Raw genomic sequence first — 72089 nt, 5'->3', positions numbered from 1 at the left:
GGTCATCTTTATCAATGACATTTTGGTTTATTTGAAGAGTGAAGCGGAGCACAAAGAGTACTTGTGGATAGTTTGAACGCTCTTTGAGAAAACAAGTTATACGTCAAATTCAACAAGTGTGAATTTTTGTTGAATGAGGTTCACTTCTTAGGCCACATTATCTCTGCAAATGAAATTAAGGTAGATCCCAAGAAGATCAGCGATGTAGTAGATTGGAATCCGCCAAAGAGCATTACAGAAATACTTAATTTCCTTGGATTTGCGGGGTACTACAGATGGTTCGTGAAGGGTTTTTCTATTATTGCGACGCCATTGATGCGGTTACTGAGAAAAGATGAGAAGTTTTGCTAGTTTAGTGAGTGCCAACAGAGATTGACGAGCTGAAGAAGGCATTAACCGAAGCCCCATTATTAAGCCAACCAGAATCGGGAACAAAATATGTGGTGTTCACAGATGCATCTCTGAATGGTTTAATAATTTTAAAATAATTAAAATAATTATTAAGAAAATAATTAAATATATCAAAACAATATTTTATTTGTATTTTATGGATTAAATTAGTTATTAGTCCTTTACATTAACGTGTCACATCATCATTTTAACTGGAGGTAATGGATGAGTGGAAAAAATGTAATAATTCAATAATGGTAATGGCTATTACGTTTAGCCCTCCAACTTTACAAAAAAAGTCATTTTAGTCTTCCATTTAGTTTTTCACCTCTTTTAACCCTTGAACTTTCATTCCTTGTCAATTTGTCCCAAAATAGAAAAAAAAGTTAATGTTTGTTAACTTTGTTCATGTGGCGATCAATGTGTATGTCATGTTACAATTAATTAATTTTTAAAATTTAAAAATATTGAAATATATATATTATATATTATATTAGTTTTAATAATTTTACCTTTTAAAATTTAATTTTATATTTTTTGAATATTTTTAAATTTTAAAAATAATTAATTGTTGACATGGCAATACATGTGGATGTCACATCAATAAAGTTAACAAATGTTAAAATTTCTATCTATTTTAAGTGATTTGACAAGTAATGTAATTTAAAAGTTAAAATAAACGAAAATTTAAATAAATGACTAAATTAATTTTTTTGGTAAAATTTAAAGGACATATAAATCATTATGCTAAGAAAATATGGAAGAAATGAAAATATAAAAATAAAAACTATAAATACTTTGTTTTATGTATATATTGATGTATTTAGGTATTTGTGTTGTCTTCATTTCATGTTTAGTATTGTATTTTAATGATATTTTGCATATTTGTCAGTGTATTTTAATTAAGATATAAAAATTCATGTGACATGGGTTAATTATGTTCATATTTTGTAGCTATTTAAAATATTATAAATGTATATAAAATGTTACTTATAAATAATTTATTTCATACTAATTTTGATAGATTAATATATTCATGCTCGTGTTACTATTTTGTGTTTATCATATTTTAATATTTTTTTCATTTCGCCTTTAATTTCATTTCACATGTTATATTGATTTGTAATTCAATTTTAAATTTATTTATTTTAAAATTATATTATAACATCTATTATAACTTAATATAATTAATATAAATATTATTTTTAACTTATAATTTTAATTTTAAATTTCCCGAAGAGCATTTTCTAAAATACATAAAAGAGGTGTTGAGGGCAACAAAAGTGATTACTGAAGCTAAAATTATTAATTTTAATGTTTTAAAATATATATTATTACATGAATCAACCAACATTATATTGTTATCTAATTTCTCCAAATAATAACAGAAAAATGACCACATATTTCCATTACCTGCTACAGTTGTTTAGTTTTTTTTTTCTGAATAAGAAATTTATTATTCCCAATATATTACTTATAGCATACAAAAATATATCCAAACAAGAGATTATTTCTTTTATCAATATAATATAAAGAAAGAGAGAAAGAATGATAAATTTTAAACTCGTACCATTTAAATACCAAACATAAACTCTAATTATTTTTCCAAATAAATATAATTTATTATACTTAAAATGTAATTCACCTGAAGTCTAATGTAGTATTAGATTCATGGTGTTTCAAACCACAGCATTGGGTTTATTCGCCAAAGGATGTTTATCTATTCCCAAGACGCAGGATTGATATATAGGTTTAACTGGTGTGTGGTAGTATAGTGTGTGCGTTAAGTGTATGAACTATATACTTAAATGAGATCAAGACAGTTTCAAAATTTTATTTAGAACCAAAATTAAACTAGCAGAAGATAAGATTATCATATTGAAATAAACTTGAGTTGAATAAAACTCTTTTAACATATAGGAATAAGGAAGAGATAATAAGGATAGCTTTGACAGGATGGCAACAGGTATAATTGCCATTTTAAGAGTATTGAAGTCTGGGTCATTAGTTTATACTTGCTAGTAAGAGTTAGAATTTGTCAAAATTAATATTAATCAAAATTAGTATTTATTATTTATTTAGTACTGTCTGTGGAATTAAAAAAAACTCTATTGATTGTTTATAATTTTCTTTAAATCCTAATAATATTATTTGAATTTGAATTTTTTAATATTTGAGAAAGCTCTCTCAAATGGTTAGAATGCTTTAGTTAGATACAATCGCATTCAACTAATGATTCAACAATGCTATTACCATTTGAAACAAAATGTGTTGTTTGAATCCATTAATAAAACTTTTCCCAATAGTGCATTTGTATTTCATCTATTTACTCTTTTTTCTTTTCTTTTCTTCTTTCATGACTGTTTTATTCATAACTATATATAATATAATATATATAAATGTATACCAATAATAATTGTGTATGTTAAAATAAATAAAATTTTCTTACTACAAAGATTTCTTCTAGATAAAAAATTAACAAAATCATTATTCATTGGCCTCAGTGTGACCCAATTGTGGTTAGATATCCTTATGATACCATGTTTGCAATGTTACGTGAATGTGTGATGAACAACGTGCCTTCTTTAATTTCTAAATTACACAATATAATTGTGGGGAACAACATGCTTTCTTTAAAATTAGAACCACATTACGCAATGTATAAATATTAAAAATTATTTTTTCTTAAATTCATATCAACTTTAATATTAAGAACTGTTTGTCATGTAATAATTTAGTTTTTTATATAAAACTTTTGAAACCGATAATGTAGCACGTTGGCCTCCGACGTTGACCAGTCAATGCCCGAATTAATGTGTCACATCATTGATTCTAAAATTTATTTATATATATAATATATAACCACTAAATTTTAATATATAACAACGTATCTATTTATATATCAACTACCAAAATCTATATTGTATAACAATATTCTATACGGATAAGGAAATCTATAATATATACTAACATATCTAACATCTTCCAATAGAAATTTTAATATTTAATTAGAAAATTTAAAAGTTTATGGAATAATCAATTAAAAGTTTTATCTTTTATGGGAACTCACAAGAAACTCATATTAAGAAGCTCACCCAAAATTTTTGTAATGAAAGGGATAATAACTAATTTAGCTTCAGAGCTATTGCTAAAAATCAACTTAGTAATTTTAGATTTTGTTTAACAATAGTTCCAAAACAATAAAAAAAATTCTAAAATCTATATATAAAATATTATGTGCTATTATGTAAGTTTGTCCTTCTTGTTTTATTGGACTTTTTATATTTGTATAAAAGTTTATAATATTTTATTTTGTTAGAATTTAATATTGTACAAAGGTTTGTCTTTAATTTTTAAAATTAAGTATAGCCTTTAATTTTATGTTGTTAGTTAAAAGAGTAAGCAAATCTAGAAACAAGTTGCATATAGATTATGAGTCTATATATACCCGTATCCCATATCATTTAAGAAAACAAGAAAAATGAGATTTGAGGTCTATATAAAATCTATTTTTGTAAGATTTATTTTCACTAAATAAACAAAAAATATTAAGTAGAAAACGCTTTAAAAATAGCATTTTTAAATAATTTATTCATAGATTGCAAATATTTTTATTTTATTTTAACTATCAGAACATATATATATTCTCAATTTAATACATGCTTTAGAATTTAGGACCAAACTAGTAGATCTTATATGATTAATTTTGTTTGTACGGTAAGTTTTATTATTTTTCTTTTTGAAACATTACACATAATGTTCAAGTTTTTATTTATATAACATTATAATATTGTTATGAAATTGGTAAGTTTATATTTGTTTCATAATATAGTTTTGAAATTTTTATATTGTGGTTGTGTTATATGATTTTACACAGGCAACATCTTTTCTATTGACATTTCTCTTTCAAATTCATCTTGTTTCGAATTTTATTTGAACGTAGTTAATTGTGCGGATCACGGTACAGTTTTTGGACTCGGTAGCAATTCTTTCGTAGGCGGAGAGAAAATGCCTTAATATGCGTCACTCTTCATTTCCAAGAACTCATGTTTGTACACATCGTCCATGTATTTCATATAAGTCGCATTGTAAAGGACACATGCCTCTATCATGGATATCGGAATGCTTCAAACCTCTCACAACTGCACCATATTCTCTGCTGAAGGTCTACAGCGTATAACTTGGTAAAGAGTCATGTGTGTTGCCCAGCAAACTCATACACTTGGAAAGTTTCATATTCACGTGATAAGCATTCAACCCTCATCGAGCGTGCTTTTCTACAATTAGCATACATAGTTCGTTTCTCTTCCTCGCAAAAGATGTGACTCGCATCTATCATGGCAACCTATTTTTTTTCTCATCTTCGCAAACAACTTTCCCAATCTCTAAAATGTTGAATAGAAAAGTTATTGGCAAATGGGGCATCCCCTTTATAATGAAATCAATGGCATCAGCTTGGTTGGTTGTCATCTGATCGTATTAGTGCCCTTTATTATATGATTGAGCATAAGCTTAAAATGGGATTTTATCCAGTCATTTTACTGTTGAAAAAACCAGATAAGAAAATAGTGAACGTTGCATAGTGAAGGTTTAATTTTTTTTCTTAAAATCAAGCATTGTGATATATTTAGTAATAAACCCTTAACCGAATTATTACTTGTGTTTTGTGTGAGGTGGTCTAGGTCATTTTCTAGCTTTCTACCAAACAATCTTCTTTGTCATCCTCAAGCTCCAACTTATTTTGAGTATGGGCTCACACAAACTAAATGCATATAATGAAATACTTTGATTAACTTTGAATGGGTGAAAGGAACTCATAAAAGGCACAAATGAATACCATATTTACTCAAGAATGAATGGAAAATTTAGCTAGAATATTATTGAACTAGAGGGGGTATTTATACAAATAGAATGAGAGGAGAACTAGAGTTTAACCACCTAACAAAATCTTGAATTACAACTGATTTTGTTTTACAACTAACTCAAATATTCACCCATCTACTACTGTATTGTGACCTGAAGTTTCTCCTTGAATCGGCAAAAAGGTGATGAGGATAATATTCACCCATCTACTCCTGTATTGTGACCTGAAGTTTCTCCTTGAAATGGCAAAAAGGCGATGAGGATAATGGTTTAGTGAGAACATCAACAAGTTGGTCACAAGCAGGAACTTCACCAACAAATAGCATTTCGACTGCAACTTTCTCCCAAACAAAGAAATTATCATCAAAATAGCATTCCTCGATATTCTGCTTCAGTCGTCGATCAAGAAACAACCTGGTGTTTCTTGGAGCACCAGGAGACTGGATTCCCACCAAGGAAAATACAATACCAATAGTAGATTGACGATTGTCAAAACCCAAACCTCAATTTGCATCAGCATACCCAACCAAAGACAATCGTTTAGAAGTTCAAATTTATAACCCATACTCAATAGTAGCACATAGGTAGTGTAAGATGCATTTGATGGCAACAAAATGTATATCAGTTGGAGCATGCATGAATTGACATATTCTATTAACGGCTTAGGCAATATCAAGTTGAGTAAGAACCACATACTGTAATGCTCTGACAATACTCCGATATTCACGTGGATCAACAAAAGTTGTTCCTATGTGTTTGGATAGAGAAGAAGAACTAAGCATGGGTGTAGGTACTCCTTTAACCTTGTCCATATGACATAGTTCTAATAGGTCAAGAATGTATTTCCTCTAACAAAGATGAAGGTCACTGTTTGGGAGACAAGTCACCTCAATACCCAAGAAATAGTGAAGAAAACTCATGTCTTTGAATGAAAACTCAGTGTGAATTTGACGTACCAACATGTCAATCTCAAAACTAGAGTCCCTGGTAATAATGATGTCATCTACATAAACCAAGACATATATACGGGACACATTAGAAATACGAATAAACAAACAGGCATCTGACTTGGAAAGCATAAACCAACGGAGACAAGGAAAGCTTTCAACTTATCAAACCAGGCTCTTGGAGCTTGCTTTAGCCCAACAATGCTTTGTTTAACCGACATACAAGAGGTTGCCTATTTTCATCTATTTGAACATAACTAGGAGGCTGCTAGATGTATACTTCTTCGGTCAAATCACCATCGAAGAAAGCATTATTAACATCAACCTGTCACAACGACCACTGTTTAGAGACAATAATAGACAGAATGGTACGAATTGTAGCGGGTTTAACCACCGGACTGAATGTTTCAAAAAAATCACACCAAAGAACTTGAGAACACCCTTTTCCAACCAATCGTCCTTTCCAACGAGCCACTATCCGATCAAGATTCCATTTTACCTTAAAGAGCCACTTACAACCAATTGACTGTCAATCTTGTGGTAAGGGAACTAAAGTCCAAGTGTTGTTACGGAGCAAAGCATCATACTCCTCTTGAGCAGTCTTCCTCCATTCAGTGCTCGCAAAAGCTTTTTCAATATTGTGAGGTTCTTGATCGACAAGTTCAACAATTAGCACCTTTGATTTAAAAATATCGGCTTTCGATTGAGTGACCATCGAATGAGTATTAACGGACTAAAGCGAAGGAAGATCAAAAGGAATGGGAACTTCTAGCGGAGGACAGAAAGTTTTGGAGCTACTGTCAACACAAATACTAGCATTGTTAGCATCGGGAGTCAAGACTGGAACGGGCTTGTTCGAAACTAGTTCAGAGGAGGAAACCATCGAGTGAGTCAATAGAGTAGCATCTAAGGACGGTGGACATAGGGGAGAAAAGTGGATGACGAGTAAAATAGTGGTAACCCGATCTGATGTCGAAAACTCATATGGTGCACTCAAAGAAGCAAACAAGAAGCGGTTCTCATCAAACACCGCATGTTGAGAAATAAACACCCGTCCATCTAGAGCAAGACACGGTTGGGATCGAAACTCCAACTTATGCTGATTAAACGGTCGGTGATACGGATAACAACAACAACCAAAAAGACAAAGGTGATCATATTCCAGAGGTGTACCATAAAGCACCAAATACGTAGAATAATTTTGAAGAACCGGAGTGGGCAACCGATTTATCAAATGAACAACACATGAAAAGGCAAATCCCCAGTATTTCATTGGCAAATGGGCTTGAGCTAGTAATGTAAGCCCAACTTTCACTATATGACGATGCTTTTTTTCGATAATTCTATTTTGCTCAGACGTGTGTTGACACATAACACGATGGAGAATTCCATGCTCAGTCAACAAGGAAGTAAATGAGCGAAATTCACCACCTCAGTTTCTTTGATACTACTTTATATCTTTGTCAAACTGAACTTTCACCAATTTCTAAAAATGAATAAAAAAATCAATAGCTTGATACTTCTTTTGGATGAGAAATAACCACGTAAACCTATTACAAACATCAACAAACGAAACATAATACCAACTAGTAGCAGAACTAACAGAAATGGGACCACATAGATCAAAATCAACTAAATCAAACGGATGATGATACACAGTGGTAGAAGCCAAAAATGGTAACTTGTGTGACTTCCCTTGTTGACAAGCTGAACATACATGCTAATTTTTATTAGTATCAACAAAACATTACAAGTTTTTAAAACCAAATTGATAATAATCGATGATTGGTGTCCGAGTCAACGATGCCACAATTCAAACAAATTACACTTAGTAGGAAAGGAAGAGCTAGTGCCCAATTTTGTATTATAAATAGACATGTCAGGGCCTCAAATGGATCCCATATTGTCAAAAGACGACACCAGAGAAAACCGATACAATCCCTCATGTGTGTGGCCTCGAAGTAAAATTTCCTAGGTTTGTATATCCATTACAAGACAATGAAACGGGTAAAATTTGAAAAACACATTATTATCTTGAGTAAACTAAGAAATTGATTGCAAATTTTTTCGAATCATAGGTATATGTAACACATTTGTTAAATGCAACAATTTACGAGAAATAGAAATAGTGCTATGACCCAAACGCACAAAATGAACACAAGTACCATCACCCATAAGTAGAGGAATTTTACCTAAATATTCACTCGAATTATTCAATATAGAAGCCTCCTGACATACGTGGTTGGTGGCACCAGAGTCGAAGTACCAAACGAACATCTTGGTAGATGTAGAAGGCAATGACATAGACAGCTGAGTAGAAACACCACTTGATAAACCAGGCCTAGCAGAATTTATAGCAACAGGCCCAACAAACTCAAGAGCAAAAAATCCAAAAGCAAACCCAGCCGAATTAATGTCAATAAACCCAAAAACAGGCCCAGCTAAAGTAGTCAAATGCAACAATTTACGAGAAATAGAAATAGCGCTATGACCCAAACGCACAATATGAACACAAGTACCATCACCCATAAGTAGAGGAATTTTACCTAAATATTCACTCGAATTATTCAATATAGAAGCCTCCTGACATACGTGGTTAGTGGCACCAGAGTCGAAGTACCAAACAAACACCTTGGTAGATGTAGAAGGCAATGACATAGACAGCTGAGTAGAAACACCACTTGATAAACCAGGCCTAGCAGAATTTATAGCAACAGGCCCAACAAACTCAAGAGCAAAAAAACCAAAAGCAAACCCAACGAATTAATGTCAATAGACCCAAAAACAGGCTCAGCTAAATTAATGCCAACAGACCCAAACGCATGTGTAGTAGAGCTATCAGCAGCAGGCTCGATCGATCCATACATAGCAGGTCTGAACCCAGGCCCAACAGATCTAACGGGAGATTGAGATCCATATGGTAGTGGCCCACTCAGCTTTGGCATACTTGAGCTACTAGGCTAGCTTGAGAGAATGACACAGCAGAGACACCATGGGATTAGGACCCATAAGGCACTGAAGAGGAAAACCCAACAGAAAAAAAAGGGTTAGGATTCGGGACAGCCACTGAAAGCCCTTCAGAAGGCAAAAAGGAACACGATGCTGAAGGACCATCAAATGAACGATCGAACTGGAAATAGCACCATTGAGGAAGGTGGCCAAAACAACCGTAAATTTGACACTAAGGATGGCCACGATTACACTAGACATGACTACGATCAGGACCCCGACCACCATCTGAAAATGGGTCGAGCAATCTACACTCAGACATGGAAACTGACAGAGGAGTCATTGCCAGATCACTCTGATAAAGGGTAATGTAGAAATTATTTGTTACTGATTGAATAAGTTAGTCATTGAGTCAGTCAAAATCTATTTTAAAACAGACTTAGTCTTTGTTTAATGCCAATAGTGTTCCTTTTATTTAGGAGATTTATCAAGATACCATTAGAGTCCTAATATATCTCTAAGTTGTTAGCTATTTCAGTATTTAAAATACCATTCATGGAATAAAGGGTGAGGTCACTGTTTTCAATTTTTCTGAATTCCTATTGCTTCCACTTAAGTCCTTTGTTCTATTTTTTTACTTTTATATTTAACAGCAGCTTTTTATCAACATCTGGTATCAGAGCTACTCGAGGCCTATGCTTATGATGGCAAGCAATCAGAGTAGAGTGAACCTCTCACAGCCATTGGTTCCAATTTTTCAAGGCAGCAACTATGGAGTTTAGAGCACTAAGATGAAGACTTTGTTTTTGTCCCAAGACCTATGGGACTTGGTGGAAAATGGATACGATGAAGAGGAGGCAGCAGTTGAGACTCTCAAAGATATAAGAAATAGGGATGCTAAAGCTTTGTTTTTCATCTAACAAGCTGTGGATGAATCAATTTTTCCTCGCATTGAAGCAGTGACGTGTTAGAAAGAAGCATGGGACACGCTACGAACGGCATATCAAGGTACTGTAAAGATGATGACTGTCAAACTTAAAACTCTACATAGGAAGTTTGATAATTTTATTATGGAAGATGATGATGTTCTGGATGATTATGTGTCAAAAGTAATTGATGTTGTGAATCGAATTCGAAAATATGGTGAGGATTTAAGTGAGCAAAGGGTAGTTGAGAAGATTCTTAGGAGTTTACCGAGGAAATATGATCATGTAGTTGCTACTATAGAAGAGTCAAAAGATTTGAGTGTGTTAACAATTGATGAGTTGCAAGGCTCTCTTTATTCTCATGATGACAGGATGAAAAGGTATGATAATGCGTCTGTTGAGAATGTCTTTTATAGTAGGTCGCAATACTCTCGTGGTGGAAAGGGCACCAGCGAAACAAACTTCAATGACTGGCATGGAGGAAATTCATCTCGTGGGAGAAGAAGAGGTAGGGCTGGTGGCCCATTCAATAGACAAAACCAACGGTATAGAGATGGTGATAAAGGAGAAATTAGTAGTCCAAAACAATGCTACTATTGCAAAACGTTCGGGCATATTGAGAGGTTTTGCAAGCTTAAAGAGAAGCAGGCTAACCTGGCTCATGAAGATAGTGAAGAAGATGAGATAGAGAGCCTGTTTGTTGCATGTTTTAGTGCTAAAGAGTGTTCTCCTGAGGTTTGGTACATAGATAGTGGCTGTAGCAATCATATGACAAGTGAACTAAGTCTCTTCAGCAACTTAGATAAGTCGGTAACTAGCCGAATAACGCTTGGTGATGGAACTATTCGTGTAGCAAAGGGAAAAAAAGGTACTGTGCAGATGAATTCCCTAGGTCTTAATTGCATTCATAATGTTTTGCATGTTCCAGACTTAAATTCTAATTTGCTAAGTGTTAGCCAATTTATGGTGGATGGGTATTCACTTGTCTTTGAGGAATTCAATTGCTGCATTTTTAAGGATAAATCGAAAAAGCACCTGTTAGCGAGTGTTCCAATGGCAAAAAATAAGATTTTTCCTTATAATCTCGCAATTGCTGAAAAGCTTGCATTGAAGGCTGAATCATTTGATGAAAATTGGTTGTGGCATCACAGATATGGGCACTTAAATTTTGGTAGTTTAAAACTCATGTCTGAAAAGATTTTAGTTGATGGTTTACCTCTAATAAAAAATATTGGTGATATGTGTGAGAGCTGTATATTTGGGAAACAACATCAAGATTCATTTCCAAAGGGCAAGGCAAGAAGAGCTTCCCAACTTGCTGAACTTATTCAAGCTGATCTTTGCGGACCGATGAGAACACTTTCTCTCAATAACAACAAGTACTTTTTAGTCTTTGTTGATGACTACAATAGAATGACATGGGTGTTCTTTGTCAAAGAAAAATCAGAGGCTCTTTCAGTTTTCAAGAAGTTTAAAGTAAGTATTGAGAAACAAAGTGGCCAGCCTATAAAGACCTTGCGGACAGATCCTGGTGGAGAATTTCTCTCTACTGAATTCAACAAATTCTGTGAAGAATCTGGCATTCAATGCCAACTAACAGCAAGCTACACTCCTCAACAAAATGGAGTCGCTGAGAGGAAGAATCGGAGTCTTGTTGAGATGGAAAAATGCTTACTTAAAGCTAAAGATCTTCCAAAAAGTTTCTGGGCAGAAGCAATTCACACAGCAGTGTACATCCTCAACCGATCTGCAACAGCAGCTCTAGAATAAAAAACACCATTTGAAGCTTGGCATGGGTGGAAACTTGAGGAGAATTTTTGGTTGCATTGCATTTGGGCATATTCCATCTCAATAGAGAGGAAAGTTAGATGATAATAGCACTAAATGTATCTTTGTTGGGTATAGCTCTGAAACTAAAGGATATCGATTGTATAAACCTTTTATCTAAGAAGCTATTAATTAGTCGTGATGTTGTTTTTGATGAGAACAACTCTTGGAATTGGAAGGAATTACAAGCAGGTTCAGAAGCATTACTTGAAGATGGTGAATGTCTCGACACTCATCCGAGTCAATAAAATGGAGATGGAAGTTCTTGCTCATCAGCACCAAGCAGTCCTTCAGTAATTCCAAATACCACTTCATCAAGCTCTTCTTCATCAAAATCACCACCTAGAAAATGGAGATCGTTGGCAGAAATTTATGCAAGCACTGAACAATGCCAATTCGCCCAAATTGAAGATCCCATCGTCTTTGAAGAAGCAATCAAATCCAAGGAATGGCGAGATACAATAGATGATTAAATGAAAGCCTTAGAAAGGAACAAGACGTGGGAATTAGTAGATCTTCCAAATGAAAAAAAAAGTTGTTGGGTTAAAATGGACTTTCAAAACTAAATTCCAGGCTGATGGCTCCATTCAAAAGCATAAAGCAAGACTGGTAGCATGAGGGTACATGCAGCGTGAAGGGTTAGATTTCCAAGAAACTTTCTCTCCAGTAGCAATATTTGACACCATACGTGTTATTCTGTCAGTTGTAGCTCAATTAGGTTGGGAGGTTTATCAGTTCGATATCAAGTCGGCCTTTTAAAATTGGATCTTAGAATAATAAGTATATGTGCAGCAACCAAAAGGTTACGAGATTACAAATCAAGAAGAGAAAGTGTATAGGTTGATAAAGGCTCTATATGGCTTAAAGCAAGCGCCGCGAGCCTGGTATGGAAGAATTGACGGACATTTCATCAATAATGGTTTTCAAAGAATTCCCAGTGAGCGAAATCTATATGTGAAAAGTAGAGGTACTTCTGAGATTCTCATTATTTGCCTTTATGTTGATGATTTGATTTATACTAGAAATAGTAGTGCTTTGTTGAATGAGTTTAAAAAGCTGATGATAGACGAATTTGAAATGACTGATTTGGGGTTGATGAGTTTCTTTCTGGGGCTAGAAATTAAACAATGTGCAGAGGGTATTTTTATGTCTCAAGAAAAATATGTGAATGATCTCCTTGAAAAGTTCAACTTGAAGGACTGCAATCTCGTGAGTACTCCAATGTGCACCAATTAAAAAAAAAATTTAGATGATGGGGGAGAGAAAATTGATTGTCAATTGCTTCGAAGTTTGATTCGGAGTCTGTTGTATCTAACAAATAGTAGACCTGATATTTTGCAAGCAACAAGTCTCTTGTCTAGATATATGTAGAGTCCAAGCAAGCATCACTTTGGAGCTGCCAAGCAAATCTTGCGCTATTTGAAGGGGACAAGCTCATTTGGAATATGGTATAAGTTCTCTAACAATCAAAGACTGTATGGTTTTTTAGATAGTGATTTGGGTGGTTGTATTGAAGATCGCAAGAGTACAACTGGTTACGTTTTTACTATGGGTAGCGGAGCTGTTTCATGGAGCTCAAAGAAGCAACCATCAACTGCTTTATCATCTTCAGAGGCTGAATATATGGCTGTTATTGCTGCTGCGTGTCAAGCTGTCTGGATACGAAGAATTCTTTATAATTTAAAGCAAACACAAGTAGAGGCAACTACCATCAATTGTGATATTCAGTCAACAATTGCAATGACAAAAAAACCCTGTTTATCACAGTAGAACAAGACACATTAAAACACGTCATCATTTCATAATAGAGCTAGTTGCAAAGGCAGATATCAAGTTGGAGCACTGTTGTACTGAGGAACAAGTTGCTGATTTGTTCACAAAGCCACTTCCACCGAAGAAGTTCATGTATTTGAGAGAATTGTTGGGTGTTGGAGAGTTTCTACCTTAAATGGGAGTGTTAAAGGGTAATGTAGAAATTATTTGTTACTGATTGATTAAGTTAGTCGTTGAGTCAGTCAAAGTCTGTTTTAAAACAGATTTAGTCTTTGTTTAATGCCAGTAGTGTTCCTTTTATTTAGAAGATTTATCAAGATACTATTAGAGTCCTAATATATCTCTAAGTTGTTAGCGATTTGGGTATTTAAAGTACTATTCATGGAATAAAGGGTGAGGTCACTTTTTTCAATTTTTTTGAATTCCTATTGCTTCCACTTAAGTCCTTTGTTCTATTTTTTTTACTTTTATATTCAGCAGTAGCTTTTTATTAACACACTCGACGGAGGCGAATGTTTAACCATATTAGCCTACAGAGGAATCTCTGAAACAAACCGCTTCTGTCATTGTTTTCATTCAAGCAAGATATCAACTAAATGATCCATCTTCAAGGGTTCCAACGAAAATGAAACAATTGTAAGAACCGATTCAAACTCTACCGAAAGACCCACGAGCACGATGTCAACCTGCTCAGTGGTTGAAACAAAATGTCAAGAGGATCCAAGTAGATCAGAACCTCTCTTTATTTTGGCCAGGTATTCTTTGACTGATATGTGTCCTTTCTTCAAAGAATGCAGGTCATGTTTTAACTTGGGGATCTTGGCATTGGAAGCTGCAGTAAACAGATGGGTCGTTTTGCTCTATACTTCTTGAGCGGTGTTAACACCTATAAAATGCAAAAAAATATATCGCCACTGATCGTGGATAAAAGCCAAGATGCAAGAAGTTTATCTTGTTGATGGTAAGACACAAAATCTGGGTTAGAAATCAACTTCCCTTCTTGATTCGGCACAAATCGGGACGAAGTCGAAATAGTGCCATTAACGTAATCGGTAAGTCCATAGCCTTCAATAATCAGCTTTAGTTGATGTTTCCATTGAAAAAATTTATCTTCCCTAAGCTTCACTGTATCATGTCTAGGAAATGAGTGGACAATTCGGTAAGATCTTTCTCCATCAGGAAAACATGGCGATGAGGAGCTATGGACAGGGGCAGAATTTCTCAAGGACATTGCTTCATTTGCAGACACATCAGGTGAAGTGGAAGCCATTGAGCATAGTGAAAAACAGCCCAACTAATGGCGACTAATACCATGAAAGGAACTCATAAAAGACACAAATGAATACTATATTTACTCAAGAATGAATGGAAAATTTAGCTTGAATATTATTGAACTAGAAGGGGTATTTATACGAATAGAATAATAGGAGAACTAGAGTTTAACCACCTAACAAAATCTTGAATTACAACTGATTTTGTTTTATAACTAACTCTAATAGTGGGAAAGTTAATTTATCTCTATGGGAACAGGAAAAGTTTTGAGCTTAGTAAAAATTATAATTTATTCTGAAAATAAATTGTCACTATTTTCTAATAGATAATGATGATCGGTAATGATTTTGATCTAGGAGAGTTGATGGAAGAAAAGTTAATAAAGATGAACTGAGGTACGATATAAGGAAGTGGGTGAGATAAACAAAAGGAACAGTAACTTCTTATTAAAAAATTAAAAATTATTAGAAATTATAAAATATTTTAATTTTTATACAATTATAAAAAGTTATATAAATTATTAATAATTAATAATTAATAATCCTTTTATAAATCTTATAAATTTTAATAATTTTGAAAATATTGCTTTTATATTTCTAAAAATCATGCAAGCTCTAGTAAATTAATAAAAAAATTCATTAAGCTCTTCATGTCGGTATTTTTTCCACATCATTATTTTGTACGTTAATTGCCACGTCATCCGTCACATCGTAACTTAATGACTCGTCAAGGGCTTTAACAAAAAATTATATTTTAGGGATTCAATTGTTTTCTATCTTTTGGTTAAGGGCTTAACCTCAATTAATTGCAATTTTTATTTATAGACTTAATTACTTTTTAATTATTTTATGGGAACTTTTTTGCACTTACACATAACATAATTATTTTTACTAAATAATAATTGTTAATTATGCATGTATAAGTCTTAGATTTCACCTTGTACGTATTTCATGTGTAAATTTTGTGGTTTTGTCTATTTTTCTGCTTTACTTTCTACTAATTTAATTTTATATTTTAGTTAGATTAGAGATAAATTTATTCTTTTATTGTAGGTGTGAACGCAGAGAAATAATGCTATGAAACTGTGATTCCACGTCATCATTATCTCTTTCTGATGGGAGAATAACAAATCAAAATTTTCCTCTTGATTTTCAGTTTTTTTCTCATGAAAAAATTCAAATCTAACTAAAAATGCTAAAAATCAGTAAAAAAATCTGATTTGTTATTCTCCCATTAAAAAAATAAGAATAACGTGAAATCACAGTTTCATACAATCACTTCTTGTGAACGCAAGCTAAAAAAAATGTAATAGTAGACAATAAGAGTATACACATTAGCTGAAGCTTGTCCTTTGCACCCTGGAAGTGTAGGGTAAAGCTTTTCCATTTTGTAGACTACGAAGAAAAGTGAAACAAAAAAGAAAAAAATTTAAGGCAAAATGGAGATCAACGCCGTCCTAGCGAATTTACAGCCAAATTACCTTCTCCACCCTTCTTCTCGCTCTTCCATCTCCACCACCTCCGCTGCCGCCACATTTCTTCCTCTTTCCTCCTCTCTGCACACTCGTTTCTCTAACATTAGTTTTCCATTTTTATTCTTATTAGTTTTGCGTATTTGAGTTAGCTTGTATTGATGATGCGTTTATTTTGCATTACAGACGCAAGTTTTAGCTTCTGCTTCGTGTCGTAACATTAACGAAACTAACTCGGCTTTTAAGTGTGCTGCTGTGTTATCCGATTCTTACACGTGCTTACTCTCTTCTTTTTTTTTTCTTTTTCATTCTAACCATTAAAAATCCGAAATCATTTTGATTAAATTGCATTGGATTTATTGAATTTTATTGCTTTCTTTGTTTATCTATTTCTTATTTATGCTCCTTTTTAGGGGTTTTTTTTGCATTTATTTATCAAACAATTTTCTTTTTCAAAGTTCTAATTTTGCTACGAAGTGATGTTCATTTATGGTTTCAACGTTTTTATTCTTATGAATAAAAAAGGAGGAATAAGAATTGCATTGGATGCAAAAGAATGTGATAATTTTAATTAATTAAAGATAGCTTTGAAGATTTAGAAGTTACAAAATTCTCTCATGGAGAACAAAGTGTTGTTAAGGTGTTCACTTAAAGGATGCACCTTAGTTATAAACAACAAAAGCGCCTTAAGAGGCACATATAAGCAGTCGCATGCTTATGGACAGATTTGGTAAACAGTTCAACAGAGAAATAATTTTACGCTTCTCTAATTTTCTCAAGGAGTTCTGTGCTTAAAGGTGCCATATTATAATATGTTAAGTTTTTATCCGTTACTTTCCTTTTTTTTATCCGAAATGGTGATTTGCTTTGTTCTTCTGTGTACGTGACTAAACTGTGTCAAAAGCAGCAGCGAGGCATCTGAATTAGCTGATATTGAGTGGGACTATCTTGGATTTGGACTTCTTCAGACATATTATATGTATATGATGAAATGTACTCAAGGTGGAAACTTCTGTAAAGGTGAATTACAAAGGTTTGAGAATATTGAATTAAACCCCTCAGCTGGAGTGTTAAATTATGGACAGGTCCGATTTCTTAACTCTATACCCGACTTTATCTGTATCTTCTTCTTATATTTCATCAGCTACTTAATCGTTATGGCTATTTTAATGGTTTCTGTTCAGTTTTCATGCATCTATTCTTATTAGCAAATGCTTACAAGTTAGTTATACCTATATATCTAACATGACTTCTTTCACCACCTTCCCTCTTAAAAGAGAAGAAAGAGAATTCATCATGCACGATATCTGCTCTAAGATAATTTGTTGTTGGGTCCTATTTACATTTTAATTCATAAAACTTATTTTTACATCATCATGATAAAGCGGTTTTCTTTTTTGTTTCTCTTATTTTCATTTTCTAGTCTGCTTCTTTAGGGATTATTTGAAGGTCTGAAAGCCTATAGGAAAGAAGGTAATACTCTTCTTTTTCATCTTGAGGAGAAAGCTCTTCGAATGAGGCTGAGGGCAAAGAGGATGTGCACGCCATCACCGACTGTTGAGCAGTTTGTGGAAGCTGTAAAGGAAATCGTCTTAGCAAACAAAAGTTGGGTAACGAATAGTCATGATTTGAAGCACGAGTTTGATTTGTTATTGGCTTTCCATGCTTTATAAGAAAGGGTTCAATTTCTCATTTCAGGTTCCCCACCATATATGTAACATCCAAAAACCTTTTTAGTGGTAAACAATATGTGATAAATTCTTAGTGAAATAAGGTATAAGTAAAGACCATGGGATATCAAAGGAAGTTGAATTAAGAAGTATGGCATGACGTATTAATTTGAGATAGTGATTAAATCATAAAAATGAAAATGTTGTGGTCTTAATGTAATTATTCAAAATTCATGGGTTAAAATATAGATATGAAAAAATTGAAGGACAAAAAGTGTAAATACCATAAAGGAGGAAAGGATTAAAGGGTAAAATAAATTGGTAAATGGGAACCAAATTGAAATGTGGAAAATAAGTGGGTGTAACACCCCAAAACCCGGCCTAGAGGTTTAGACCGAATCTCGGAGGTTACATTGATCACCGAAATGATTGTAGGTAAAATTTGGGTTTAACCAGCTAGAAAACATATGGTATTTAAGTTACATAAAACTCTCCGTTGTAAAATCCCGATATTACAAAAATTTTAGTCCAAAAGTCACGTACATGTGTAAAACCCAAAATTCATACCACAATATTCAAAATAAAACTTACAATTCAAACCGTTTATTTATAATTATGGAATTTATGAAAATACTTTTTAAGTTGATTCTAAACGTGATTGTCCGAGACCTCCAACGTGCCGAGTCTAGCAACAACATACTAAAGTACCTGAAAAAGGAAAACTAAGAGGGGTGAGCTACACGAGCTCAATTTGAGTTCAAAACGATTAACAACAGATTTATAGAAGAGAATTCCAGATAGCAATTCAATAACAAAACAAACTTACAGAGATATACAAAAACAGAAGATAAATTCGAGGTCAAAGTCCCAACAGAATGTAACAAACAAGCACACCACATTATAGACAGAAACTTAACCAACAACCCGTCAACAGATCGATGCCAAAATACTTATCATCACGAAAATGATGTTCCAAAATGTCATTACGCTAACAGCTCAATCCACGCAAAATCAGTCATACATGTTAAGTCAACTAGACAGAATACCGACAAATGAACTTACACCCAATCACTTAACCTTATGAGCATGAATGTCGTCAAGTAGAAAAGAAACCCACCCATCAAGCCAAAACACCTCTCCATCCCTCGATCACAGCCCAAAAGAGCTGTTTAAGCTCTTCCAACCAAACACACCACATAGGACCTTGAAAAGCCCATCCAACATTACACAACATGTATGTGGACTATGTCACTCAGATAATAATACGTAGCAAGGTTGGCGTATATGCAGTATAGTGCATTGCGGTAAATCTTTGTACCGATAAGTTGCAATTAAACTGCCTGATCAGAAACAGTGTTCCTTCTCTTCACAACCCAACCCAAAAAGGACTAATGCAAATGCAAACTATACACCATTTGAAGACAGACTTACAGAAACATAATACAAAATCAAAAATGCACACATTCAATTGCTCGGAATCAGAATCAGATATAACATAACATCAATTAACATTTAATCGAAACGCTTAATTAGCGCTATGATCGCGAATAACGCACAAGTCCAGGCCGAAACAAAGTCTCGACCACCCTTACTAAGACCTAGCCAAGGGCCGGAACACACAGAATCATAATCAGAACAAAAACAGACACAGTACAGAAACTGGCAAAATAAGGCCACATGGCCGTGTGCCCCGGTTGTGTGGAAGTGCCCAGGCCGTCTGGAGGTCTACACGCCCATGTGAAGGCCATACTTACCCGTGTGGAGGGGTCACACACCCGTGTGAGAAACCCGTGTAACTCATTGCCCAAAAGTGCTAAAAATTAATAGCAGCGGAGACACGACCGCGTGGAGATCTCACACGCCCGCGTGGGGACACATGCCCGTGTGGCACTAAAATTGGCGCTAAAGCCCTAATTCCCAATTCTACACGGCCGTGTGAACCACCCATGCTAGGGCACATGCCCATGTGGTCATGAAACCACACCAGAACTAGCTGTAGAACTTTCCTTTGCTTTCGAAACGCTACCCAACCATTGTTAACCCAATATCACACCAAAATCCTACAATATTTCAAGCAAAACCGTAAAATTTGACACTTTGAAAGATAATTTTTCAGAGATACAAAAAATATGTCAAATTTCACTAAACTAAATCAAAATTTCGGTAATGAAAAGAAAAAGTTACTGAACCCACACCTGAATTCGCGATTCCAAGCACCAACGAAGATCGAAATGCCTCCTCAACTTAATTTCTCCCCACTCGATCCCTTGAATACCCGAACACCAAAAAGAGAAGTGCAACGGAACCCAACGATTTCAAACAAAATTAAAAAGAGAAACAAATAGAAGTGACAGCTAGGAGAAATCAATGGCAGAGGAACGCAAAAATATCTTTCTTTGTGAAATCTCAAAAGAAGAGCAAAGAAGAAAAGAAAACTAACATGAAGAAAACAAAGAGGAATAAGGAACGTGCAACAGATTTTAGAAACTACTTCCCTTTTTTTTACAAAAAAATAAAAATACAATTAAATAAATAACATAAATAAATATATATAAAACTTAAAAAAAACTCAAATAAAATTAATTCTTAAATCACACATGAGGGTTTAAACCCAAAACCCAGAGGTAAACTAACACACAACCAACCACCAAACTAGCAGGCTCATTTTGACATTAAAACGCAGAAATCAACCCAATTGCCCAACCTACTTACCGACCCTAAGCACAAATCTCAAAACTTCTAACCCCAAATTTCAGGGTGTTACAAAGGGACTAAATTACAATTGTACCAAAAGTGAGAAATAACACAAAAGTAAATATTGAGAGATTACAAAGGCAAAATGGTCATTTATCAATCAAGACAACTATCATGATAATAATTGATGAACATTAGGTGTTGAACTATAATTGGTGAAATATTTTATTATTATCTTTTTATTATTTTATTATAATATAGTTTAATCAATTAAATTAAACGAGATATTTTTCAGGGAGATAAAGAAATGTCTTCATACTTTCCATGCTCTAACACCACCCCCATTATAAAAGGGGAGAAAATTCTCCTTTTCTTACAATTTAATCTTTTTTCATGAAGCGTTGCCTAGTAGCGAGCAAGCAGCTAACGTGTTTTTGTGATTTTTCTCCAAGATTCGGGCGATTTCTTTTCTTATTTTTTTTCGTTTGTGTGTCTGCCTTATTCCTTTGAATATTATGGCACTAAGGGGGTTTCTAAGTGTGTTACATTGATTGTGTGGCTGGTATTCAAAGTCTTTGGTTCTTTCAATGGTGGTACGGTGCTTTAGATTGACATGATAGGCTCTGACGATGATTTTCATCGGACAAGATGTTCTCCATGCAGGGCTAATCCTTCGGTCTTGCGGTGAATTTTATTCGATCTTCACCTTTTCATTTCATTTTGAGATTGTTTTGCGTGTTTTTTTTAGTTTTGTTGATCATGTTTACTGTGCATGGATTATTGGGGATTGATCGTTGAAGTCAGTGGGTCCCACGATGGTCTGAGTTTTATTGTTTTTCTTGTTGACTTTTTTACGTCCCTCTAGAGTTGTTTATGCATGAAATAGGGTTTTATTATATCTTATGTTTTTCTGCATGTTTTTTTGCATGCACGATTTTAGCGCATGTTCTTGACCTGCTAGTAGTCTGGGTTTTGGGTTGCTTTTCCTTTTCGTTAAGGCTTTTTTTTCTTTGTGAATCTTGTTGGTTTTTTTTTCCTTTATTTTCCTTGTTATTTTCCTTTTTTTCGTTTATTTTTCCTGTTTCTTTTTTGTGTTTGATCTCTAGGAATCATGTTTGTAGTGTCTCCCGCACTATTTTGTCCTTAGGTTATTTTTTTGCTTTCATGTTTTTGTTGTTTTGCTTTGCTCTTAAGTTTTTTTGCGAGTTTGATTGCTTCTGTTTTTTCTCTCTTTAGATTAGTGATTGCGATCTTGGCTTCCGTTTTTCTTCTTTGTCTGTAAGGTTTTGGGATTGTGGGTATAGTCTTGGTGCTTTCACCTTTTTGCTTCTTGATTATCTTGATGGTGTACCTTTCGTTTGATCAATAGAAAAAAGGCCTGAAAACGATACGGCAACAACGACGAACGAGATAAATGAGCTCCTATAAAGGCTGAAATTCTCGGAAGAAGAATTCGTCCAGGTTATTAGCACAAATGATGGTAAAAGTTTCAAGGCTTTGAGTCGTGGGAGGTTGGCAAGATTATGGCGATAGAATATCTAAACAGTGAGGCAATGTATAGAGTTTTTAGGTCACTTTGATACACAAAGGAGGAGGTGGGCTTTGTCGCACTAAAAGAAGGAGCTGTTATTGTTAAATTTGGCTGTCTGGAGGATCGTAGCTGTATCTTAAACCTTACACCTTGGCTTTTCGATAGATGCTTGTTCTCGATGCTGCATTTCGATAAAAGAAAGAACATAGACTCTTATGAATTTTGGTTGTCGCCCTTCTAGTTAAGAGTCTACAATATTCCTATAGACCTCATAGATTGTCAAACAGCTCTGGATGTTGGGAATGCATTAGGTGAGCTGGTGGCAATCGACTAAAAGGATCGATATGGAGGGTGGACAGAGTTCATGAGGCTTAAAGTTAAGATCAATGTTTTAAAACCTTTGAGGAGGGTGGTGAAATTAGTCGACAAATAAAGGATGGAAACGATAGGGGTGATAAAGTACAAGAGGCTACCAGAATTTTGTTATGGATGTAGGTTGATAGGACATTCCATTAAAACCTGTAAAAACAGCAAGGAAGGTGTAAGGCTAAATGATTTAAACCTCTAGTATGGAAGCTGGATGAGGGCACCTATTGTGACCCCAAATCAAGATAGGGGAATAAGAAGAAATGGGGTGGAATTAGTTAAGTCAAAGGCTCAAACGAATGTTAATAAGGAAGAGAGTCAAACTAACTCAAGGGGTGAAAGTGGACAGCTAGGACATAAAGGGAAATAGAGGGTTGGTGAAAAGGAGTCAATGTCCACCTCCCTTATGGAAAGAAGGAATCACAAGACAATGAGGGATGGAATAGGAAGGTTTAAAAGTAAATGGGAGAGACACAGGGGACTAAATGGCGAGAATATGGATGAGAGCCCAGCTAGACTCGTTAAGAGAAGGCTTTTAGAAACTATTTCACCTTTTAAGGCGGTGGCTGGAGACCAGCCTCACCAAGAGCAATGAAGATCCCTAGCTGGAACTGTCGTGGAGTTGGAAACCCTGCGATAGTTCGTGAGCTGAAACAACTCCTTGTTGCTAATGTTCCGGATATTATTTTTCTTTGTGAAACCAAAATTCACTCTAATGGGTTTTCTCATATTCACTCTATGTGCGGAATGGAGGGGTGTTTAGTTGTTAGATCGAAAAGGAAAAGTGGAGGCCTGGAGTTGATGTGGAGGGAAGGCATAAGAGTTACGATGCAAAACTATTCCAAATATCACATTGACTCGTTGGTCAGCATGGATGATGGTGAGACGTTTAGGTTCACTGGTTTTTATGGCCAAACCAATCCAAACTTAAGACAACAATCGTGGGATATGTTGAGAAGGGTGAAGAGTACAATAAATGAAGGATGGATCGTGGGAGGCGACTTTAACGCCATCTTGAATAACTCTGAGAAGGAAGGTGGTCGTAGAAAACCTAAGTCCTTAATGGATGATTTTGGCGATATTCTAGAGGAGTTAAATCTGACTGGTGTTAAAACTTGCAATGGTTGGTTCACGTGGACTAATAACAAAGAGGGCAACAGGCTTGTCAAAGAGAGGTTAGACAGATTTATTATCTCTGTTGTTATAATGGAAAGAATACTATTCCTTACTTCACATATTGTGCGCTAATCAAAATCTGACCATGAGGCTATCTTAATGGATACGAACGGGAACAAGCCTAAAGAGAAGAATAATGACCCTAGGGCTTGGTTTAGATATGATATCTGTTGCACGAAAGAGCAAGAGGCTAGAGACATCATTACTAGTATATGGTCCAATGCGGAGGGCAATCTGTTGAGAAGATGAAGTTGATCCGGGATAAGCTGGGCTCGTAGCAATACCAGCGTTATAGAAGGATGAAGAATAACATAAAAGGGCTGTAAAAGGAGATTAGTAGACTTATAGATGGGCCTACGAGTGAGAGATCAACGAGTCTTCTTAAGAATACTCGGGGCAAGCTGGGCCATTTATATGACATGGAGGAGAAATATTGGGCGATCAGGGCGCGGTCTCAGTGGCGAAAGGAAGGGGATAGAAGCAGCCACTACTTCCACGTGCGGGCTTGGGGTCGTAGAAAAAAGAATAGTATCGAGAGACTTAAAGATATGCATGGTAACTGGCAAGAAGACAAAGAGGAGATCTGCCACATTGCATGGAATTATTTTAATAACCTTTTTCAGACCTCTATAAATTCAGATGACAAAAGTGAGCTTCAGATTGTTCTAAATGCATTAATAAGGACATGAACAGGAGGTTGAATGGAGAGTTTACTAACGAGGAAATCTTGATGGCTTTCAAACAGATGGATCTCCATAAGGCTCCAGGGATTGATGGGCTGTCGGGGATCTTTTTCAAGGAACATAAGCCCATAGTGGGTGAAGATGTTCTCCGCTTATATCATGATATACTTCATGGCAACAAGAGTACTGAGTGCATTAATGAAACGTTGATTGTTTTGATCCCTAAGAATAAGAATTCGTGTGAAATGGCTAACTTCCATCCAATTAGTCTTTGCAAGGTGATCTACAAGATTGTTTTAAAGGCTCTCGTAAACTGGCTTAAAGATGTTCTCCCCCTATCATTAGCCAAAATCAGAGTGCCTACGTTCCTAACTGGATGATACATGACAATGTTTTATTTTCCTATGAGCTCATACACTGTCTTGGTAGCTTCAAAAATGGTCCGAACAAGGGTTGCGTGGTCAAGCTCGACATGAGCAAAGCCTACGACCGGATGGAGTGGTGTTTTCTTAAGAAAGTGTTGATAAAAATGGGTTTCTCTAATGTTTGGGTTAATAAAATTATGGAGTGTGTTTGCACTGTTCGGTACAGTGTTAAATGCAATACGACTCTATCCGACATCATTATCCCTGAAAGGGGTTCCAACAAAGGGACACTTTATCCCCTCATTCATTCCTATTTTGTATGGATGCCCTGTCTCGTATGCTGATTCATGTTCAGAAGACTAATATGATTAAAGGCATTCGGGCTAGTAAGGATAGCCCTAGAATTAACCGTCTCTTTTTTGCTGGTGATGCTCTTTTATTTGTCAAGAATAAACATAGTGAAGTGGAGGCGTTTACAAAGATTCTGGAAACCATTGAAAGGATGTCTGGCCAAAGCATCAACTTGGAAAAGTCAATGGTTTATTTCAGTCCAAACACTCTTGGTCCTCAACACGCGACTTTAAGCAGCATGCTTAAGATGAAGGTGGTAAACAACCTTGACGGTTGTCTTGGCCTGTCCATACCGATTGGTAAGAAGAAGTCTATTGTCTTCCAAAGTATTTTAGATCGAGCTACCAATAGAGTCAACAGTTGGTCGAAGAGATTATTGTCAAACAGTGGGAAGGAGATTTTTATAAAGTCTAGCCTTTAATCAATCCCTACTAACGCATTCTCGATGTTTTTCTATCCCTAATGGCGTCCTTGAAAAGCTCTAGTCTATGATCTGCCGAGAGTGGTGGGGGTAAGGATAAGAATAGAGGGTGGAACATGCTATCTTAGGACCGGATGTGTTTTTCGAAAGGCATGGGGGTCTAGGCTTCAGGGACTTAAGGTGTTTTAACGTGGCTTTGTTAGGTAGATAAGTGTGGCGGCTTATTAGTTGTAAAGACACATTATGCTATAGAGTCCTGAGCGCTAAATATTTTTCAGATGGTGATGTTCTCCAGCCTACGCGAGTTGACAAGCCCTCGTTTACGTGGAAGAGCATTGCTAGGGCTGCTAGTATTTTGCATGAGGGTTTCAGTTGGAATGTTGGTAGTGGTGGTAAGATTGATATTTGGTAAGAGAACTGGGGCTTTAAAGGGCTTTTCGGTGACTCTATTTGCCTCAATAGAAGGGAGGTCCAAGAGACTAAAGTTAGCGAACTGCTGAATGAGAAGAACGATGGCTGGAACGAGAGGAAGATTATGGAGGGATATGGTGAATATTTGGGGGACCAAATTTGCAAAATTCCCATTCTTCATAACGGTCTGGATGACTATCGTATTTGGTTTCATAGTCCCCTGGGCTCTTATTCTACTAAGTCCGTTTACTCCTGGTTAACCCTAAATCATGTGGGGTTTGGCCCCCATCGGTTCTTCTGAAGGCTTACGTGGAAGCTGCAAACTTTGTCGAAAATCAGAATTTTCTGCTGGCGCCTGGGGCACTACATCCTTCCTACGTACGAGAAAATTTCCAGCATCCGGAGGGAGTTTAATAGCATTTGTCTGAAATGTGGGAGTGAAAAGGAGACCCTCCTTCACGTAATGAAAGACTGCCCAAAGGCTCGGGCGGTGTTGGTATATGGGGGCCTTAATAATAACTTGCTTGAGGGTAGCTACTGTCGGTGTGTGGACTGGATTGAAGACGTGGCTCGTTCGCTGGACAAAAAGGCTTTTTCAGACTTAATAATGGTGCTTTAGAATATCTGGAACAGCCGGAATAATTTCGTGATATGGAGGAAGAAGCCAAAGTGACTTGGGATAGAGCTGTTGCGTTAAGCCAGGATTTTTGCATTTTTAACATCTTGGAGAAACCGATGCTTCCTAAACCAGTTGTGGAGAAAGGGTGGAAAAAGGCAGGATAGGGGGTGGTTAAAATAAATTTCAACGCTGCTGCAAATGGTAGGAAAATGAGCTTTGGTCTTGTGGCGAGGGATCATGACAGCTTTGTTCTTGGTGGACGGGCGGGCGGGCGTTCTGGAAAGGAATGTTCAAGCCGAATGGGCTAAGCTGTATGCGCTGGAGGAAATTATAAATCTTGCGCGAGCAAAAAACTGGTTAAGGTTGGCGTTTGAATTGGACTACGCTAGCTTGGTGAATCAGCTTAATAAGACGAATGTTGACTTTTCAACCATGGGCTACCGTATTCGGGAACTCCTCAAATTATTGGATCCGAGTTTTAGTTTTAATTTTGTTTGAGCCACGCGTAGTTGCAATAAAGCAGCAGACCATCTCTGTAATTGGGCTTCTATTAATAATTGTATTAAGGATTTTAATATGGATTATTCTTTGGAAATTCATGATATTATTTTAAGTGATGCAATAAATTGAGGTTGACCTTCAGGTCTTTTTCTATCAAAAAAAAAATAATCCTTTGTCATAAAATCTCATTATTTCACCTAAAATTCTTGGAAATTTTCATAGGCACCAAAGATGAAGTAGATATTTTAGAGAGTATGTTCAACAATTTAGACACAATAAATTAGTAGATGGAAGTCTAGAAAATTAGAAGAAAAAGAAGGATAATGATGATGTTGAGAAAGAAATGGAGAAGTAAAAGAGAAGAAATTATTGTCAAAAGATGTAAGTTTTCATATTAACTTTACTTGTATCTCTATGAGTTGAGTTAACTATGTAACAAATTAAATGTGTGATATGTAAATTTTAATTAAAATAGTAGAGATAGAAAGTATTTAATTAAGTATGATATGTTGAAACACTAAGTTTTCAAGTGAAAGAGAGAAATGTGATTTGTATTATGAGAAGTTTCAAGGTAAAGAAATGAATATAATATCATTATTATATGTGTGTTTAAATGGAAGCTAATGCAAAAACCATGAAAAAGTAAATATCATCACTAAAAGCAGTTTTGGACAGCAATAGTAGCTTGATTTTAAAATTCACCAAAATTATAGAATATGAGTTAAATGATGAACCAAGTATTAAATTAAATTTTAATGAATCTAGTTTTGTACAAAAGAAATGGTATAAACATTGAGAATGTATTAAATGAGTTATATGCATTTTAGTGAGACAATGTCGATGAATTTTGGGATCCCTATTTTAAATTTGAAAAATCATTAAAATTTCTAAAAATATAATTAGGATATGAAATTTATATTTCTTAAAATCTTACTGAGTCAAATTCCAAGAGAAATCAACAAAAATATTATAAGAATTTTGTACATAAAGATAAATAATATTTAGTTGAGAAGGGTCGAGTTGCCTAACAAAGAGAACATGAGAAGATTTGAAGAAAAACTAGTATTAATCTACTTTGAACTAAGTTTTGAAATTTTATAGTAAAATTTCATTGAGACTAGTTTCAAAAACAACAAGGAGATCTTAATTTTGATTTCTATAGGCTAAGATAAAAATAATTTAGTGATTGCTACTCAAGTAGACAACTTTGTTAAGAGTATGTGTAATTAGTGAAAGAATAATTAATATTACATATTGGCATGCTATACTAAAAGCCAAAGATTCTCGTATATATACATGTACATATAGGATGTAGAATGGAGAGGAGGAAGAGGAAAATAATATAAGGGTTGTAATGCTAAAAGGTTGTTATAAGTATGAAATTGTTAATACATTAGAAAGTTTAAATGAAATAGTTGAGACATTAAATGAGTAATTGTTATACGATAAATTAATAAAATATTAGTTGACAAAATAAAATATTATATATATATTTTTAAATTTATTGGTATATGTGTGGGATTATGTGGTATCGATCTTAACACGAAAATAAATAAGTTTCGACTTATTTAGCAAAAAAGGACTCACGGTCGTGACACTAGCCACAATATGTCGTGACATGAGCAATCAGAGAACTTAGTGTCGTGTTATGTTTTCCTCTATGTTGTTCTCTTTTATCCGAAAGAGTCTCGTACATAGTTGTGTTGTTTTCCTCTACCTATATGCTAAAATAATTTCACTGAAATCATTTCAGTTAACCAACTAGAAGCCATTGTGCTTCAAATGATAAAATACTATCAAAGATTTTAGACTTCTGAGTTAAATAAGGCTTGCTTTAGACCTTTCTTTACTCAATCATGGTCGATAAGCTAAAAAGGACTGAAAGAGTTTAGTTGACACTAATATATCTTTTTTTAATGAAATAGTCTAATTGACACTAATATATCTTTTTTAACATAGTTTTTGTATTTTAGGGTAATTTCATCTCCACTCATGTGATAAAAGGAACAATCTTACATGGCATCAAAAGAATAAGTATAATTGGTGTTGCTAGAAGCCAAGGGTTCCAGGTACTTGTAATTCAGTTTTCAAAATTCTTGATCAATTCACTCTGTTGAAAGTAATGTGTAAGTCAAATCCCGAAAATCAAGTTAGAAGAAATTGGGTTAGTGAAACCTGGAGTGGTCACATTTTGATTTTTGAGTTAAGATTGTAAAATTATGTTAAGTGAGTTAATTTGGTTCAGTGGTTAGGTGTTACACTTGTATGTGAGAGGTTTTGGGTTCGAATCTTTCCCTTGAATTTTTATTATTTTTTTCCTAACCCTTATCCTTAAAAATTTGGCATAAATGATATTTTCGCTCAATTGATGGCAAGAATAAGTTTGTTGGTTTAGTGGTAAGATTACAACTTACCCTTTTGTCCTGTGTTCGAATTCCCATGTGTGCAAAGTGGAATTACTTTTGTTTTAAACTCTGAGGAAATATTGATATGTGATTAGTTAATGTGATTTAGTGGGATGTGGGTAGTTTTGAAATTTACCTAAAAATCTCTCCCCACTCTTCCCTCTAATCTGTCATCCCATTTTTGTTGGCATTATTTTTCCCATTTTCTATTTTTAGCCATTTTTCTTTTGTGTCTGTAAATTTTTTTTGCCATTCCTTCTCCCCTCTTTCCTACGTTCTTGTTTCCTTCCAATTTCTTTTGTTTTGGATTATTAAAATTTTTGCTTTTTCATTTTTCTTCTTTTGATCAACTTTCTTCTTTCATTTCGATTTTACCCTTCCATTTTAACACTTCGATTTTTGTCTTCTATTTGGTTCATTTCTCTCTTGCTTCATTCGTACTCTTCTGATCCGTTGTTGATTTCGTTTGCTTCAAAACATCGGTAAAGTAGTATACTTTTTGTTTTGGTATTTTGCAATCATAATTCACTTGTTATTGAAGGATGTTTTGAATTTTGATTTTGTTAGGTGATAATCATGAGATTCGTAGTCCGGCAACAATCTAGTAGCTATCTAACTCTGATCTTTCCGGGTAAGGGACCGAATGTCAATTTTGGGGACTGTTGTGATTAAATAATGATCACCGAAGTGAAGTTTAGGTTCCAATAATTGGTTGTTAATGGATTTGTTTGATTGTCAATGTAGATTCTGTACTCGTTGTTGTTGGGAGAATTTTTAGGAAACCTTCAGGTGTGTGATTGTAACTCGAAACATCACTCAGAACTCGAAAAAACTCAAAAACAGAGGTTGTTTTTGAAATTGCACTACGTCACACGACCATGTGCACCATATGGGCATGTGGTCAGCCATGTGTCAGGCCATGTGGAGTACACGAGCATGTGTGATTACATGGGCAATTCAGGTAGGCCGTGTGCACCACACGGGCTGGTGGTTGGCTATGTGCTAGGTCGTGTGAGCACACGGGTGTGTGTGATTACACAGTCTGAATAGGTAGGTTGTGTGGGTCCATTTTTCAGAAATTTTTATTTTGGCCTGTTTGACTTAGAAATGCATAATTAGACCTTCTATGGGGTCCGTTTGGTTTAAATAAGACTTGAAATGTAACATTTGATAGTATGTGATATGGTTAAGGTAAGTGAAAAACTTATGTACGATCTGTGTTCTGATCACATTGAAAGCACAATTACGTGTAAAAACATATATGTCATCAGTATGTAAAGTAATTGTTAGTATAAGTAATTTGATATGTATAGTCTACAAAAATATGTTTAGGTATGCATGCCATACCATTCATGTGATATGTACATATGTTATTATGATTGTGCATGTGCATTGGGGTGGGTTTTGATATGATAGAGGGATGTTTTCTGGATGTTTTACTGCAATTTTGGCGGTTCAACCGCAATATCTATCTAGCAGCTCAGTTGCATCATTATGAGTGGCATACCACCATGACCCGATGTGATTGGATGGATGGACTCTTGTAGTCCTATTTGGTGTGATCGACAAGACGGAGTTAATGTGTAGCGGATGAGGGTAGGATTTGTTTCGATCTGATATGACATTCTGATATGATATGTTTCTGAAATATGACATCTTGATATGATATGTTTCTAGAATATGTCATTTTGATATGGTATATAATTCTGGAAATACTACATTCTAATTTGATATATGTTTCTGGTAATAGGACATTCTGATATGATATTTGTATATGTGTACATTATAAGTAGAGTTCTATGTTGGTATTTACATTTGTGTATGTTATAAGAAAATATTGTTTTGTAGGCTGAGTTACACACTAGGCTTTTAGCTCATTCATTTGTTTAATTCGTTTTAGGTGAATTTCAGACTTAGGACCAGACAGCGTGCGGGAGCTCAGATTGTTTTCTCGGTTAATTGAATATGGTGATTTATGTTAGTAATTTTTCTGGACTTTTAATTTTGTTTTGGGACTTTAAATTTGATTTTGGTATTTGTTTTGTAAACATACTATCTATAACCTGAATTTAAATCAAGACGGCATAATTAAACAAGACATTGTAGTTTTATAAGACAAAGGTTCTAAAATGTTTTCCACTACAAAGCTTTTAAAAAAATCTAATACGATGTTTTACAACTCTACTGTTTAGCTGTGGGATTGTTTTAATAAAATTAATAAAATAAGGTTCTCGTCAAAATGCTCTAAAGCGATCTTCTGGTTACCTATGTTTTTGATAAATTAAATAACTTTATTCTTGGGAGATAAAACTAAGTTTTCATGTAATCTCTTCGATAATGTTTGTACATAATGATGTAACCTTCATAATCTGGCCGTAACGTCTAGGCCAGGTTTGGGGTGTTACATAATGTATATTTGGGAATGTATAATTGGAGTTGGCCAATCTAATCATGTTACAATTTAGTATTTTGTTTCTACAACTTGTAGTTGTTCTGGTGTTAATGTGGACAATAGTTTACATTGTTTCTCAACTAATTTTTGCTGCTTAAAGAATGCCTCACAATGGTTGTCACTTTGGATTTCATTTTAATGAGAAGAAAAATTGTCTCCAAGTAGTCAGTTATCATTTCGAATTACATTTCAGTGATAGAGGCTTCTACATTTATTTGTTTTTTTTCTAAATTTTTATATGGATATCCTTTGAATTGAGTTGATTTTTTTTGTACAAATTTCATTTTTTATGACATCATAATTATATCTTATTGTAACACCCCTTACCCGGTCTGGTCACCGAACCCGAGTAATAGGATACTAAATAATTACATACAAATTATTTATCAATATTTCAATTAATCACCATTATATCACATATAATCAAATACATCATGTAATTCAATCTATTTCGGTTTTATATTGAGCATAAGGAAGCTTAAAAAACAATTCAGTGTCAATTAGGGATCAAATTGAAACAAAACAGAAAAATAGGAAAATTGTGCAGACAGGGGTCACACACCCATGTCCCCTAATCGTGTGTGGAAAGGCCAAGGACGTGTGGGTGGACTACATGGCTGTATGGATAAACTGTTTCTGATACCGTGTGATGTTCAAGTCACATGACCGTGCAAACAACCCTGTACCCTCGTCTAAGCCATTTGGGTCAAAAGTGTAAATATTCTAAAATGTGTCACACGACTATGTTGTTGATCCGTGCAACAAAATATAGCCGTGTGCATTAAAATCACCTAAAAACTTACAGACCACACAGTTGTGCCATCTTCTCGTGCATGGCACACGACCATCTGCCAGGCCGTGTTAACCTATAGGTATCTTCTAAAACAAGACTTTTAAACCTATTTTACTTATATCACAAGTAACACTTTACACCAAATTCAACCAATTCAAAAGGCATCAATATGACACCAAAATAATACTTATTTTAACCAACCTAAGTGTCTAACTAATATGCCACAATTGGCACCTAAATCTAACAATTCAAACTCAAGTATAGACTCATATTCAAAAAAATCCAATATGCCTTCCAAGGCACCCCAAAACAAGAAGCATAGCGTACATCTTTTGACCATTTAAGCACCATATAACCATAATTCATAATTAAGCATATACACAAGCACCAAGCCCTACCAAAACCATACAACCTAGCAATTACATAACTTCCTTTTACTAATTTATCTCAAGCATAATACCTTATCAATTATAAGCAAAACACCAACCAAATAAAAAAAATAACATGTCCATCATTTACATATATAAACATATAAACAACGTTCTCAAAATGCCAACAAGATCAAATTTAAGCATTGCTTAATCAATGACTCATTAGGTACATGCCATGACCCAAATTAAACTATCACCAACTATTGAGTCTGGTATTGCCGCTAGATGCTGAAGTTGATGAATGACTCAAAGGTACCTGACCTGCGCACAGAAAACAAAACCTGGCACTGAGTATAAGTCAGTGGTATTTCTATAATTCGAATATTAAAATCTAACATATATCATAAAATGCATAAGTTAAAATAGGTGATGATATGCAACATAACAAATCCAAATGCCAATTCATATATTCATTGTTCACAACTATCACATTATTGCGAAGACTAGGACATGGAAAATTCATTTCATATGTCATTTGGTAAAATCGAAAAATAGATGTGGCTAGCACTTTTCAGTATAATCGACAAATGGGACCCCCAGCACTCCCCGACACGTAGTAGTAAAACCCTGAACTCTTTCTATCCTATGACAAGTCATTTATACCTGACCCTGCTAGAACAATTAATAGGGTAACAAGTTTCATATTTTAGTACCAACCAATGCCTCAATTCACATTTATTTTCAATATGTATACATTTATTCAACATATATATTAACCACAATTATCCCAATAAATACTCAATTTTCAAATTTATAGAAATACACATATTTCTCGAATATACTCAATTTAATCATCATAATCATCAATCGATTCAAATCATCTCAATTGAACAAGAAATCTCACTTCATATTCTTACCATGAATAAATAAATTGATATGAAGCAATTTATAAGTTAATTTGGATTATAAAAACATAAACCGTAAACTTCGAGCTATTCGCCGACGACTTTTTCTTTACTTTTCCTTTTCGAGTAATTCAGGTTGACGGTAGCTATGGTTTAGAAACAACACATAAAATTATCAATATACAACCATTTTCACATTCAGTTTCTAATTTGTGCAACCTTTTCATTTTATTTAATTTAGTCCCTAAGATTGGGACTAACATAATTTTCAAATTTAAAACCGAAATCTTATGTCGAATTCACTAGAACTCCTATAAGTCTTCTTATTTCTACAATACACCACAAATTTCAAAATTTATTCATTTTAGTTCATATTACACAAAATCATCAATTGACTTTACAATTTAGTCCTTTTCTATACTAAACTTAAAATCTATTAAAATATCACCAAAAGCTTCAACTCTATAACAATTGTAACATTCATAATCTTTAATAGTATCGAAATTTATAACGTGAGTCAGATAACTTGAACTACCAGAATTCTAAAAACATAAAAATTATGAGAAAAGGACTGAATTGCACTAACCAATTGAAGCTTGAAAGTTAAACAACTCTAATCGTTTCATCTTCTCCCTTGTTTCTTAGCTTAAAAAATATGGAGATGAAAAGAGAAGATAAGTTTTCTCTTTCAATCCACCAAGCTTTTTTTCTGTTCTTTAGTTTAATTTAATTATTTATTTTAACTTAAAATTTTACAACATTTTTAACAATTAAAACTATGTTACTGTCCACTAAAATAAGAAAATGGTTATTTTCCTAATAAGTCCCTCACAAGAGTTCCAAATAAATATTCTTTAAGAAATCACACTTTTGACATTTTTACGATTTAGTCCCTATACCATAATTAAACACTAATTCAAAGAATTTACTTGATCAAAATTCAATTCAATTCTAAAATAACTTTGTAAATATTTAATAAAAATATTTACGAGTCTAGTTTACAAAACCATGTTCCGAAACCACACTTTCCTACACCACTGACTTTCAAGTCGTTACACTTGTCTACTTCAATGAGTATGTCAGGTAGCTCATTGGGTTACTTCCTAATGCTTATCTATTGATGATGCAGGTTGAGGAACGCCTTATGGAAGTGGATGAGTTGTTTGATGCTGATGAAGTTTTTTGTAGAAGGACAATAGTGGTAGTGTCACTTGTTGGCAGTATTACTTATAAGGGTAAAAGGTAATTATGTGTGCAGTTTGAGTTAAATTTTTTCATAAATTAGTAATTTTGCATCTTCTTCAATTTCACTTTACATCCATTTTTTAATTTTTATCTCATTTTTATGGCAAATGGAAATGGTAGGCATTTGGTGTGTGACACCCCACACCCGACCTTATTGTCAAAATTGGATGTGTGACATCACTTTACATTGCCAGAGCAACTTAGACTAGTTCAATCCATTATATCAAATAATTTGGAAATCAATTGCAAAAAATTTCATGAAAATCACTATTCACTATAATGTCATTTTAACTTTACAATCTTTTTAAATTAGTATCATATAATACTTTAACTTATCAATTAATACTTTATTAATTCATCACGTAACAATTACTCACTTAATGTCTCATCAATTTCATTTAAATTTCTCTTACATATTAACAATTTCATCTCTTATATCAACTTCTTAGTATTACAACTCTTCTATTATTTTCCTCTCCTCCTCCTCCGCTTCATTCAACATCCTATATTGTACATGTATATATATATATATATGAATCTTTGTCTTTTAGTGTAGCATGTCTATATGTAACCTTAATTATTCTTTCACTATTAACACATTAACAAGGCTGTCTAATTGAGTAGCAGTCACTAAATTATTTATATCTTGACCTAAAAAATTCAAAATTAAGATCCACTTGTTGTTTTTGAAACTAGACTCAATGAATATTTTAACATAAAATTTTAGAATTTCCACATAAGCCAATTAATAGTATTTTCTTCAAATCTTCCCCTGTTCTGCTGGTAGGCAACTCTAACTCATTTCCACTAAAATTTATTTATCTTTCATTACATAATTCATATAATGTTTTCATTTGTTTATTTTGAAAATAGACTCATTCATATTTTATACATATAAATTTCATATCCTAAATTTTTTTACAATTTTTATGATTTTCAAACTTGGAACAAGGGAACCCCAAATCAATCTAACATTGCCTCACTTAAATTTATTTATCTCATAATCTACAATTCTATTGCTTAAACCATTTTTTCAATACAAAACTAGATTAATTAAGATTTATTTCATACTTGTTTCATCTTTTACAATTTTTGGTGAATTTTCAAAGTTTAGCTACTATTGTTGTCCATAAATTGTTTTAGTGAAAATATTTACTTTTCTATGATTCTTTGCATTAACTTTCAATTGAATGTATATAATCATTGTAATTTTGATTACTGTTCAATTTAGTCATATAAATTCATATGTTAGTAACATGTTAATTTCTTTACCTGAACATTTTTCATTGTACAACTCATATATCTCTTTTTCTCATAAAAACTTAATGTCTTTAAGGGTGTGTTTGTTTACATGTAAAATATTTTACAGAAAAAATATTTTCACTATTTTCGATTGTTTGTTTGGTGGAAAATGAAATCCCACTATAATTTTTTTCCAAAACATGGGAAAAACATAGCTTTATTTTAGGAAAACGTCTTACCATTTTCATTTTGATAAAACAATTTCCACAGTTTTTCTCCTGAAGCCCCCTTCCCCCTTTTCCCTTTCTCGTTTCCCTTTCCTTGCTACACCAATTGTATTGGATATTAGTCCTTTTTCTCCTTCCCTTCCCTTTTGCCACACCCTAAACCTTAGGTTCGTTGTCTCTAGGATTAACTTCTCTCAACATCAAGGTATGTTTTTTTTTTCTTTTTTATCAGTTTAAGATGCTTCAATTGCTTTTCAATCCAAGCATGTTTGGGACCAAATTATGTGCTTTTAAATTTGCTTTTTTTTTTCTTGCATTTATTTAGGGTGATCTAAAAATGGGTTTTTTTTGTTTCTACTTTTTATTGAAACCGTGAAACTTACTGTTACTCAGTTCAATTCATCATAGGATTTTCTTTTGTGGCTTCTACCCAGATGGTTTACTGCTGTTCTAATGTGCTCTTTGGTGTTTTGATTTTTAGTGCTATATTAAATTTCTATGTATAATTTTTGAGTTTGGGAATTAGGTGTAGTTTTTGGAGTTATCCATGGGCATTATCTTTTCATTTACTTAGGAGTTTAGGCGTGATGACTATTGGTATATTACCTTACTAGCAAGTTTGTGTTATTTGAATAATTGTGTTATGATAGATTCATGGTTTTTGCACACAATGACTTTTGTTACATAAATAACTTAGTTTTGGGAATTTTTGAAGTGTTGTGCCCATGTTAAAAGCTTAGCAAAGGAACCAAAAATGTTGTTTTGAAGTAGATAATATCGAGTTGTGGGGTGCTTATGATGGTCTTAATTTGGCTAGAACTTTAGGAGCAATGAAGGTGCTTCTGGAACTTGATAGTTTATCCACAGTCAAGATTCTGACATCCACTCTAAATGGACCTTCATCTAATGGCCTGCTGCATTCAGTTATCTAATGAAACTTTGTACTAAAATGTTGTAACAGTGATGAGTGGTTGTCATGTTCATACTAGTATTTCAAAATATTGTTGTAGTGACAATGCAAGAAATAAATAATATAAGTTAAATTAGAAAAAAAATGGTATGTATGAATGCAACATATACATAATGTAATTCCATTTTCTTTGAACTTTTCCTAATTTTCTTTTCCTCCATTTGCATCTCTAGGCACAAGTGAATGTTCCAATTAGTGGAAATGCTAATAACATAAGTTGTTTTAGATGCGTGAACTACAATTGCAAAATATAAATATGCAATGTCAAAATTGCTTTAGATTACTCAACTGAGTAACCAATGGACTTCAGTTATCAGGGCCCTTAATCCAATTAAAATTTCTACTTTTTTTCTTTTACGAATTCTGTACAAGAACGGAAAGACCTCTGATCGACTTTCTAATTCTTTCTACAGGTTGTTGTTTTAAAAGGATCTTTACTGGGAACATTCTTATCAGAGAAGGTAAAATTTGAATTTTAAGCCTTATTATTTTGTTCATCAAAATACATCATGTGGTATTTCTGTTGGAACGCCGGCACCCCTACGGCGCAACGGAAAAATAAAACATCCGATGATCCTAACCATGGATCCATGTGTGAGGAACGAATTGGGGTGAAATAAAGGTTTCAAAATTACCGAATCTTTATTCTGAGTAGACAGCAATACCTCAGCAACGAGTAATCTGATCTACTATCAAACCAAGTCGCAATATATCGTGACTCTAGCCTCTACGTAATCCACCAGTTGACAATAAACGGAAGGAATCCCCAAAACTGTTTTTGGAAAAGACTTTGCTTTGACGGCTGCTAGACCCCAAGCAAAGAAAAAATGGGATTTTTATATCTATTTTTTAGGGTTTCTAGAAATTAAATAAATATAACAATATTTTAAACCAAAAATTATAATTAAATTAATTATAATAATGATTTTGGTAAACTATATATTTATTTGAATTTATATACTAACCAAATTCATGTTCTCATTATGCGTACAAGGTACATAATGTGTTCGATATTTGATTACCTAATTAAATAATTAATTTAATTCAAGCGACAACAAAACACAATACCAACTATGTTTTATTCCGTTCATTTCAACTATAGGGTGTGACCCTGTAGGTTCTTGTAACGTTAGCAGTAATACTAGAACAATTCTAATGTTACAAACAATGAGTGGCACCTAGCAATGCATCATTGCTACCTAAGTCACAAGAAATCATGATTCGACATAACCTTTTTATGATTAACCTTTCATGCAATAATCCTTAAGTCCTTTATCTCTGGATTAGACACAAGTCATGGAATAGTCACACTTGCATAGTCCATTCCATGTTCCTTGATATCTTAAGTAGACTATGATATACAAATAAGTATGACATCTCATATCAGCTTATTTGAGCGTGGCCATGCATTTCTATTCTCACTCAATCAAGTGGCCTAAGATATTACTCCCATTATGTAGGACGGACTTATCCTATATCAATCAACCATATCCCTCTACATAGATAGTGGTATATCCAACATCAGCCTTTATAGAATAACCGATTCACGTGTTACGCTTTGATCGTATCAAAATATACAACTCACGATGTTGGGATTATGATGATCTCAAGTCGAGGATCATATACATATTAATCACTATGAGTAATGTTGTGACAATTACATAATAATCCAAGAAACATACTCATAACGGGTCAGTCCAATATGTTGTTCTCTAACACACATATTCATGCATCGATTTTGACATTCCATATCAATGACAACTCTTTATCATCAATCAACTACATGTTAGTCTTAATGCACTATTGTTGTCCTATCCAACAATAATACTTGACTAAGGACCCTTTAAGAATAATCATATTATTCTCAGGACATTATTATAAAACAGTTTATTTATACACATAGAAAAGAAACTGAAATAATAATGGTAATGCCTTATATTAATAAACATGATAAATCAAGTATGTTATTACAACCATCTCATGATTGATCTTTGGGCATACTCTAACAATTTCTTGTTTGGATTTGGGTTTCCATAGGTTTCCCTTATATTGCAATTTAGCACTATGGAATCCCAAAAACCACTAAACTGGTCTTGTTTGTGGGCCTTGTAGACCAAATGCAATAGAGATTTGTGTTTTAACCTTTTCTACCCAAATGTGTAATGTTGTTATTTTTTGTATTGATCAAATTTTGTATGGTATTATTTTGTGTAGATGGATCGTAATTAAGATCATAATGTAATTGTTGGAGTCGTGGCTTTAGTTTTAGCTTTTGGAGCTCTTTGGATTAAAAAATTAAAAACTAGGAAGGAAATTGCTTCTCACCCTCGTGTGAATTGAGATTATGAAAGAGAAAATTATATTAATAGTATTTTATATAGAGGTAACCATCATTGTATTGATGTGATAAGGATGAGACCTATTACCTTTTTTAATTTGTGTGACATTCTTAGTAGGAACAATTTGTTACAACAAACTAAATCGATGAATATTAGGGAGCAAGTAGTTATATTTTACATATAATTGGTCAAAATGTAAGGTTTCGAGTGATTGGATCTAGATATTATAGATCAATTGAGACAATTGACCGTTACTTTAGGGTTGTATTGAGAGCTATTTTGAAATTGTATAAATTAGTTATTAGATTACCTGATGAGTCAACTCCTAGTGAAATCAGAAACAATCCAAGGTTTTATCCTTTTTTTTAAAGATTGTATTGGAGCATTAGATGGAACTCATGTTCATACATCCATTCCACTTAGCATTCAAAAATGATTTCGTAGTCGTAAAAGGGGGACGGCACAAAATGTATTGGCTGCCATTACATTTGATTTGAAATTTTTCTATGTTCTAGCTGGAAGGTAGTGTACATGATTCTCATATTTTAAGTGATGCACTTTCACACCTAAGAGGATTAAGAATTCCAAAATGTAAGAATTAACATTAAACACCAAATAGTTCAAGTAAGCTCATAATTTATTAATAATAATTATATTTTGTAAAATTGTAGGTAAATATTATCTTGTTGATGCTAGATATGGCATTCAAAATGGATATATTACCCATATTGTGGTATCCGATATCATTTAAAAGAGTTTAGTAATCAGGGGCCAGAAAATGCGAAGGAACTCTTTAATCTTCGTCATTCATCATTACGAATCATTGTTGAATGTGTTTTTGTGATTTTGAAGAAACAATCTCTTGTGTTAGATGCTGAACCATTTTGGAATTTTCAAACTCAAGTAGATATAGTTTTGGCTTGTTGTATCATTCATAATCGTATAATGAGAGTTGATCCTAATTATTTACTAAATCAAGGATTATATGAGGAGCCAAAGTCTGATTTGATAATACCAACTCTTACAAAGCAAGAAGAAAGAGAAGAAGCAAGAGAATAGTCTGCTAAGAGAGGGGAAATTGCACAAACTATGAGGATTGATTATATGGCTAGAAACATTAGGTAGGTTTAGGGCTCAAGGTTAATGTTTTTATGTTATGTATGTTTTAGTATTAAAATTGTTATTTTTTTAAATGTTGGTCGGATATTGATATTGAAATTATTGTTGGATTTTGAAATTATTATGTTTTAAGCTTGTTGGATATTGAAATTATTGACAATGATAATTATTAATGTAGAATGGGTAAGAGCAACAAAAAAGGGACAATAAAGTAATTTGGTGGACAAAACTGATGGAACATCTTTTTCTCGAAATTCTAGCAGATGAGGCACAGAAAGGAGATAAGCCTTCTAACACTTTCAAAGTAGTTTCTATTAATCGAGTTGTTGCATCTATTTCTGAAAGATTCCAAGTTCAATGTAATGCTAAGCATGTGGAAAATCATCTGAGGATTGTAAAAAAACCAATGGCAAATTATATGCACAATTCGGGTCGAAAGTGGTTTTGGATGGGATGATAACATAAAAATGATCACATGTGATAGATCGACATATGATGTGACAGTGAAATATACTTATATATGTTAAATATATTTCAGCATTGTATTTTTTTACTTGTTATTCTAATTGTGTATAATATCCAATAGGCAGACAAGAAGTATGAACCAGTTTTGATAGAACATTTGCTGACATAGACTTGAATGATGGTAACCAAGATTCAGTGCTTGTAGACTATGAAAATGAGGAGGTTGAGGAGATAAGAACAAATGTATCTTTATTTGGCACATCTAAACGTAAAAGAAAAAATGCTCAAGAAAGTGTCATCGATGAACAAATTAAATTTGTGGGTGAACAACTTGGTAAGATTGCTAATGCATTTGGAACAATTTACTGCGAATAAGACGCCACATCTTTACGAAGAAGTGATGTCGATGGAGGTGGAAGGATTTGATGATGACTTACTATGTAGTGTGTTTGATTATCTTGTGGGCCGTGAATCCAAGGCCAAAGCTTTCTTAGCCAAAAGTATGAAGCATAAAAAAATTTGGCTTCAAAAATTTTCTCAAGGTTGAAGATATTGATACTTTAATGTGGTGTAGTACTTATGTTGTGTAATACTAGTTATGCACTTGGACAATACTGTAGTTATCATGTGATGTACTGCTAATTATGTACTTGGATAATATTATTAATTTATAATATTAATTGTGATTTGGAAGCTAATTTATTATTATTCAATCTTTATATTTTTATTTTTTATAACACAATTAGAAATCGTCTATTCACCAAATTGCTCGAGGCCTATGCTTTTTTGAATCCAATCGTAGATTTTATGCCAGTAATACCTGTTCTCTTTTTTCTCTTAGCCTTTGTTTGGCAAGCTGCTATAAGTTTTCGATAAGATCCTTAATACTGTCCTAGAAAAATTCATGAGTGATTCAAGAATTAATTGATGAACATATTCTCTAAAATCTCTACTTCATTTTTTCTCTAGGGTGCCTATGAAAATTTTCCAAAAAAAATTGAGAGAAATGATAGGATCGCATAACAAGGGACGAATTTGTAAGATATGGAAAACTTTTTCTTATGTATATATATTGGCGTCAGAGGCATGCATGGAAAGTATGAAGAACTTCGTCTTTTCTTTCAAATATCTAAATTAATTAATTAATTAATTAATTAATTAATATTATAATATAATAAAATAATAATAAAAATATTCTAACCAATCATGTTTTAACATCATTTCTTACTAATTATTATCATGATAATTCATAATTATTATCTTGATTAAAAATGACCATTTTGTCTTTGTAATATCTCAATATTCACTTTTGTGTCATTTTTATTTTTGGTAAAATTACAATTTAGTTCCTCTCATTTTTCCACTTATTCAGTTTGATCTTCACTCGCCAATTTATTTTAGTCTTTAGTCCTTTCCTACTTTAAGTTATTTACACTTTTAGTACTTCAACTTTTCATAATTATGTTTTGACTCTTTGAATTTTGAATATTTACATTAAGACGACATCAGGTTTCATATCTTTACAGTTTAGTCTCTGCCTTACGTTAATACATCATATTCTATTTTCTGACTCAATTTCCTTTAGTATTCACTAGCTTTCTCTTCTAAAATTAATAAATTTTCATTTTATTTGCCATCATGAATTTATCACGTTTTCTGTGATATTACACTATTTACTATTAAATGAGGGTTTTGGGATGTTACGCAATATATGTTAGCTACTTCTGCATGGGGCCATTATTTTAGTAACTGAAATTTTAATCGTGTTTATTTTAGTATGAAAAATAAGAATGACCTACATTGCTTTGACTCCATTTGTTTTTTGAGTATCTATGTCACACACTTTGTTTGATATGAGTAATGTTTCAAGTATCTTTTAAATACATGGAAAGACTACAAAAATTTAGAACATATCCATATTAAACATAGACCTGTATTTGAGATATTCAAGTTCAACTAACATATTCATGCTAGAAATACACGTATTTGACACACCCAAGTTCAAATAACCTAGGGAATGGCTGTAGTTGAGCTTTATTTTTCTTGATTTTACACAATTAAATTCCTTATAAAATGCTTTTATTGTGAGAGTATCATACGGAGTAGATGGTTTCGGGGCTGTTTCGCAACAGCTCTACTCCGTGCTTACCCGACTGCAGATGGGTCTTATAGACGACAAGATGAATTGGACTGTTGAGTTGAATTAGGCATACTGTAATAACATCTTGTTTGCCTTCTATAGAGACATCACTGCCTCAGGTAAAATGTCCTCTTTTTTTTACTCCAGTAGTATGCAGATATAGTTTTTTTGTTTTTTAGAAATGTTGGTTAGAATTTTCATTGTTGTCTTTGAATAATGATACACTATTAGACAAGGACATTGAAGGTTTCAAGTTAATGAATCTTTTCAAACTTGGTTTCTAAGCAGGAAAGTAAAAATATTGCAACCAAACTTTGATCTTTCATGGGCTTGAAAAGAAAAACTTCAAATTTACAACATTTGATAGAAGGATTGGAATGGTTTTGCAAACAAATTTTATGTAGTAGTTTCCTTTTGTCAATTGATGAGCCTTTCAATTCATCCGGTTGTTTATAAGGATGGCAACGGGGTAGAGACTTTGATCTGACCCTGATTTTAGTATAATTTTATCCTCAATTTGAATCTGATCTTGAAAGTACATATACTCAATCCATCTTAATAAAAAAAATACTTTCATATACATATAGTATATAATCTATAATATATAAAACCAAATATGGTAAATTACAAAAAAAAAAACCACCCTTATATACTATATTTTATAATATACAGTATATATTTTAGTCTTTAGTCGACACCCAGCACCTTAGGGCATGTTTTCTCGAATTTCCAAACGCAAAACATTGCCATATTTTGAATTTTTTTTTAAAAAGGATATTAAGCTATTTGGTTGAACGAGAAAAATCAACACCCAGCACCTTAGGGCATGTTTTCTCGAATTTCCAAACGCAAAATATTGCCTTACTTTGAAAATTTTTCTTTTTTGAAGTATGGTGTTAATTTGCTTAATGAAATAATAGATATGATAATGTAAATAAACATAATACAAGCAATAGCAACAAAGATAAGTAAAAATGACAAAACAGTAGCATACATGAAATGATAAGTAATAAACAAACAGGATTACAATGCTTTTCAAATGATAATGAACACGTAATAAATAAACCTCAAATAAGACAATAACAACAAATAATGAAAATAAATAAAAATATCAAAATAAAAATAAAATTTATGTATATATAACAAAATTTAAAAATAGTAAATATATATATATAAATAAATAAGTAAATAATGATAATGCATATATATGTGTGTGAATATATTTTAAAAATATATATATATGGATACGTATATATGAATTATAAAATTTCAAAAAGTAAATATATATATATCTATTCATAAAAAAGAAAATATATATATGGACATGTATGTAAATTACAAACTATAAGAAAAATATATATATGCGTATGTATATTTAAGTTATAAAAATATATATATGTACATATATATTATGAGAATGTACTTACGTATATTAATAATAAAGATAATGAAAGCTAATTAGTTTAATAGCAAAAATATAACGAAAAAGGACTAATTTTGAAACTAGGATAAAGATTCGGGGCCAAAGTTCAAATAAAATGAAAGATAAAGACCATTCCGAAAACGCGCGAGACATGGAGGGACTAAAAAGGAAATTTGTCCTTCTCCTTTAAAACAACGTAGTTTTATAAGGAACTAAATTGAAAACGTAAAAAATCACAAGGAAAAATTAAAAAACTAAAAGTACTTGATTGGAAAATACTAAAAATGCGGAAGGGCTAAAAGTGCAATTGGCCCTTCCATTGAAAACACGCGGATCCCCCTAGAGCGGTTCGGGTCGCACGTGGGTCGACCTTAAAACGGCGCCGTTTTGGTGCCTGAGAAGGCTGCCCAAAACGACGTCGTTTTGAAAGCCTATTTAAGTCAAGTTTTTTTTCAAAACATTTCATTTTCTTCTTTTTCTACAAAAAAAAAACTCAAAAATCCTCTCCTCTCCCCAGAAACCGGCCGAGAGTCTGGTCATCGGCCGTCGTTGACCGCCGCCATCATTTGGTCTTGCAGTGCTGCAATGAGGAGACCAAAAGTCTCCCCTTTTTCGCCGAATCATCTCCTCGACCCTCCGAGCACTCCGGCGGTGACCAAAAGGTGAAAAGCTTCTTCCTTTTTTATTATTTTGTTTCGAAAATAAGAAAAGAAATAAAAAAATGGAAAAAAATATGCAACCTATTTTTTATTTCTTTTCCTTCAGATCTTGTAAAAAGGTTACAAAGAGAAAAGAGCCCCCCAAAATCTCGTAGAAAAATACAGAAAAATCGAGACCCCCTTTTACAATGCAACACATTCAGCTTTATAGCCGAAAGAAAAGAAAAAAGGATCTAAGAAAATCTCTTATTACTCTGTTTTCTTACGCTTATGTGTTTCTTTTCTCTTTGCAGGGAGTTGTTGGCGCTGGCGGGAGGAGGCCGTCTGGTGGCGAGGGTAGGTGGTGCGGCGCTTGAGATTAGGAGGCTAGGGTTTCTCTTTTTTTTGTTTAGGTTGTGGGCTGTTAGGGTTAGATTTAGGTGGGTTGGGATTTGGGTCTTTATTGGGCCATCTGATTTGGGTTTGTAATTGGGTTAGTTTGGGTTTGTTTAAGTGTACTGGGCTGATTTTGGGTTAGGTCTAGGTGGGTATAGGGTTGGTTTTATTTGGACCATATTGGGCCCCGGGTAAATTTGGGCTTGTACAATAGGGGTGAGCAAAATTCGATTCGATTTTCGATTTTTGAATTTTTCGAATCGAGTTAATCGAATCAACTCGGATTTTTTTTCGAATTTCGAGTTCGAGTCGTGTTGAATTTTTGAATTCGTATAACTCGAATAATTCAAATTAACCGAATATAAACTATATTTTTTAATTTTTTAATAGGCTTTTACTTAATTACTTTTAAATCTTTAACCCAATTGCCAACTTCCTCCAAGCCCGTCTGCCCATGCCCCAAAGATTTATTTTCCCCAAATCACCCCAGCAAATTTTATCGTCCAAACCCCTATTTATTTTTCTTCTCTCTGTTTCCATTCCATTCCATTCAAAGTTCAAACTCTAAAATTTATTTTTCTCAAAAAACCCTAAAATAAACCCTTCTTCTTCTTCTTAAAATAAACCTTCAAATCAAAATCCTTACCTCCAAATCGAGTTGTTGTTCCTTCTGACCGAGACAGTTTGTTCTCTTCCATTGTAAGCTCAAATTTTTTGCATCTTTAAAGTTTGTCTTGAAATCTTTTTAAATTATTGAATGATTTTAGCTCTATTTGCATCTGTTTCACTCTATTGAATGATTTTCGCTCTATTTTCCTTCTCCACTTACCTGGTTGCTGTTGTAGAACGGGGCACACTGGCACAGCACAATCATCATCGGGATAAATTTTTAAAATAAAAGAATTTAACTTATTTTATTTGAGACTTTGAGTGCATCTGCTGGAATCTCTTGGTAAAGCCATTTTTGGCTTTAAAATAATTAAAAATGATACCTCCCCACTCAAATGAAACCTTTAATTACATCATTAAAATAATTAAAATGAAATCTTTAATTGTTGTTTGTCTTTTTTGTTTTGGAAGATGTAAAATTCTTTTATTATTATTAATAACTAAGCAAGAAGCACAACCTAATATAAATATATAATATTAGTAATAATGTAATATTAATAGAGAAAAATGTTAGCCAATTAATTTCCCAAAGTAATAGTGTAATATTAGTAATAATATAATATTAGTAATAACGTAATATTAATAGAGAAAAATGCATAAAATGTACTTCTTTTTAAAGGATTTTGCACTTGCTAATACAATTCGATAAAATAACATTAAATGATGAGTAAAATATTGGATTATAATATTTAAATTATAAATTAAAATTAAAATATTAAATATTAAATACAGGACCTTATAAATAAAATAACACTCCACAGACTTTTTAAATACCATGTTAAACTAATTTTAAAGTTTAAACTGTAGTTTAATAGACACCTAAATCTTTTAATAATAAATCTTTTGGCAAGTTAGATATAAAGAAAACTAGGCTTCAATTAATTAATTTATGCTATTGTACTATTATATTAATTTAGGCTTCAATTAACTAACTTTAATGTTTAAACTGTGGTTTAATGACTTTTTTTGTTTAATTTATGCTATTGTACTATTATATTAATTTACGCTTCAATTAACTAACTTTAATGTTTAAACTGTGGTTTAATGACTTTTTTGTTTAATTTATCTTTGTTGTACTTGTACTATTATATTAATTTAGGCTTCAATTAACTAACTTTAATGTTTAAACTGTGGTTTAATGACTTTTTTGTTTAATTTATGTTGTTGTACTTGTACTATTATATTAATTTAGGCTTCAATTAACTAACTTTAAAGTTTAAAATGTAGTTTAACATACTTTTTTTTGTTTAATTTATGTTGTTGTACTATTATATTAATTAATTTTTAATTTAATCGATTTATTAAGTTTGATTTTAAACCAATTTTTGGTCATGGTTAGTGATTGCAACAAATGTTTACTTGTAGATGAGTGATCCAAAGTGAGATGGTTCAACTCAAAGTTCACAAAATTCTTCCCCAAGTAGAGATGATCAAACAACAACCAAGGAAAATGTTCGGAAAAAAATCACTCCAAGGGCAGCTTGTTGGAACCATTTCACCAAATTTGTGACTGAAGAGGGGGTGAAGAGAGCAAGGTGCAATGCATGTGATGTTACTTACACAATGGAATCAACTTCGGGTTCTACAACGAATTTGAATAACCATTTGAAAACATGCCTAAAAAGACCTCAAGGTAATACTTCTAATCCGAAGCAATCAGAATTAACATTTGTGAAGGTTAGCCAAGAAACAACAGATTTATCAACTTGGGTATTTGATAAAGATGCTGTTAGAAAAGCATTGGTTCGTATGATAATTATGGATGAACTACCTTTTAAAATTGTAGAGGGAGAGGGTTTCAAATACTTTCTTTCTATAGCATGCCCACGGTTTAGTCTTCCATCTTGTTGGACAATTAGAAGGGATTGTCTTGATTTATTTAACTCCATGAGGAGTGTGATAAAGAATTGTTTTGAAAAAGATATAAGTAGAGTTTGTTTGACGACAGACACTTGGACTTCATTGTAGAGGATATCTTATATGGTTTTAACAGCACATTGGGTGGATGATGAGTGGAGGTTGTAAAAAAGGATTATAAATTTTTGCCTAATATCCGCTCATAGAGGTGAAAGCATAGGTCAAGCCATTGAAAAATGTCTTCGAGATTGGGGGATTGAGAGGGTCTTCACTATTACAGTTGATAATGCATCCGCCAATAATGTTGCCATTGAATATTTGAGAAAGAAATTGAATCATCAAAATGCTTTTGTTGCAAATGGAAAATTTATTCATATGAGATGTGTTGCACACATTCTTAATCTTATTGTGCAGTATGGTATTAAGGATGCTTCTGTGTCTGTGGATCAAGTTAGAGGTGGTGTGAAGTATATAAGAGCATCACCATCGAGGTTGAAAAAATTCAACCAACGGGTAAAAGAAGAAATGATAGATAGTAAGGCTCAATTGTGTTTAGATGTGCCTACTAGATAACATATATGATGTTAAAGGTGGCCGGAAAATATGAGCGTGCATTTGAATCATATGTACGTGATGACCATAATTTTTTTCTTGACCTTACTGCTGGAGATGGAGTTCCTACATTTGATGATTGGGAAATTGTTCGAAGAGTTATAAAAGTATTAGAGCCTTTTTATCATCTTACATTGAAGGTGTCCGGATCTTTGCATGTTACCTCTCATTCACTTTTTGAAGAATTGACGGATGTGCATTGTCTTTTTGATGGGTGGCAAGATTATGGAGATTTAGACATAATTTCTATGACTTCCAAAATGAGAGAGAAATATAATAAGTATTGGGGTGAAGGAAACAAGATCAACATGCTAGTTTACTTGGCGGTCATCTTTGATCCGCGATGTAAAATGAGTTTTTTGGACTTTGGGATCAACTTGCTTTTTCCTAATGTTGCTAATGACATTATGAAAATGATTGATAAGGATTTGCATTGCTTGTTCAATGAGTATTCTTCTAATGCCGGGAGAATTGAATTATTTGAAGGTAGATCTAGTTCTTCGACAAATCTTTGCAGTTCAATGGAAATAGATTAGTCAGAAATGAAAACGGGCTTGGCCAAACAAAAATACCTTAAGAAGAAGAAACAAGTTGGATTAGAAAGCAAATCTGATTCGGATAGATATTTGGGTGAGGATGAAGAAGTAAACAATTCAAGTTCATTTGATTTACTATTGTGGTGGAAAATGAACAGCCCTAGATTCCCTATTCTTGCACAAATAGCTCGAGATATTCTTGCTATTCCTATCTCAACAGTTGCCTCAGAAAGTGCATTTAGCACGAGTGGACGTGTTCTCAATAGTTTTAGAAGTACTCTAACTCCTCTCATGGTCGAAGATTTGGTTTGCACACAAGATTGGCTTCGGAAATCTAATGATGCCATCAATCTTAAATATTATGTTGATGAACTTCAAACCATGGAAGATGGAAGATGGTAATATATAAATTTTAAGTTATAAAATAAGCTTTTGTATTCTTTATATTAGTAAGCATTCCCATAATTTAACTAACACTTTTGTTTTTAAATTTGCTAGACTTATCCAAAATACCCGAAGATCAATAAGGTAACATACTTAGCATTAGTTTATAAAGTTAAATGTTTATTTAATTTATTTTCGCAAAATTTTGTTATTATTTAACTAACTCATTCAATACTTTTACTAGATATTTCAAGATTATCAACGGTGGTTGAAGCACAAGAAAAAACTTAAACGCTTCTATAATGGTTTTGAACCGATGTGTTATTGTTATTAGTTTGGTTTGGTTTGTTATTGCTATTGGTTAATTGGACTTTTGTTGTGTTCTTTTGATGTAGGTTTCTATTGTATTTTGGACTTTTGCTTATGTTTTTTTATATAATGTTGTTGTTTATTTCACTCATGCTATTTACTTGGACTTTTACTTATGTTTTTATTATAATCTTGTTGTATTATTTTGTTGTTTATTTGGAATCATGTTGTTTATTTGGGTTGATGTTGTGTTGCTTTTATTTATTCACTTATTTACTTCAATTTTTGTTGTATGACCATGTTTAAAAACTTTAAAGAAAATTATTTTTTGAAAGATTACATAAAATAAACAACACTAATTTTTTTTTTAAATTTAACTCGAACAAATATATTTGATTCGATTCGATTCGAATTCCATCTCACTCGATTCAATTCGATAAAATTTCAAATAACGTTAGGATGATAAAATGAGATTCGAAAACTCAATTAACTCGAAAATTTTCGATTCGATTTGATCGAATGCTCACCCCTAGTCAGAGATCCTTACGTTTATTTAAAATTTAGTTATTTTTACTTTAATTTGAAATATTAGATTTCAATAATCTTTTTTATTTAAAATAAGAGTTATTTTGTTCAATTTTGTGTCAATTATAGAAAAAGTAAAATAATAATTTTATGCCCTCACTATTTATAGTTTTTGTTAATTTGATTTTACTTCTTAAAAATACGTAAAAGTATGTTTTTAAAAATAAAAATATAATTTTTAAATAAAATAATATTTTTCAGAAAAAGTAAAAATTTTAAAAGTTATTAAAAAGATATAATTTCAAAGAGATAAACAAATTCGAACTGAAAGCTTTCAAAAAATCAAGAAGGAATTTAAAGTTTGATTGCTTGGAGCTTTATCCACGTGAATCTCCAGCTTTTAAAAAATCGCCACAATTTCTTTTTGTATTTTTAGATTTACATTATTGAAGGATATTTATTTTTTTAAGTGTTGAAGGAAAACCTTTTGTTATGAATTTTTGTTTTTGTTTTTATAATTTATAATTTATTATTATTTTCTCTCTTATAAACAAACTATAAATTTTCAAAAGAAAATTTATAATTCGAGAGATGGGCTTTTCTCAAATCTTTTCATTGAAAACACTAAAAAATTAATTTTAAAATCATTTTAATATTTTTTATGTACATTTAAAGAGTAAAGATCAAAGTGAAAAAGCTATAAAAATTATTTTAATTTTTTTATAATTGCTACATCAATAATTTAAGGTAAAATATGAAGAAAGGACTAAAATTTCCAAATAAAAACTTAATGTCTCAAATTAAATATGCTAGTATTTAGCATATTTAATTTTCTATTTAAAAAAAAGTTTATCTGGAATTTGATGGTTTCGGGTTCTGTTTTTGTCAACCCTAGTGGACAGTGGTTTGGTATGGTTGTTTCCCAGAAATTAGAAGAAAAGAGACATGGGCCTATGACGCTCAGGTCAAGTCCAGCCCACGATATCCCCCGCTATTCACTCATCTCCTCATCGTGCGTCCCTTTCTCTAGAATTTCTTCTAATTATTTGAATAGTTTGCCTTGTTTTGGTTAAATATTACTATTTAACCGTTGGATAGACATGTAGGTTAGCTATTCAACTAGCTATAACTTATTTTTAGCAAAGATAAGGTAACTTTTTTGTTTATTTTAAGGAAGTTACCTTTTTAATTTTAAGGTTAAATTTGTGCTAATTATTATTTATTTTCTGTCAGTACATAAGTAATAAATAATTTTTTTTACACTAGTAACTAAACGTTATTAGTCTTTAATAATATATAAGCATTTTCGTTAATATTTTGATATATGTTAAAACGGTAAAATCAACTTTTAGTCTGGGCAGTCGAGCCTAGGATGACAAGTACAATTTCTACTATCCAAGCTTGACCATATTCATCTCCATTCTATGGTTTTGCTTGATAGAGTGGAAAAATTGAAAACAATTAAGAAAAATAATAATTCTTTTTCCATTCATCTTTGGCAGAGTTAAAAATGAAATGAATAAAAATATTTAAAAATGTATAATTTTGAATCAAAATATACTTCTCTTTCATTTTTCCTTTTATCATTCTAATTTAAAAGAATTAATTTTATACATTAAAATAAAAATAATTATTTTTTCTATTAACTGCACTCAAAATTTATTTTCTCTCTCTACCTCTTAAATTTTCCATGGCGCATTTTATTTATCTTTCGGATGATTGAAGATGAAATATAAGCAAAAGCACCTTTATATTAACATATTGATCTTCTTTAAAGGAAGACATTTAAGAGTCAGAACAAAACACCACTATTTAATACTTAAATAATCAAAACTGCATGACAGCCATTTATACCAATATTAAAACATGTAATGTTAGTAACAAGAATATAGGGTTTTCCTGCAAATTTTCTCTTTCTGCCTTCTTTTGACCTTCCAAACAGATTTTATTGCCCTATATTTCTTCCATAAAACATTAATTAATGCAAAAAAGAAAGAAGAGTGTATTTGACTTGCTTTTCAGGTTCTAATGGAGACGGTGAAGAAAGTTTCAATCGGGATCCACCGCATAGAGTCCGTCAACGTCATGCATGCATGCTTTGCATCACATACATATGGTTTCGCCATAACATGCATAGGCAGAAAATATCTGATGAAGTAAAAACTATTTGAATCTGCATACGTAATTTTTGTTTTCGTTACGTTTTATTTTGATTTGAATTAATTATACAATTGAAGAGGTGATCGACATATATTTTAAGAAAAGAGCATTGAATTGAGACCATTTACAATAACAAACTTAATTTAAGACATTAAAGGTTTGAAATGTGGTTGAGAGGACTTTGTTGTTCTAAAGAAATATTTTCACATATTAACAACATGATCTTAGTATATATATATATATATATATATAAGGTTATTTACTAGCATGTTACATACTTCATAACTTCTTTCATAGGTAGATTTAGGTTGATCCATACTTCAAAGGGTACAGAAGAAAGGAGATTTTGATAATATTAATGATCTGATTTAGATTTAGGTGATTATGAATTCACTCAAGGACTAATATTTGATGAAAAGAAGGTTATGTTAAATATTAAAGAGGGAATAATCCAACAAATATGGAACATTAGAACAATTAGATAAAATTAAATATGACGTTTATTTTTCTTGTTATTTTTATTAGTGTTGTATTATCAACTATCTTTTTGGACTAACGTAATACATATTGTAAATGGCCCAATTTGCCCGGGCCCATGCAGCAATAAACAAAAAATAAATAAAAACCAAATAAAAAACAAAGTTCCAATCCACTTACAAATCCAGCAGGCCTATATGGCCCAAAACCAAAAAATAGCCCAAACCTAACTAAACCTAAACCCTAGCCCAACAAAACAGCTCCAAACACTTTTAAAAAAAGAAAACAAAAAAACCATAACAGCCTAGGTTTCCAGTCGCCGCAACAGTAGTCAAACAATGCACCGCCCTTCGCACCGCCTCCTCCACGTGTGCCGCCACGTCTGTATCCGCAAAACGGACTAGGAGAGTCCAAAAGCAAAAAAATAGTGTAAAAAAATGGAAAAACATAGAGAAATAAGTGGTATTTTTGGGGTATAAAAAGAGCCCCGATTTTATGTTTTTTTACTTACGAATGAATCAAAAGAAAATGGAGAAAAATCAATTCAAATACAAATCATTTTCAAAGGTAGTTGTGCCGATTTTTTTTGGCTTATTTATTTTTATTTTTTAAAGAAAACAAAAAAAGAGAAAAGCATAAAAGTCGTACCTTTTTGCAAGGGAGGTGTCGATTCCGATGAAAATCGGTGTTTTTGGGTTCGAGAGTCGAAAATACCCAAAATTTTTTTTTGATTTTTTCGACCACCGTGGAAGGCGGCGCCGTCGCCGGCGATCTGTGGTCGCTGTGGTGGTCCGGCGCTGGAGCTGGCCGGATTCTGGAAATCTTTGAAGGAAGAGGGGAGAGCTTTTAGTTTTTTTTTTTTCTGAAACTACGGGATAAATAATTTTTTTTGTTTAAAACTTAGCTTTTATAGGCCCCAAAATGACGTCGTTTTGGGCAGGCCTCTCAGGCACCAAAACGGCGTCATTTTGGCCATGAACCCGCAACCCGACCTGCTCCAACCTCAGGATCTGCGTGTTTTTGTGGAAGGGTCTATTTGCGTGTATGGCCTGTTGACACCATTTTTTGGATGAAAAACGGGGTCGACTTGGATTTTAAACAAAAACGAAAATGGGAGTCGCCACCAATCTTTTTTTGATTAGGTGTGATCGGGTCACCTCGAAAAAGTGGTTGTTTTCAATAAATGATTTGATTTTATTAAAACAACGATTTTGGTCCACGAAATTTAGAAAAACGGGTTCGGAAGTCGGTTACGTACGAGGAAGGATTAGCACCCTCGTAACGCCCAAAAATTGGTACCTAGTTGATTAGTTAATGTCTTGATGTCGAAAATTAAAAACTTAGAAGAATTTTAAAAATACGATCCTTGTATTAAAATGTTGAAAATTTTCGAGAAAAGAGGATATTTCACGTTAATCGAGAAAAAGAATCATATCCAGTAAGTTAGGACACAATGTCTTGAATTCTCGATGCACGAACGAATGCCAAAATTTACTTATTTAAAAAGATATTTAATTATCTCGGATTTTAAAAGAAATGGATCATGCCCAGTAAGTTAGGACACGATCTTTTCTTAATTCCCGAGATCATTTTAAACTTTGAGAAAAAAGGATCATACCCAGTAAGTTAGGACACGATCTTTCTAATTCTCGAGATTGTTTTAAAACTTGAGTTTGAGAAGATTCGTGTATTTAAATTTATTGTGAAAATCGAAACCCAGTAAGTTAGGGTACGACCTTCTCGAATCTAAACACGAGATTTTTCTTATTAAAAAAATCGTAATTTATGCATCAAATAAAATTAATCTAACATGAAATAGTAAAAATAAAACATGGTGTCAATATGCGAACAAAACAAAAATGAATACGATGATGTAGCATAAATAATACGAGTAATAGCAATGAAAATAAATTAGATAAAAGGACAAATCAATGACATACAAAATAATAATGCATATAAGCAAATAAAATTAAAACATTCTTTCAAAATAAATAATGAAAATGTAAATAAAGAAATAAACAAAGAAAATGCATAAAACTATAAAAATATAAAAGATATATATATATATATGTATATACACGAAATTATGGAAATATGAAAAATATATGTAAGTATATACTTTAAAATTATTATATAAAATATATATATATATAAGTAAGCATATACATACATATATAAGTATGTAAATTAAAATATGTATATGTACATGCATGTATATATAAAATTGTAGAAGGTATACAAAAGTATGAATATATATGAAAATAGAATATGTACATAGATATATAGATATGCATATAAGTTATAAAATATAAAGAATGTACAAGTATATATATGTTATAAAACGCACGTATGTATGTATATATATATATATATATAAAATTATGAAAATAAAATAATATAAATATATATATAAATATGTGTATATATATTTACAAAAGTTAGAAATATGTACGTGTATATATATATTATAAAAAGTAGGTATATTATAAAATATATATACATGTGTATATAGATAACAAAATTTGAAGTTTAACAAAGTATAAATAAGTAAATAATAATTAATAATAATAATAATAATAGCATCAAATTTACTAAATTTAATGAGAAAATAACCAAAATAACACAAAAAAAATGGCTAAATTGAATTTAAAACAGGACTTTGGGGGGAAATCCGCAAATAAATAAAGGGAAAGGACTATTCTGAACACGCGCGTGACATGGAGGGACTAAAAAAGCAATTTGTCCCTCTCTTTTAAAATGACGTAGTTTCGAAGGGGACTAAATTGAAAACGCAATAAATTAACGGGGTAAATTTAAAAATATAAAAAAACCTGATTGCAAAAACATTAAAAAACGGAAGGGCTAAAAGTGCAATTAGCCCTTCCATTGAAAGCACGCGGATCCCCCTAGAGCTGGTCGGGTCACACGTGGGTCGGCCTTAAAACGGCGCTGTTTTGTGCCTGAGAGGCTTGCCCCAAAACGACGTCGTTTTGGGGGCCTATAAAAGCTAAGTTCTTTAGAAAAAAATCATTTGGTCTTTTTGTTTAAAAAAAAAAACTTGAAATTCTCTCCCCCTCCCCTTTTCTGCCGAGACTCCGGTCAACATCCGGCGAGTGCTCCGGCCATCGGCGCTCACACGCAAACCATTTATCTACAGTGGTAAAAAATCCAAAAAGGGTATTTTTTTTGTTTTTTTTACGTTTATACGTTATATATATAGTTTTAAAAAAAATAAAAGAAACAAAATCAAATACAAATAATTTCGAAAAAAGAGAAAAAAAAAATAGAAAAGGAAGATAGATATACCGAAAAAGGGTTTTTGAATCTGCTTTTTTGCTTTTTTTATTTCTTCAAATCGTGAAAGAGGGGCTAAACCCGTATTACAGATGTTTGAATGGCTTTTTATAGCCTTTTTTACATGAATTTTTAATCTGTTTTTGTGCACTTGTCACTTCTTTCTTTTCTGTTTGCAGGCGCAAGTAGGGTGAGAGTCGGTGGTGGCAGGTGCGGCGCTGGTCAGAGGCGGTGGTAGGGAAAGTGGCCGATGGGACGTGCGGCGCTAGGCAGAGAACCCTAGGTCCGGTGCACCTAGGGTTTGAAAAATTTGTTTCTGATTTGGATTTCTGGGCTAGGGTTAGGTTTAGGCTTAGGCTTATTGGGCTGGTTTTTTTTGTTGTTTGGGTTTTTTAGTTTGTAATGGGTTTTGGGCTGGGCAAAATATTGGGCTGGCAAAATATTGGGCTGTACATGGCCCTTCCACCTTTTTTATTATTTACAATCAAGTTTTTTTTCTTTTTTAATTTTGCCCTATAATTTATCCCGGCTTCGATTTTAGTCTCTGATGGAACTGTGCGTTTTGGAGGGTGGGAATTATTTCCCATTCAGTCCCTCCATCTCATCCGCGCGTAGTCCTCCCTTTTACATTTATTTCCAATTTATGTACATATTATTATAGCTATATCTTTAAATCAATTAGTTTTATATTATTATTTCCATTATATTTTCTTTTTATTTACTAACTTAAACACTTTAAATGCATTTATTTTTATTTTATCTCCTTTTCTATTTTTTCAAAAACTTTACATTATTTATTATTATTAATATTATTATTTTATAACCTTAATTTCACCTTTTTTAATAATCATTTTAATATTTCCTAGATTAATTTCCTCAACGCTATTTTGTGTATTTATTTATCAATTTCTTTTAATTTTGATATTGTCTTGTTATATTTTTATACTATTGCTTATACCTTTATTATTCATTATTATTGTTTATTTTGTTGTTTTTAATATTAAAGTGATGTATATTATGTGATCATTATTACTTTACATTCGTATTCTCGTTATTCGTCGTTTTAATATTTTATTCGTGTAACATTTCAAGTATCGCATCAATTTCGACCCAAATGCATATTTTTTTTAAAAAATAAAATACTTCGTATTTTGGAATTCGAAAAGATCGTATCCTAACTTACAAGGTCTCGATTTTTTTGATAATTCCAAATATACGACCCATTTTTTAAAAAAAAACATGTTTTAAAAAAATTGTCTTGGGAATCAGAAAAGGACCATGTTCCAACTTACGGGATATAATTTCTTCCCCAAAACCGAGATGATCAAAATTCCTAAAAATAAATAAATTTTTGGTGTTTATTCTCGTGCTGAGATTAGAGATATTGTTTTCTAACTCACGAGATACAATTCTTTTTCTCGATTAATGTGAATTACACCCTTCTTTTTTTAATAAAAGGATCATATTTTTAAATTTCTTTTCGATTTTTTAATTTTTCGACATTAGGACATTAATTAATCAATTAGGTACCAATTTTTGGGCGTTACGAGGGTGCTAATCCTTCCTCGTGCGTAATCGACTCTTGAGCCCGTTTTCTCAAATTTTGTTGACCAAAATCGTTATTTTAATAAATCAAAATGTTTTATTAAAATGATTAATTTCAAGGTGACCCGATCACACCTCGAAAAAGATTGATGGCGACTCCTGTTTTCTTATTTTTAATTTCAAAATAAAAGTCGAACCTTTTTTATTTATAAGAAAATGGTTTCGACAGCTTGGCGGATCCGCTAGGGATTGGTTGAGAGTCAAGCCACAAATTGATTAATTTTTGTCTTTTTGTCGAAAAATCAAAATTAGTTTTAAAATTTCCCCTTTTTCATTCTATCCATTATTTTTATGGTTTTAATCATAGTGTTTGTTTGGTTGGTCCAAATTTGTTAATGTGTATTTGCATTTTGCATTACATAAGTTGGTCAGTTTTACCCCTTTAAGTGGGAGAAAGAAACTAGTCCTTCGTGAGGTCTTCACCTTCGTGCAGGATAGTGGATCGCTTTCGGAATACATCTGTACCTATGTTTTCGTGAGATTTTCATCTCCGTGCAACCATAGGGAAATGTATTCCCCTGAACTGAACTCGGTCCGCATAAGCCTATAATGGGTGAGGATCAAGGAATCTGCTGGTTCGGGTACCTTTGCTCTAGAAGCCAAACCTTATGTAGTGAACTTTAGGAACTTGCCCTAGGTAGAACTATACCAAACCCTAGTAGATTCCCGAATAGGTGCTTTATTATTTCATGTTTGTGTTGAATTCTATTTTTTTTATATATGACACTAACTCTTTTGTGTTTTTCTTTGATTGCATGGCATTTTGACTGCATAGCATTTCATCATAAAAGGCGTTGGTTCATATTCGGTTACTAGATAGAGAGCTTATCATGGAAAAGGGATTTCTTGATAAGGTGGAGGATAATGCGGCTGTCCAAACTTGGTCTGAGACAACACAGCGGAAAAAAGGTGATAGTTTGGCCGAAGGATATGTATCAGAGTAATGGGACTTCACTCGTATTAGTGTAACCCAGAATAGTCTGCAAGAATTGAATGAAATCTAGGATCAGTGGAATGATGAGGTCAAACAGTTTTTTTTACTCTGGCTATGGAAATCTGCCTTATATGCTTGACATAAAGGTGGATAAACACTTGTTTCGCGCCCTCGCCTAGTTTTGGAATCCTGCTTACAGTTGTTTCACTTTTGGGAGAGTTAATCTGGTGCGCACAGTGGAGGAATACATGGCCTTACTTCGTTGCTCGAAGGCTCAAGTAGACAAAGCCTACTCGAGAGTTGTTAATGTCCCAACCTTTTTGAAGAAATTGATGAATATTACCTGGATGAGTAAGCAATGGGTTGCAGCACAGATCAAGCAGAAGGCAGATAAAAAATGCATTCCTTGGAAGAACTTGAAGGATCTAATTCTAGCACACCCAGATACGAAGAAGAAAGTTGATGTCTTTGCCTTGAGTGTCTACGGCTTAGTTGTCTTTCCCAAAGCCTTGTGACACGTTGATGAAGCAGTCACCGATTTTTTTGACCGACTTGATAAGAGGGTTACACCAGTCTTGACAATTTTATTAAAAACTTTAAGATCACTAAACGAATGCCGGAGAGCGGGTGAGGGTAGATTTATTGGATGTGCGCAGCTCCTTTTAGCATGGTTCCACAGTCACTTTTGGAAAGTTGATAAGGTTTCTTATCGGGTTTTCTCTGAAAATTATTCGCCTTTGAAAGAGATAGTAACTATACCGAGGCGGGATGATATTCCGGAGGAAAAGTGGATGGCAATTCTTCAAAATCTCAAGAAGAGGATATCGAATGGAGAGCTCCTTGGATAATTCCAGATGAGACCTTATATAGATGTGGTGATTTCGATTGGGTCCCTCTACTTGGGATTTAGGGAGCTATTGGCTATGCACCGTTGCTAGTACTAAGACAGTATAGGTCAAGGCAGTTCGTACCTGCAACCCAAGGACTAGCTCAGTACGAATTCTCATATAAAGGCGATGGTTACAAGAAGAAGATTCGAGAGATGTCCAATGCCTGGAACCAGAATCGACGGATGAAAAGATTGGTAGTAAGTCTGATGACGACCCCTGAGTATATCGAGTGGTGGGGTAGGAGGATTAATGATAACATCCCTGGGCTAATTCAGGGAGACAATCAGCCAACAGGAAAACATTTGCGAGTTTTCCCCTCCGAGCTAGAAATCATAAGATAGGAATTTGAAAGAAAAAATTCAGAATTAGAAAAAAAGATAGAACAAATGAAAGAAGAAAAGATTAATTTGAGACTAGACATGGATGTTCAAGAGCTAGAAACCAAGAAATTAAGAAAAATGAAGAATAAAGCTAAGAGAGATTTGGATAGTTTGAAAACAAACTATAAGAAGTTGCGTTTCTCGATGAGAATTGCCGGGTTGGGGAAAACTTCAGAGCAGTGGTGTCAAGAAATTCAAGAGGAAAATATCAAGGATGATAGATGGGAAAGGAAATTCCAAGAGGCCCAGATGCGAAATGAGACCCTAGAGAAGAGTTTGTCAGAAAGCCGAAATGAAAAGAGTGAACTAAAAGCTAGGGTGGTTGAACTTGAGAAAACTCTTCACCAATATCGAAACTGTAATTCTGTGATGGAGATAAGAGCAAGCTTAGGCAAGATCGAGGAAATGAAAAAAAGAGTGGAAGAATTAGAAATGGCATTACAAAACTGTGAAATGCGGATTTAATTCTTCGAAGCCAGTGAAGAACGTCAGAAAGAACAGCTCAACTATTGTCAGAACCAAGTTAGAAATAGATATCACATTATAGGAGACGTTCTGGCTCAGATTGGAGAGGTAGTCGATTACTTACAGACTTTGGCAGTACAAGCTGATATACTGAGTGTAAAGGACGAGCTAGAATCAGACTGAGGGCAGGAGTTAGCTTCACTGCTTAGGAAAATTAAAGCTTTGAGTATTAGAGAAAAGCCATATATGTAATCTATTTTATGTAAAAAATCTTGTTTTCTGGTAAATTTTTCTAATTGGAATTGAATCAAATTCGACGCCTTTTTGCATTCATTTCATGCATTTGCATTACATTACATCATATGCATTAAAGTCCACCAAAAGATCCTAATTGGTTAAAATCATTTCAGTTTATTTGGAAATCGGCAAAAAGCCTACCAACTAAAAATTATTACAATACCCGAGCTAAGACAAAAGGCATGGACCAAAGATTAGAAAGACTTGAACAACTTCAAAGGGAGATGCAAGACCAGCTACAAACGCAAATGCAAGAGCAGCTAGCTAAGATCCAACAAGACATGACGAACAAAATGCTAGAATCTCAAAAAAACATGATGACTCAGTTAACCCAATTATTGGCTGGGAGAATAGATAAAGGAAAAGGCCCCATGACCAACCTGGGTGAGGATAATGAGGAGCTGCTTTATCCTCCAAGTTTTACTCCACCAATTATACAGGCCCAAGCTGAGATGTACTCGCGGAGACCATCCGTCACAATTAGACCTCAACAATCTTAGGCCGGTGCCTCGATGGCAATGAACTTTCAGGCTAGCTCAGGTTCAAACCCAGGAGATAACCCAACTAATCCTGTTATCACTGATTTTGATGAAGTGGCAAAAAAGGAAAAAGTAAAGGTGGAATTGCCAAAACAGCTAGAGGACAGGTGTAGATGGCTGGAGGTAAAAATTCAAAGCAACGGAAAGTGCTGATAGTCATCATGGAATTGATGCTAAAGATCTGAGCTTGGTTCTAGATTTAGTTCTTCCTTGCAAGTTCAAAATGCCAGAATTTGAAAAGTACAATAGAACCAGTTGCCCTAAAGCTCACATCACCATGTTTTGTAGACGGATGGCTGGATACGTTAACAATGACCAACTACTAATACACTGCTTCCAAGACAGCCTGGTGGAGGCAACATCCAAATGGTACAACCAATTGAGCTGTACCGGGATTAGTTCATGAAGGGACCTAGCACAAGCATTTATGAAGCAATATAGTCATGTAACAGATTTGACTCCTGATAGAATTACTTTACAAAACATGGAGAAGAAACCTAGTGAAAGTTTTAGGCAATATGCATAGAGATGGAGGGAGGTTGTCATCCAAGTTCAGTCGCCACTCTTAGAAAAAGAAACTACAATACTCTTTATCAACACGCTGAAAGCCCCATTCATCACACACATGCTAGGGAGTACCACAAAAAGTTTTTCAGATATAGTCATGAATGGCGAGATGATTGAGAATGCCATAAAAAGTGGGAAGATAGATGCCGGAGAAAGTAACAAAATGTCAGGCTCGAGGAAAAAATGAGGTGAATAACACAAGTGCATATAATAAGGGTTACTCTAAATCGATTACTATAAATCAGCAAAGAAAGGTGGTTGCAGGTCAACAAGGTTTATCAAGATAGGAATTCGACACAAGCAAAACACTGAGAAGCTTCAATTTACGCCAATCTCAATGACGTATCTGGAGTTGTATCAGAGGTTATTTGATGCACACATTATTTTCCCTTTCTACTTAAAACTTCTACAACCCCTATACCCCAAGTGATATGACGCAAACGCCCAATGCGAATACCATGCAAGAATCACGGGGCACTCAATAGAAAACTGCACTGCTTTCAAAAATTTAGTCGAAAGGTTCATCAATATGGGCATTGTCAAATTCGATGACCCATTTAATGTAGAAAATCCATCACCCAATTATATCGATAATGGGGTAAACGCGATGAGTGAAGATATGGGAAGAATAATCAAGACAGACATTGTATAAATAAAAACTCATTTGAGATGGGTCTAAAAGGAGATGGTAAAAAGGGGGTCAATCATTTCGAATTCAGAAAGAAGTTATGAAAAGATAAGGAACTACTGTGAGTTCCATCACGAAGTGGGGCACGAGATCCAAGAGTGTGAAGAATTCAGAGCCTTGGTTCAAGGCATGATGGATAATAAAGAGATGGAGTTCTATGAAAAAGTTAAAAAAGAGGGAAGTATATGCACGTCAAAATCAACGACAGAGGTTCCAAAAGTCAATTATCCAGTGGTCATCATTTCGCGACCTAAAAATAATGAAGCTGGAGTACAGAGGACACCAAAGATCATAATTCAGAAATCTGCAGTATTTGCTTATAAAGATAGCAAGAGGGTCCCCTAGAGTTATGATTGTAATGTGACAATCCCGGGAAAGGAGGATTCAGCCAGTGCTTCAAAAGAGGATCAAGATGCAGGTTTTCATACGCGTAGTGGGAAACACTACGATCCGATATATGCCCGAACAAAACCTATAAAAGGAAAAGACCTGATGACGGAACAAAAGAAGGGAAAAACAGTCGAACCTGAGCCACCAATTAATGAGCCAGTGAAAGATGAGGAAGCCAGGGAATTTTTAAAGTTTTTGAAACATAGCGAGTATAGTGTTGTAGAGCAACTGCATAAACAACCAACTCGCATATCTGTATTAGCTTTACTCTTGAGTTCGAAAGTACACCGAAGTGCATTGATGAAAGTGCTAAATGAGACATACGTGGTCAATGATATTTCGACCAATAAATTGGATCGGCTGGTTAATAACATAAGTGTTGATAACTTCATTTTTTTAATGACGATGAGATACCACCAGGGGGTATAGGATCCACTAAATATCTGCACATCACTACCTGATGCAAAGGGTACACTTTATCGGGGGTTCTAGTCGACAATAGATCGGTATTGAACATATTGCCCTTTATCCACACTTAATAGGTTACCCGTGGATAGTTCACACATGAAGATATGCCAGAATATAGTAAGGGCTTTTGATGATACAGAAAAGAGAGTCATGGGAAGAATTGAAATACCTCTGTTGATTGGCCCAACTACCTATGAGGTGGACTTCCTAGTGATGGATATCAAGCCTTCCTACAATTGTTTGTTGGGGAGACCTTGGATACGTTTGGCAAGGGTCGTACCTTCATCACTACATCAAAAGTTGAAGCTAGTGTCAGAAGGTCGGCTAGTAACGATAAATACTAAAGAGGATATTATTGCAGCCGTAACCAGTGATGCACCGTACTTAGAGACAAATGATAAGGTAGTTGAATGTTTTTCCGGTCTTTAAAGTTTGTGAATGCAACATTTATTACTGAGGAGAGCAGGATTCCGGTGCCAAAAATGTCTAAGACTACAAGAATGGGTCTACAGTTGATGGTAGGAAGAGGAGCCTTACCAATAAAAGGACTAGGTAGACATCTTCAGGGAAGAGTTGAGGCTCCAATGCTGAAGGACAAGCATGACCGTTTTGGCTTAGGGTACAAGCCAAATACAAGACAAAGAAGGAATGAGTTAGAGAAGAGGCAAGAAAGAAGAAGGACATGCATGAGTGGGGAGGAAATTAAGTGAGAACCAATGATATTCCCCCACATATTTGAAATTTTTGTGTTATGAGGGATTATTCATCCCGAGGGAAAGACACCAATGAGAGAAAGTATTGAAGAAATGTTGGAAAACATTCATATTAATGCCATTCGTAAAGAAACAATTAAAGGAGGGACCTTGTTAAATATCTGCCATTATGAACTTGGGAGCGTGCTAAGCAATTGGACTGCAGAAGAAATCCCTGTAGTATTTAGAGCTTACTCAGAGTAATGTTCAGAACACTCTTATTGCTTTTAGCCTAGAAGTGATAAGAATTCCTTTGCGAAATAGGCTCATGTCCAAACATCATTATTTTAATGAAGTACATTTTTGCAATCATTTTGAGCAACTATTCTTTCATTCCATACGAGTAATTATTTTTGATTCTTTCATTCTTTTAGATTTTCTTCCAAATCATTCATAATTATGCTGTACAAATAATTATTCATAAATTCATCCATTCTTTGTATATTCTTTTGTATCTATAATAGGTCTCTGGATATCAATGACATGAGTGACGCTGCTACAAACTTAGAATTTCCTTTTGAACGAGACATGTGTTTAGAGGGATCACATGACTTTGAAAATGACGTAGACTGTGGTTTATTTCTGGACTTGTTGAGGATGGTAGAACAGGAAGAGAAACAAATCCTACCTTACAAGGAATCAATAGAAATTGTGAGCTTGGAAGAGGGAAAAGAGGTGAATATTGGAACTGACATTACCACAAGGATGAGGCGAGACCTCATTGAGTTACTCCAGGAATTCAAAGATGTCTTCGCATGATTATACCGAGATATGCCGGGGTTAAGCACTGACATTGTAGTGTATCGTCTTCCTATAAGAGAGGATTGCAAGCCAGTTCAGGAGAAACTCCGGAGGATGATGCCTGATATTGTGCTAAAGATAAAGGAGGAAGTCAAAAAGTAGTTTGATGGTGGGTTCTTATAGGCGGTCAAGTATTCCGAATGGGTAGTCAATATCGTCCCAGTCCCTAAAAAAGATGGGAAAATACGAATGTGTGTGGATTATAGGGACCTGAACAAGGCCAGCCCAAAAGATAATTTCCCATTGCCTCATATTGACACTTTAGTGGATAATACAGCAGGCTACTCTCTGTTTTCCTTTATGGACGGCTTCTCTGGATACAATCAGATAAAGATGCATCCTGAAGATATGGGAAAGACCACATTCATCACCTTGTGGGGAACGTTTTGCTATAAAGTAATGTAATTTGGTTTAAAGAATGTAGGAGCAACATATCAAAGAGTCATGGTAGCCTTGTTTCATGACATGATGCACAAGGAAATCGAGGTTTACATTGACGATATGATTGCAAAATCCAGAACAGAAGAGGAACATGTACAAGTCCTGAGAAAGTTGTTCTTAAGACTGAGAAAGTTCCAGCTTAAGCTTAATCTAATGAAATGCACTTTCAGAGCTAGGTCAAGAAAGCTGTTGGGTTTTATAGTCAGCGAAAAAAGAATCGAGATTGACCCAAACAAAGTCAAGGCGATACAAGATTTACCTCCGCCACATACTTAGAAAAAAGTTCGAGGTTTCTTAAGAAGATTGAATTACATTGCTCGGTTCATTTCACAACTAACCGAGAAACGTGACCCCATATTTCGTCTTCTAAAAAAACATAATCCAGTTTTATGGGATGAAGAATGTCAGAAAGCTTTTGACACAATAAAGCAGTACTTGTCCAATGCTCTAGTACTGTTACAACCTAGCCCGGATAGGCCACTGATATTGTATTTAACAGTGTTTGATAATTCCATGGAATGTGTGCTAGGCAAGCATGATGAGACAGGAAGGAAAGAAAATGCGATATATTATCTCAGTAAGAAATTCACTGACTGTGAAATGAGATGCTCGCCTATTGAGAAATTATGTTGTGCCCTGATTTGGACAACTCGGAGATTAAAGCAGTACATGTTGTACCATACGACTTGGCTGATTTCAAAGTTAGACCCTTTAAAGTATATGATAGAGTCGAATGCTTTGAATGGGAGGATGGTCAGATTGCAGATTTTTCTTTCCGAATTGGACATGGCCTATGTGAGCCAGAAGGCTGTGAAAGGGAGTGCAATAGCTGACTTTCTAGCTAGTAGAGCTTTGGAGGATTACGAGCCCTTGAATTTTGATTTCCCGAACGAGGACTTGATATATGTGGCAGCCACTGAAGAAAATTCCCAAGTGGGTCACATTTGGAAGCTAAACTTTGATGGAGCCTCAAATGCTGTGGGCAATGGAATTGGGGCAATCTTAGTATCCCCAAACGGAGATCATTATCCTTTTACCTGCAAATTGGATTGTGGTTGCACAAACATGGAAGAATACGAAGCGTGCATCATGGGCATTCGTGCAGCTATAAAATGTGAAATCAAAGTACTAGAGGTATATGGGAATTCAACATTGGTGATATACTAACTTAAAGGTGAATGGGAAACGAAAGATTCCAAATTAATCAGTTATCGAAAGTTGGTTCTCGAACTGATTGAAGAGTTTGATGACATTACTTTCTGCTATCTCCTACGAGATGAAAACCATATGGCTGGCGCGTTGGCTACTCTATCCTCCATGATCAAAGTGAACAGACAAGAGGACATGAAGCCTATCCAGATGAGCATTAATGAAACCCCAGCTCATTGTTACAATGTCGAAGAGGGAGAAAAGGATGACAACCTTAGTATCAAGATATATTACGATATGTAAAGAATCATGAGTATCCTGACCAGGTAGTTGAGAATGATAAGAGAACTTTGAGAAGATTAGCCATTGATTATGTCTTAGATGGGGAGATCTTAAATAAAAGGGGAAAGGATCAGGTACTGTTAAGATGTGTGGACACAGTGGAGGCTAAGAAAATCTTGGAGGAGGTCCATGAGGGTATTTGCGGAATGCATGCCAGTGGTTTCATAATGGCTAGATAGATTATGAGATTCGGGGACTACTAGTCCACCATAGAAGGAGATTGCATCAATTATGCTAAGAAGTGCCATAAATGCAAAATTTATGGAGACAAAATGCACGCACCTCCTTTACCTCTTCACGTTATGACTTCTTTATGGCTTTTCTCCATGTGGGGTATGGATGTTATCAGGCCAATATCCGAAGGCTTCTAATGGGCATCATTTCATCTTTGTGGTTATTGATTACTTCACTAAATGGGTAGAAGCTGCTTCGTATGCTAATGTCACAAAGTCAGCAGTCAGTAAGTTCTTGAAAAAGGAGATCATATATCGATATGGAATGCCTGAAAGAATCATATCTGACAATGCGTTGAATTTGAACAATAGCTCAATAGCGGAGGCCTGTAGTCAATTTAAGATCAGACACCATAATTCGTCACCGTATCGCCCAAAAATGAATGGTGCAGTGGAGGCAGCCAACAAAAATATCAAGAAAATTGTGGGGAAAATGACTGAGACTTACAAGGACTGGCATGAGAAATTACCATTTGCCCTCATTGCTTATCGAACATCAATCAGGACTTCCACTGGGGCAACACCTTTCTCCTTGGTTTATGGTATGAAGGCTGTTTTACCCATTGAAGTTTAAATTCCTTCTCTCCGGGTATTGGCTGAGCTAAAGTTGGATGAAGCAGAATAGATCCAATCTCAATATGATCAGTTGAACCTAATAGAGGGAAAAAGGCTAAAAGTTATTCACCACGGTCAGATGTACTAGAAACGAATGGTACGAGCCGACAACAAAAAGATTCATCCTAGAGAATTCCACGAAGGGAACCTGGTGTTGAAAAAGATCCCTCTTTTACAAAAGAATTTTAGAGGGAAATGGATGCCAAATTGGGAGGGACCTTATGTTGTAAAAAATGCCTTTTTTGGAGGAGCATTGATTTTGAGCGAAATGGATGGTAAAAACTTGCCTAATCCTGTAAACTCAGATTTAGTCAAGAAGTACTTCACCTGAAGAGGGAGAAGAGACCAAGGTGAAAACCCGCAAAGGGCGGCTTGAGACTAAAGGGGATTTGAGTTGAAAACCCGAAAGAGGCGGCTCAAATATTGATCAAAATAGGGAATGCGGTGATCTTGCTATACTGAATTAACAGGAAAGGGGTATGCGACGTCTAGGGCATCGACAAAGTGCTGTAGATATCCTAAACACATGATAAACTTAAAACGGTTCTTAGAAGTTTGTACAGAGAAGTTCAAGCTGCGATATCTAGGGCACCTAGTTTTCATATTACTTGTTTTGGATTTTCCATTCTTGGAATACTTTATTCTTTTCAATATGCGTGTTCCCAATCAATTCCCTTTGTATTTTTTATTTTTTGTATCATTCTTGATAATTTATTAATTCCGAGTTATGCTCCAAATCAATTTTATTCTTATCTAGTGTTATGATCTTTTGCAAGCATGTTGCATTGGAATAATGATTAATGGACTAACAACACTTTCATAAAGGAAGTTCTGCATATTATTCTGGAAGTTTCTAAATAATACAAGAACTTGAAATAGGACTATTGTTTAGAACGCACCAGCTGGAAATATCTGAGAAGGAAGAGTGTAAATTAAGATTATCCCTTCGGATTTTGTTGTTAAAATATTGATTGAACAAAACGACAAAATGTCGTGTCGGATAAAGCTTAAATGAACATACAAGCAATGATCACCGAGTGATAAAAAAGGTTTTCTTGAGGAAGAAATTGTGCATAAACATTTGGTATGACACCTTGGGAAGGGTGTAAGGCCAAAGAGATTCACATCCTGTATCCTTGAATTGCAGTAGGAGAGGATTGAGAAAGAGTCAGATCTTATACTCCTAAACTACAGTAGGAGGAAGATGGTGCAAATTTTATGTCCCAAAAGAACAGTGGATTGAACGTTGAATATTACAATGGTGGCAATCTGATTAAGTGAGATATGAGTGTTACCAGCCGAATAAGATAGCATTCTCACGTGTTGGTAATAAAGCCTTAATGACCAATGAGCAATAACAACTCAAACATTAAGAGATCATTTTCATGACATTTTGCATTCATGCATACACATCTAGTTAGGAGATTTTGATTCATTTCGATCATAACATCCTAATCACTAGGCATGAATAGGCCCATGAAATTGATTTTACAGGTCATATTCCACAGAGAACAGATCGGTGAAACCATAAATCCAATACCGCTGAAGTTGCAGTGGGATGGATTGAAGTCATCATGGCAATTTTTTTTCCTTGGCGTTGCAATGGAATAGATTAAAGCTGAAGGCAGCGGATCTTTTTCCCTGGTGTTGTAGTAGATTAAAGTTGAAGGCAGCGAATCTTATTTCCATGGCGTTGCAGTGGAACAGATTAAAGCTGAAGGCAGCGAATCTTATTTCCCTGGCGTTGCAGGAGATTAAAGTTGAAGGCAGCGAATCTTTTTTCCTTGGCGTTGCAGTAGGACAGATTAAAGATGAAGGTAGCGAATCTTTTTCCTTAGCGTTGCAGTGGAACAAGTTAAAGCTGAAGGCAGCGAATTTTATTTCCCTGGCGTTGCAATAGATTAAAACAGAAGGCAACGAATCTTATTTCCTTGGCATTGTAGTAGAACAGATTAAAGCTGAAAGAAGCGAATTTTTTTTCTCTGGCGTTGCAGCAGATTAAAGCTACAAGTTACGGCGGATCTTATCTCACTGAAGTTGCAGCAGGGCAGATTGAAGATAGCGAGTCTTATCTCCCCGAGGTTGCAGTGGAGTGGACTAAAACCACAACTCTCATCTCCCTGAAGTGGCAGCGGATTAGAACGAGGCTACTTAAAGAGGATGAGCACCAAAGAAGTCGAGATTTAGAGACCAGGCAAAATTGGCCCTTTTTGAAGTCTTTGCTTCATTCTTGTTATACGACAACAAGCAAAGAGGGGCAGCTATAAATGGTCCAATTTTCCCGGGCCCATGCAGCAATAAACAAAAAAAAAAAAAACAAAGTCCCAATCCACTTACAAAGTCCATTAGGCCTGTATGGCTCAAAACCAATAAATAGCCTGAACCTAACTAAACCTAAACCCTAGCCCAACAAAACAGCCCAAAACACTTTCAGAAAAAGAAAACAAAAAACCCTAACAGCTTAGGTATCCAGCCGCCGCAACAGTAGCCAAACAATGCACCGCCCTTCACGCCGCCTCCTCCACGTGGGCCGCCACGTCTGTACCTGAAAAACGGACAAGGAGAGTCCAAAAGCAAAAAAAATAGTGTAAAAAAATAGAAAAATAGAGAAGTAAGTGGTATTTTCGAGCTATAAAAAGAGCCCCGATTTTATTTTTTTTACTTATAAGTGAATCAAAAGAAAACGGAGAAAAATCAATTCAAATACAAATCATTTTCAAAGGTAGTTGTGCCAATTTTTTTCAGCTTATTTATTTATTTATTTTTATTTTTTAAAGAAAACAAAAAAAAGAGAAAAGGATAAAAGTCGTACCTTTTTGCGAGGGAGGTGTCGATTTCGATGAAAATCGGTGTTTTTTGGGTTCGGGAGTCGAAAATAACTAAAAAAATATTTTTTTAAACTTTTTCGGCTATCGCGGACGGCGGCGCCGTCGCCGGCGACCGGTGGCTGCCGCGGTGGTCCGACGCCGGAGCTGGCTGGATTCTAGAAATATTTGAAGGAAGAGGGGAGAGCTTTCAGTGTTTTTTTTTTTGAAACTAGAGGATAAATAAAATTTTTTTGTTTAAAACTTGGCTTTTATAGGCCCCCAAAATGACGTCGTTTTGGGCAGGAAGGCACCAAAGCGGAGCCGTTTTGGCCATGAACCCGTGACCCGACCCGCTCCAACCTCAGGATCTGCGTGTTTTTGTGGAAGGGTCTGCCCTTTCGCCTTTTTTATTATTTACAATCAAGTTTTTTTATTTTTTAATTTTATCCTATAATTTATCCCGACTTCGATTTTAGTCCTTGATGGAACTGTGCGTTTTGGAGGGTGGGAATTATTTCCCGTTCAGTCCCTCCATCTCATCCGCGCGTTTAATATATTCCTCTCTGT

At 33.9% G+C, this 72089-nt stretch overlaps 2 protein-coding genes across 2 annotated transcripts; both read left to right on the top strand.

Annotated features, from left to right (window-relative positions):
- Positions 1 to 26737: 26737 nt before the first annotated feature.
- Positions 26738 to 43946, top strand: LOC105762035 (branched-chain amino acid aminotransferase 2, chloroplastic-like). The gene is made up of 4 exons (XM_012579957.2): positions 26738 to 26860; positions 29180 to 29275; positions 35262 to 35374; positions 43829 to 43946. The coding sequence occupies exons 1-4, from the start codon at positions 26738 to 26740 to the stop codon at positions 43944 to 43946; spliced, it is 450 nt and encodes a 149-aa protein (XP_012435411.1).
- Positions 43947 to 67162: 23216 nt separating this feature from the next.
- On the top strand, positions 67163 to 67828 carry LOC128035462 (uncharacterized). The gene is made up of 2 exons (XM_052625208.1): positions 67163 to 67490; positions 67551 to 67828. The coding sequence occupies exons 1-2, from the start codon at positions 67163 to 67165 to the stop codon at positions 67826 to 67828; spliced, it is 606 nt and encodes a 201-aa protein (XP_052481168.1).
- The last annotated feature ends 4261 nt before the right edge of the window (positions 67829 to 72089 follow it).

Source organism: Gossypium raimondii, chromosome 12, assembly GCF_025698545.1.
Source record: "Gossypium raimondii isolate GPD5lz chromosome 12, ASM2569854v1, whole genome shotgun sequence".
NCBI classification, from domain to species: domain Eukaryota; kingdom Viridiplantae; phylum Streptophyta; class Magnoliopsida; order Malvales; family Malvaceae; genus Gossypium; species Gossypium raimondii.
This window is presented reverse-complemented; position numbering and strand designations above follow the sequence as displayed.

Excerpts from the sequence above, each read along its gene's own strand:
- LOC128035462 (XM_052625208.1), top strand. The coding sequence starts at position 67,163 with ATGGCCTATGTGAGCCAGAAGGCTGTGAAAGGGAGTGCAATAGCTGAC. Across the intron at positions 67,491-67,550 it reads CATTCGTGCAGCTATAAAAT|GTGAATGGGAAACGAAAGAT; the intron begins GTGAAATCAAAG and ends ACTAACTTAAAG.
- LOC105762035 (XM_012579957.2), top strand. The coding sequence starts at position 26,738 with ATGGAGGAAGAAGCCAAAGTGACTTGGGATAGAGCTGTTGCGTTAAGC. Across the intron at positions 26,861-29,179 it reads TGGAGAAAGGGTGGAAAAAG|GGTAATTTCATCTCCACTCA; the intron begins GCAGGATAGGGG and ends TTTGTATTTTAG. Across the intron at positions 35,375-43,828 it reads ATTACTTATAAGGGTAAAAG|AGTATCATACGGAGTAGATG; the intron begins GTAATTATGTGT and ends TTTTATTGTGAG.